Source organism: Amblyomma maculatum, chromosome 11 (genome assembly GCF_055883805.1).
Source record: "Amblyomma maculatum isolate TAMU_Amacu chromosome 11, ASM5588380v1, whole genome shotgun sequence".
NCBI lineage: Eukaryota > Metazoa > Arthropoda > Arachnida > Ixodida > Ixodidae > Amblyomma > Amblyomma maculatum.
Window position 1 is genome coordinate 4,611,408 of NC_139354.1, and position 72,089 is coordinate 4,683,496.

Consider the following 72,089-nt stretch of genomic DNA (forward strand, 5'->3'; position numbering starts at 1 on the left):
TAGCTCGAGCATACACTACTTTCCGAGCATCCGACGGGTCCGCGGAACTTTTGCCAGCACCCAAGGCATACTCGGCCATACTAGAAAACTATAGAGGAAGAAGAATGCGATATCCCCCACCGCACAGTTCTCTCACCAGAGAGGAAACTGTCATATGGAGACAATTACAGACGGGTTCATACCGAAACCTACACATACTAAACAAAATGCACCCTACCATATACGCTGACAGATGTCCGTGGTGCTATGAAAAACCAACACTATATCACATCACATGGGCATGTCAAAACATAGATGTGGTCCCCAAAATTCGAAATCCGAGTGCGGAGCAATGGGAGACTCTGCTGTCCAGCGACCGCTGCGAAGACCAGAAAGGTCTGGTACAGCGAGCCCAACGGGCGGCAGCAGCCAGCGGAGCCCTGGACTGAGGGCAACCGACCATTGTAAAAAGTGGACGAAGTCGACGGAGAAGACTCTTATGGATACAACAAGCAGACATCTCTGAAGACGTCCAAAAACCGCCAAATAATATAGGACTAAATAAAGTTTTTCCTCCTCCTCCTCCTGTTACAGACCAATTTGTACTGCCTCCGTTGAGGCAGTACAAAATCGCTCAGCCCGGTTCATCTTAAATAACTATCAAAGGACAGCCAGCGTTACTAATATGAAAGCATACTTACATCTCCCGCTGTTATCTACTCGAAGAAAACTATCCCGCCTCTCACTTTTTCACAAAATATACTACCATAACTCCACCTTGCGTTCCTCATGGATTCAGCCACCATCCTACATTTCGTTTCGCCGTAACCATAGTCAAAAGGTAAACATTCCGCACACAAACACAGTTGCCTATTTTAACTCCTTTCTTCCCCGCACCTGTAATGACTGGAATAACCTCTCTGCATCACTAACAAGTATAACTGAAGAACAAAAATTTAAATCCGCGCTGCAATCTTTCTTTTTTGCCTAGTTTTAAAACTTACTGTATGGTTATTTGCATAACATCATTGTATACTGTTGCTTATTATATTTTTATATTGTTGTTTTTAACACCTATGCCGTTTTCCTAAATTTCCTAAATTGCACATGTACCTTGTTCTTTTTTATTTGCTTTGTTTTTCAGATTTGTACGTTTTTGTTAACCTTCTGTTTTATATATATATCCTGTATGCGCCCCTCCCCTCTGTAACGTACAACTGTACCCTGAGGGTATTATAAATAAATAAATAAATAAATAAATAAATAAATAAATAAATAAATAAATAAATAAATAAATAAATAAATAAATAAATAAATAAATAAATTTGTTGTTGTTGTGGCTGTAGGAAGAAAGAAAAGAAAATGCACGGGCCTGCTACTGGCTCTGTAGCTGAGCCACCTCCGCTGCCTCGTGCGGACAGAAGAGAAAATGGTTGGTTGGTTTGCGGGGTTTAACGTCCCAAAGCAACTCAGGCTATGAGAGACGCCGTAGTGGAGGACTCCGGAAATTTCGACCACCTGGGGTTCTTTAACGTGCACTGACATCGCCCAGCACACGGGCGCCTTGCTTTTCTCCTCCAACGAAAAGCTGCCGCCGAGGCCGGGATTCGATCCCGCGTCCTTGGGAACAGTAAAAATAGACAAGAAAGAAAAGAAGAGGGAGAGAAAGACGCGCGCCGCAACAACAGCCATCGTCCACCACCACCGAAGCGGTGGCGGGTGCAATGACGGCCTACAACAGATAAAAATCATTGGCTGGCTAGCCCCCGCCGCAAGGGTGGTGGTGGTGGTGAAAACATTTATTATAATACATAGAGGTATATACACTAGGTGGGATGCCTAGACAGGCACTCCATTGGCGTTTGCCGCAGCCCGGGCGCGCTGCGTTAAGACCTTTTGGGCCTCTAGGGTGCAGCAGCCGGACAGGGTCGCCTCCCAGTTTTCTCAGTGGGGGTTGGGGATAGGGGACAAAGATGGGTTTTTCTGGCAGGCCCACACCATGTGGTAGGTGTCAGACACCTCCCCACAGTGCGAGCACAGCCCGTCGAATTGCGGATCAAAATGTTTTAGAGTAGCCGGGCACAACATTGCATTGGTGAGCAGGCGCAGGAGCACCCGCTCGTTAGCCTTCCCCAGCCCTTTGCACGGGGTGGGAAGAGTTTGGTGCGTAGATCTGTAATATTCACATATTTATTTAAATTTGTAAACTGGGCTGAAATCAAAATCCTGGTCCGCGTCGGGTCCCGTGGGAAATGCCCGGAGAGAAAGCGCGCGGGCGGCGGCGTCGGCTGCCTCATTCCCTTGGAGACCTTGGTGACCTGGAGCCCAAACGAAAGATGGTACGCGGGATCCGAATCTCGGCTGCAATTTTGGTAGATGCGGTAAGCTAGGGGAGCAGTCCACCCTTACTGGACGTTCCGACAAGCCCCTCGCGAGTCGGTTATTATGTATTTGGAGGAGGAGTCAGAGGCAGCGAGGGCGATGGCAACCTCTTCTGCGCGTGTTGGTGACTGGGCCTTGAACGTAAGGCCATCTACTGTTTTGCCCTTGTGGATGACCGCGGCTGTGTGCCAACCCCTAGGGTTTGGGCCGGAGACGTCCACATAGAAAACTCCTGGTTTGCTTCAAGCGGCGTTGACCTACCGTCCCGGCCCCGTAGGGCCAGGAACTGCCACCATTCACCACCTCACCGACCAATTCGCAAATCAAGTGTAGGTGGTGTTGTTGTGGCTGTATGAAGAAGGAAAAGAAAATGCACGGGCCTGCTACTGGCTCTGTAGCTGAGCCACCTCCGCTGCCTCGTGCAGACAGGAGAGAAAGTAGAAAAAAAAAAGAAAAAGAAGAAAGACGCGCGCCGCAACAGCCGTCGTCCACCACCTAAGCGGTGGCGGGTGAAATGACGGCCTACAACAGATAAAAATTGGTGGCTGGTTAGACCCCACCGCAAGCGGCGTTGACCTACCGTCCCGGCCCCATAGGGCCAGGAACAGCCACGTTTCCAACAGTGTAGGTGTCCATTGAAAAGTGAGAACGTTTACTGCGCTTTCCTTTGCCCACAAACGTGCTAAGATGAAACATTAATCCCGCCGCGGTAGCGCTGTGGTTAAGGTGTCCGACTACTGTTTCAGAGTACCCGGGTTCGAACCCGACCGCCGGCGGCTGCGTTTCGATGGAGGCGAAACGAAGAGGCGTCCGCGCGTGTGCTGTGCGATGTCAGTGCACGTTAAAGACACCCAGGTGGTCGGAATTACTCTGCAACCCTCCGCTACCGCACCTCTCTCTTTTTGCTTTCACTTGAACTTTCCTTCCTTCCCCTACGGCGCGGTTCAGGCGTCCACAGAACGTGATATACTGCGATTTTCCTTTCCTGTGAACCAATCATTATTACTATTACTAATAATTGGGTCACAGGAAGGGAAAGGCGCAGTATCTGTCACTTGTTTCTGTAGACATCTGAACCCAGCCATAAGGGAAAGGAGGTGGGAGTGAAAGTGGAAATAGAGAAAGAGGAGCCGTAGTGGAGGGCTTCGGAGTAATTTTGTCCACCTGGGGATCTTTGTACACTGACATCGCACAGCACAGGGATGCCTCTTCCTTTTGCCTCCACTGAAACACAGCCGAAACATTAAAAAAATTGAGGAATGAAAAGACAGAGTAAGGGCGCTATTACTTTTACTGTTAAGAGGAAGCCTGAGCGCCCCCCTTATTTTATTTTTTAGTTTAAACAAATTGTCTTGGCATCATCTTGCCCATGGAGACGAATTTGAATAGCTGTTAGCAGTAACCTTTACACTGTGCAAATAAAACGTTGGCAACACTTAGTTCATGGGCTTATAACTGCTAACTGGTGTACATTAGTGACAGACATGGCAGCTGAAAATTTTTTTCTGAAGAACTTCTGCTTAAGCATTTTTGAAAGCACTTTGTGAAACATCAGCTGTCTTTGAGACACAAGGATACATTTTGAACGTCGCTTCTATATCATGTGATTGATGTCAGATTTTTAAAGCCAGGTTTTGTGGTACTTTGCTAGGTTTGAGAATTAAATGCCGTAATACTCAGCAGCAGATCACTTTTCATACTGTGACTGTCATCATGACAATCCTTTGTTGCATGATTCGAGCACCCTTGGAGTCACAGATGCTAGAGCATTCCAAGTAATCTACACATTTCTATGAAATACATCCTTTGCAGACTGTGTATCACTCTTTACTCAACCACTAAAAGTAGAAATAAATAAGGGCAGGAAGGAAAGGGAAGCCTCATCTCACTAGCAAACATTTCAACAAAAGGACTTATGCACTAGAAATTAAGTGACTATGGCACCACACCTGAAAACAATATTACAATGGGATCATCAAATTAATAATCTTTCACTTGTTCAGTTCCCAGAATAGAAATTTAATGCAGATATTTAAACTAGTTTAGAAGCAACACCTTCAGAAACACAAGAAACGAGAAAAAACTATTGGCAAAGACATTTAATACTGCATGCATATGAGAATGCTACAGCACAACATTGTAATATGTTACTTCATAAAGTTTTGTCTCACTATGCTCCTTAATGACTACAAGTTACAACTATGCATAATGCTTGTACAAACACCACAAGTTTCATTATTTCATTATGTTACTTTGTAAAGTACTGAGTCATGATATGGCTGACCAATCAATGTCAAGCCATGTCACTTGCCAACTACTGCGAACCAGAAGCATGCTTGTGATTTATTTAACGAATAGACAGATGAATTTTAATTAAATAAGGCTAGTAAAGCTTTTAAATTAAGAACACAGATGGCATAAAGTTTTGCTGCCCAGACTTGCTGGCAGTATTAAAACAGGTGACTGAAGTTTGGTCATCTATTCTTTTGCTGAGGTACAAACTGGAAATTGCTGAATGTGGCACCAATCCTCTGTTCAAATGTGCGCTACGTTACTGCCTTCTGTTGAGCCCTGCTCCGTTTTCTTAGAATGCTATGTTGGAGAGTAAGAAAACAACTCATTTATAGCATTGAATCCCTTAAGGGTTGACACTGAGGGAAACTGCAGGCCAGAAGAATAACATTTGGAAAAATAGAGGAGGGTAAGAACACACCAATGTTCTGGACATCAGCCTAATTTATAATCGTGGGGAAAGTAGTTAACGAGCACATTGCTATATTTCACGAAGTATTCATCTTTTTCTGGCCTGGCCACACATTTTGTTAGATATGTTCACAGCATGATAAGAATGGTTACAGAGAGGGTACAAACACGGTAGCAAAATTACTACACTTCTAAAATTTTATTGGAAAAACCAATGTCGAAGTATAACCCAGTCGTTTCCTCGTGGAAATCTATTGTAGTTTTCCAGGACTGCCAGTTGATCACATGTGCATTAACAGTGAAAGTGCAATCACAGTGACTGCCAGCTTATATTTTTTATATATATAAAACACCTCAATAAGCCCACTTTTCACCTCATCTATCCATGTCCAAAAAACATGGTTTTCTGAAAAATGGGTTTGCATTTGCACTCTCGAAAATAAATTGCAAGATGCCTATTTTTTCTTTCTTTGACGAGAGTTAGTTGAGCATAGCCTTTTACAACAACCTGTTTACACAAGATGACCTTTTTTACAAGTGGAATACTCTAAACTGCCATGGTAGCACGCTGTCTGAAACAGAGGTCATGCTATATAGCATATATTAGTTTTGTCTTTTCCCCATCACCGGGCATATTTTCCACAACTTGTTCGGAGAAGAGAAGACCCCATTTATGCTGTACCTGCTTACATTTTTTTTAATTTGTGGAATACCTTCTGGTGATCCATGTTTATGAAATAAATTGACACCACCGGCCCAAACTCCTACGCTTCTGCATATACTTTGTCCTCCTTTGCATTTAACAAGCTATTTGAGCACAGCTTCACACAACTCTGCAAGAAATATGCGCAGGAGAGCCACACTACAAAATACAGCTGCACGACTCCTCTACACACCCCACTTTTGTTAATTAACTTTGTTCCTCCCAGTATAACCAACTGCACCAGCAGGATGTCATTAAGTGATGCAACTGTGGCACCCCAGTTGGAAAAAAAGAAGTGTGGCAGTTGGGCGGCCTTTTCTGGCACCTGTCTGCTGCATAAGAGGTCACTATACCAAGCTCTCAAGATGACAGCTCTGTAATTTTCCATAAGTTATCCTCAGGAGAGTGGCCATGCAAGATACTACGTGTACCAGGAAACAGTCTTTTGGTCATCAAAGAGAATAAATTTGTCCAGAAAAACTTGCATTTAAAGCATAAGACGTTCGACTTTTACGAATAGAACTATCATAGCAAAAATTTCAGATTAGGAAATCAACAGGTGTGATGCCAAATCTTTCTGACATAAAAGAAAAAGAAAAAAAGCCGATAACATCGATACTTACCACCATCAAAGCAGCATAATATAAGGCGAAGTCAAATGAATTTCTTTTTGACGTTTCATTTGGCTCATTAAATTCTGAGCTGCATTTTGGTCTCGAAGTTTCTGCGAGCCTCTACAATGATCATAAACATAATTAATTGAATGATCATAAACATAATTAATTGTACCCACTGTAGTGTCAATAATGATAAACTCTTGACAAACTATATAAACATGCAAATGAATAAAAAACTTGAGATGAAAAGGCTGCATACCAATGGTCATCACTACTGTGCGAGGGAACTATTGAGCATAAAATAGAAACTGGAATTTAAACCTATTCATGCATTGCCAAACTCATGTCCAACCTTTTCAGTTAATATGCCAAGCTACAGAAAGTAGAGCAGGAATTTTGATCTAATCAGGGTATTCTTTACTTGATTCAGTGATGGAACTACTTAAATGCGCTTGATTTATCTACCTTCGCAGCATACCTTAAAAAGATATGAGCCTGACTTAGCCTGACATGACAGTGCTACAGATCAAGGAATAACAGTTATTGTTCTAAATTTCATACACACTTTGCTGCACTGAATGAGTAGAATGCCTTGAACAATGGCTGTGCAGCAGTCAACTGTTTTGTAATAAAGACGAGAAAAATTGCCTAGCCTAAAAACTCTTCCTAAAGCCAACATGACAAGCTTGTATGGTTACACGTATGCCGAAGGCTAAATTACGTTCTGTAGATACAAGTTTCTTGACAAGAACAACAAGCTGGGCAAATTGGCAGGGATCCATTGGTGAATAAATACAGCCCACAAGAAAGGTCAGAACAGTGACATATGACACATACAGTACTGAGCTCAACACCGAACTTTAACCAAGGAAAAGACTAAGAATGGTGCGACCTGTATGAACCATGAAGTCGCACATGAAACTGCAATTAAAAAACAAATATAAACAATGTGGCTATCCAGCTGCTCAACGCATTTTTTGTCAAGCCACATTATTCGCTTACTATTTCTCAATATCACGGTGACATTTGCATCACAGTGATTGTATTTAATGAATGTTTGGAATATGCATGTCCTTCTTTTGCAGTGCGATGTAGTAGCAGCGATGCCTGCACAAATGGCCTCGACCCGTTTGGAGGATGCGTCCTCAAAATACAATGGTTCAATGTAATCAAAGGTCAGAGAAAACACTGATGCAAGAAATAAAAACATGTAGGAGTTTGAAGAGAGTAACGCAATCTCAAAAACTAAAAGGTCAGTGACACGCAAAGTAGTGTCCAAAACAGCATGACCTGGCCAATGCGTATACTTTTTGGTGGTGTGAAGTTTAAGGAAGGCTAAATTGAAATGATGTGATTAAGCTGTTTTCGAAATGGGGATTTCCAATTATCATTGCACCTACCGCTGCGCGTATGCCTGAGGTGTACGAGCACCATTGTTCTGTGCAATTTAGGTTCAGAGAGGTCTATTTGGACGACGGCTGGCATTGTGGGTTGTAGTTAAACGTGACTCCCTGTCTGCTTTGACAAGATTTTACTCTGTTGGTTAGTACTGGGAGCGAGGACATATCGTGGTGCCACCTCTCGGAAGTGCCCGCATGACGAACTATGTGGGATAACACACGTTGAACTGAAGTTGTAGGATGCTGTCCTAGGCAGTTTAGTTGCGAATTAGTATTGCGTTCATTTATTTATTTATTATACAGTCTGTTCTGGGCTTGTATAAGTTTAACTAGAAGTATTAAACCCACTCATTCGTTAAGAGAGCATTTCACTGAAACAGCAAGTTGTCGAAGTTGGCGACTTTCAACTACTGCAACGAAGACGTTCATTGGCAGCAGCATTGCTGTTATAGAAAAAAAAACGAAAGCTGCCACACAACTAGTCAGAGGTAAGCGGTAAATGAATCCAGGTAATAAGATTCCTCTGCAAGAGCACTGGCACTGTCAGAAGTGTCACCGCTTACCTTCTCCCTTTAATGTAGTAGAGCAGACAAGTTGGTCAGTGGGAAAGACGTGGATTAATTTTTATAGAAATTGTAAAGAAGTGAGTTCCACACAATGAATTACTGTACACTAGCTACCGTCATTGGCAGTTTGGTTCGGGCGCATATTTGATTTTCCCGCATAAGGTGGTTTTGTTCACTCATACCTCCACACATTACAACATGCATGTAATTCTCTCTTTTATTCACATACTCTGTCATTTGAAATTACTACAGTATTGGAGACACTGATTTAGACAATTTGATTATGCATACCGCCTGTGGCTGACGATTATGCCTGTGGCTGACGAACAGTTCATTTCAGTGAAACTTCCCTGTCAGTGCCTTCATTCGAATAATTTGAGTCCTGGTTTTCGCACGATCCTTCCTTTCTCTGGGAGGGTACTGCTCCATGAAGCCAGCACCTTTTCTATCCTGCCAGCAATAGGTCTTCATTAGCTTCACAGGTGATTAGCACAAATTAAAAATTCATGGGGCATTTTAATGATTTAAAGTGCACAGAGGCGAAAGCCCATTGCGCAATTGTGACGTCCTCGCGCGTGCATGCGTTTAAGATGTCTTAAAGCCTACTAATTAACTAATTATCACTGACTAATGCCTAATTATTACTAATTAAGTAGTTACCATTGGCTGATTAACTAATTATTGTTAACTAGTGTTCATACACCTACTACTACATCATTGATTGATTAATTATCAGAACTGAAACCATCCTAATCCTTCTGAAGATGATTGACACCTGTTATGGATGTACGCACGGGCACGTCGGTGAGTCATGAGCCATAAAAGGCGTTCACCTTAAAACACACACGCCATTCCTTCTGCCGCTCACCAAACTGTTTAGCAGCAACTGCATGAGCGAAATTTTGCTCGCTGAAATATTTGCCTGATTCTTTGCCTATTGAACTCTTGATTACGGAAGGTTCCGTGTAGGAATCATTTTGTTAGCGGTAAAAACACATGGACACAAAGAACACGATACATAAGGAACACCAGCTAGTGTCCCTTGTGTATCGTGTTCTTTGTGTCCATGTGTTTTTACCGCTAACAAAATGATTCCTACAAGAAATTACTAACTACCCACCTTGCAGTTTTAAGGAAGACTCCGTGATCGTTATTCATGTAGCCATGGGAGCTTGTACCGAGTTCCGTCGCTTACATCCAGGTACAGAGCAGTAACGGACCGTGGCAACATCTTAAATAAACTTCAGCAACCTCAGCAGCGATGCAAGATCAAAAAGTGCAAAGCTGGCACTTGTTATCAAGCAAAACTTTAGAAATTAATGTGACTATTAGTTTTTAAAACGCACAAATTCAAACGAGCATCTGCTCCAGCTGCAGTAAGAGAAGTCACGTGATCCCACTTGCTCCCCTAGGAGCGCCGTTTGCTCCAGTTGTGGCGCTTGTGCCCAATACTGTATGTATCTTGGGAAATTTCAAAAGGAGGACATTTCTATCAAAGCATCTTTAGTACCCATGCTAATGCATTCAGGTGTATGCTAACCTATTTCATTTAGGGAGGATTCCTTTAAATGTGATGGTCCATCTTTTTTTCCTGGTTAGCTGAGTTCTATGGCAACAAAGGAAGAGTGACTGCTCTGGACATGTGATGGTACTAGGCTAAGACACCAGACCATGACAAATTGGTCTTCAACTAAGGAGTTTCTGAGAAATTTGAATAGTTTTCCCTTCTGCTGGTACAGCTGTTGTAAGGAGGATGTTAACAGCAATTACTGTCTTGACAGATGTCTTGGCTATAGAAAGTCACTGTTAATGCCAAAAAAAAAACAAAAAACACAATCTATGTTCTGCTTTGCCAAACACACTGTACACTTAGAGTAGCCAAGTGTATTTTAAGGGGACATTAAGGAAAACACTACATATTTTCGCTGTCATTAAAAATTAATAACATTATCCTTCCTAGGCATGTTGATTTTTACCAGGCAGTAAAAGATGCATGTATAGTGCATAAAAAGATGCACTTCATATTTTTTTCACCATTGAATTTAAGCTTGAGATGTCTACAGCGAAAAGGAATCTGAAATCACCATTTTGAAATGAATGGTGGTATAGCCTTGACTGTGGGATCCCCAACTAATAAACTGAGCCAACATAATGTAGTTTACTGGTGAAATCAGCCAGATATGGTGACCCATTTTTGTAGAAGTGTTTTTTGCAGCTGTGACACAGTAACTTCAATAAAAGTTAATGAGAGATCTTACAAGAGATTACTTTACTTTTTTGCATAAACTAGTACATGTTATGATACAAAGCAGAGTACAATGCAGGCAATGTTACAGCAAAGACAACTGAACAAAGAAGACTCAGAAAGCCTCAACAACTATTATCACACTAAATGTATACAGTACAGTCACCATGGCTGTCCAAATCGAAACAAATAAGGCAAGAGTGGACATTCCCAGACAACTGAAGGCTGTTTAGTGGCACTGATAATGCAGTCAGATCAATGTCGGCACAAGCACAAAGTGAGATAAGCGCCAAGATATGGCGGGCAAACACTTTTCCAGGAAGACAGGGAGAGTTGAAGGACATCTCATGCTTTGGTCAAGAGCAAACCCATTGTTCGCACGTGTGCAAACACTGAAGCTTGAAAAAAGGCATGTCACCATTCATTATGCCATGTTCCAAGTGACTAAATGTCCAGAAAGCATGAAATTGCAAGAATAAAAAGACAAACAGAAACAAAAAGAGAAACATTTTATCGCTTTCCTTTCTGCCAAGTCACATGCTACCAGCTCAAGTGCATTGTTTATTATTATTTTTTTTTCTGTGGAGCTTCACATCCCACCACATTGAAAATTTCATGCTGTACGCATACACCCATTCTGTGTAGTAACATTGTGCAATTTCCTTTTCGAGTGTGTCCACTACTTGTGTAGTTCCCATTGTGTATGTATGACTTTGCTATACATACTGTAATGTCATTATAAAACTAAAGCTGTAGTTTTGCTTGTTTTGTTTTAGCAAGGTCATACATACATTGCCTGCATTTTTACTGCAAATGCCTTTTCCCCATTTCATACTAATAACTGCTTTATCACTTTGGTTAGTTGGCAAATTGATCTTGTGAAACTAATATCACTGTTGGTTTCATTATTGCCAGTTCACTTATCTCTGCACCTGAAAACTGGTTTTGCTGCCATGTGGACATTATCCACTTTCTGTCGTTAAACAGCCTGTTGTATTATTTATTTTTATCTTCAAGTGGCACTACCGAGATTAGCATAAGCTGTTGCCATAGGATGTAATGAAGCAGGAGTACAGCCATTATGTTATTATATTAGTAATAGTAATAGTGTTGTTCACACAGAAATTAGAATAATTTAAAAGGCTGCTGGAAATACACAAGCTATATGATGTCTGTGGCGCTACTATACAAAAGCTGCTGCTTATGATAGTGATGAAGCAAAGTATCCGACAGCTATCCACATTAAGTTTACAACTTGGTTTCCAAACCAACACACAACTGAAGCAGAACATAAATATTAGGTGCTGTAGGGGAAATACATGGTCCACAAATCCTTCCATTGAGAGGTTTTTGCACCACAGAAGTAAACATCAACTGCTCTATAATGAGTTTTTTAACTAAGACCTTTTTTTGTGGCCGGCATCCCAGTTGTTTTCATGTTATGAATGACACACACAGTACAATCCTAGGGCAAAGTGTCAATAATGGCAACATTTTTATTGAAGTGGTAGTACTTAAAGCAGCACTGCACAAATAGTTTTTTAGCTATGGCTGAGTTCTTCCACTTTTTCAGTCCTCAACTCTGGATGAATGCAATGACTTATTAGTGTTACTGTTGTTCACAAGACAGTGGAAATCATTAATAGATGACTAGAAACAAATGCACAGCCTGTGATTCATATGCAGGCCATCTCTGTTTGCATTCAGCTTTCAGTAGTTAAGCCAGGCTAAGTTAAATATCTGAGGGATTTCAGCATTACATTTAAAACACTGCGTTTGATAAGCAATAAATAACCAAAGCCCATTCTCGGATTATAGCTGGAATAGCAATGACTTTTATTCAAGCGGTGCTTAAACTAACACTGCAAATTGTTTAAGCTGGGCTCAGCTGATGGATGTAATGTAATTCAGTCCTCAATCTTCATTAATCACTAAGAGCACGTAACACTGCCACTCATCCTGTAACCATGACAAATGGCTCCAGCTGCTCGCCCGGTGGGAGCTGGCGGTTGAGCTGGTCCAACTGCTCCACAGTCTTCGCCAGCAGGCTCTCTGCGGTCTGGAGTAGGTTGGACAGTTCGTGCACCTTGAGTAGTTGCTCCACATACTTCCCAAACTTCTTCTGTCGTTCCGTCATCATTGTGTTCAGGGTAGACACAGCGTAGTCAACCTGCAATGAATAGTTTCATCACAAATTACGGTAACTAGCCAGTTGTTTTTTTTACGCACTGTTTCAGTGAATGTAACGCTTGACTAGAAATTTGAAAGGCTTAAGCTGGAGACTGCATTTGGAGTATCAGCACAAATGAACACACAATGAAACAGCCAGAAGGGTAGTCTAGACCTCCCATCACAAGTTTATGGAATGCAATTGTAGTGAATAAAGTTAATTTGTTTGCATACAGAGCAAATTCCTTTAGACTTAATGCTGCACTGGCCCATGTGAAAACTAAGGATTAGGCAGCAGAGTGCTATTTTTTCTCTCAAATACTGCATTCATAATTAAACGCTTAACTTCTTGCTGGGTGGCGTTTCAGTCAGAAATGACTGTCTCATATTGCCTCATAAGTCTTACAGTTAAAACAGCACTAGTCAGATGGCAGAGAGAAAGGCTAGACGCAAACATGGGCAGTGAATCTTTCGGTGTGTGCCCACTGCACGCAGCAACTTGAGAACCACAAGCTCTAAACAGTACTGTCGCTCTGCTGTGCTTACTGGGTGGCCGGTTTAGCCATTTTGCTCTCAGTTCATCCCATCTAATTGGCTACTTCGTGCAAGCTGCAGGCGTAATAAAACTGTAAGGTGCAATAATTACACTTTTTTTCGCTAGCAGTCCCTGATGCAGACACACGCATGCATGCACATCGTCAGCATGCAGAGAACGATGAAAGCGCGTGGTTTTCCTCACGTTTTTTGTGCACAGTGGTGAAAAGGTGAACATGGTTTCAGATATGCTTAACATTATTAAATAAGTACCACATGCTTGCAACATCACTTCTTGCTTGGCTTATTGTTTCAAAATGCCCATCATCAGGTGTGCAGCAAGCGAGGCGCTGGCACACAAACAGGATTTTCTATGAGAAACATATTCACACATCCGATGTGTACTTGTGAAGTTATGCGAGCACACTCTGCGCACAGTTTTTGCCGGAAGGTGGCAGAGTATACATAAGCAGAATGTGGCCTTATTAGTTTATACTTAGAAACCGCAGGAACCAATTTGTCAACACAGAAATTGTAATGACAACAGCATGGTCACTTGCAAAGGGGGTCTGCTATTACTGCGTAGTTAATGAAGAAACATGCGATAACCAACAGCCTACTGTGCCGTTTGATCTGTAATGTAAAACCAATTTTTCGCTCAGATGTGGTGTTGAGTCAAACATGTTGAGCGCGACTGATGCTCGCATAGTTTTAATACCCCAACCATACTTCATGACAGGACACAGCGCAACGAAGGCCGCACATAAGCGTCATTATCACTGAATGTTTACATGTGTAAACGTGGCCAGCAGCTTTTACTGCAGTCTGTGACTGAGCTCGATAAGGTCAGGTGGGTTCTTTCACTCCTAGCTCTATTCCTACTGCACACACATGTTACACAGAGATGCAGAGAACAAAAAGACTGGGATGTGAGGCTTAGCAGGGCAGCCAAGATCTGGTTGCGCGACCGCAGACTCCATCATTCACGTGACTGCAGCTCCTTTGATTGGTGAGATGTCAAAGATGGCATGGAAATGACACCACCACACTTCATTTTTCGTGCCCTCTCTGAATGAGGAAGAGTCTCAGGACATTAAATGGTGACTTCGTTACTGAAGAATAATCTCTCTATATTGCTAAGTTCAACATTTCAGTTCAGTGCCCCTTTAATCATTTTGAGTGCTGCATACACAACTACGTATATAGAAAAACCCACGGTATTGCTTTTTTTTTTCTGGAAGGTCCTGAATAATTTTTTAAAAATTTCAAGTCAATTTAGGATCCTTCACATCTCAAGCAGAGGGCTTGATTATGGCGACTAGTGAATGCAGTAGACAGCGAAATTCGCAACACACCTTCTGCTACTTTTTTGCACATAGATTTTGCCATCGGGAGTAATAATATCTTTCTTCCGAGTTTCTAACGCCACGTGCATCCTTGAAATGGAAAACAATCCTACGATTTTGAGTGGTTTGGCTTAACTTGGTCGATAGGGTTCAACACTGCAAAGCAACATTGGCTATGAGGGATACCGCAGTATAGGGCTCCCAATAATTACGACCACCTGGGGATCTTTAACGTGCACTGACATCGCACAGTACACAGCGTGCCTTGAATCCAATGAAATGTAGCTGCCAGTCAGAATCAAAATTCCTTGGGATCACCAGTAGAGGGCCCCAATCACTGAGATACCATTGTTGGGCAGTATGTACCTGACAAATCTTGATACAACGATATTAAAATTTCAACTCCGGAGGCATTTCAAAAGAAATTTTCAGCATGGCAGTCAAAAGCCAGCCATTAGTGTTTGGCAGTGGTAAGCTAACAAAATAGCTTTTGTGAGGTCTAGAAGGCAATAAAATATTTGTTTTCAAGTGAAATAACAGGCTGCATGTGTGGCACGTGGGAAGGTTGCAACCGCCTAAACTGACAGTGATTTGGTTAAGAGGCTTGTTACAACATACATATGAAGAAGGCCAACCGTTACTGAAACTGTTGAAAGCGTAGGGGAATATTTCCATGTTCTTTTAATTTGCAGAGTTGATCAGTAGCATACCTTCTCCTTACACTCAGTGTGCTCAGAAAATGACCAAAGATTATAGTGGATGGCTTATTAGTACTGTGATACAGTGGACAATCTGTAATAGTAGAACTGTGATGATTACCTACCCTACTCCTGGCGTAATACATCGCAGTTGAGGCACGATGTGGCTATTATGAAACAGTAGGAGTCTCACAGTGGATGTAACGCTATCAATATTGACAAAAAAAACCCCATGATGGCGACACATACTACAATGGCAAGGCTGTAGTGATGGTGGTGCGCGTTTCTGGTATGGCTTGCACACTGGGTGCAGATATATTAGGAGCGTCTGTTAGCAATGTGTACTAGCAGTGATTTTCATGGGAAATGGTAACGGCGAGGCAGCAGAAAGCCAGAACAGAGCATATTTCCCAAGCTGTCTTCACCTTGTAGAAAAATACAGTGTGTCAAATTAGAGTTTGTGATGGCCGAGAATGAACATAGGTGGTCCAAGCTACTGCAAAGCAGTACAGGTAGGAACATATGCAACCAAGTGCTAGAGCTCTTCTGCCTCAAATAATATGTACACTGCAAATTAACATTTCCTAAAATTACCCTGTACCGATTGCTTTTTCCTTGACAGCACGCAGCACGGTTTCCTTACTTGTTGGCGTGCCAAAAAGGTTTAGGTTCTGAATGCACTCAAGCTATAGTCAGTAATGAGCCTTCCGAGTTTTAGAAGCCTGTCCTGTGCAATAGTATTCCAAGGGGATTCCTAATTTGAATACACCCTACAACAGGATGTGAAAGTATCAAATGTCATTTCAGAGACCATGTTTTTTAAAACACTGCAATTCGTGCGCATAAGCCTCACCCTTGACTGGAGGAACGAGAAGGAAGTGTGAGCCACAGAAACAATTGTAAACTAATCTTCCCAAACAAATCTTTTATTATCACGGGGTATTCGTGGGGATGCAGCTGCTCATTAATAGTTGGTGAGTGCTCTTGAGAAGACTGTGGCAAATTACGCAACATAATTTTGAAATTATAATTTTAAAACGTCACGATAAATGCGTGCTGTGAAGCCTTGCATACTTGTTAAAGGCACTTTATCAACTGGTGTTTTTCCAGATTGCGTAACCTTCGTGTGCTGTCTGATATGCTGCCACATACATTACATTTAGTCACTAATACTGCCGTTGAAACTTGACAGTGCTGCAAGTTCTACATAAAAAGCAGTTCTCAAGCAGCACAACATGAAGCATAAAAGAAAATCGTGTACCGCTGCACACAACGAGGTGGAAATCGAACCCAAGACCTTTTTAATCCCGCCATGTCCATGAGGTGAGGGAATTTACGACTGAAGATGGGCGTGAAATAGTGGAGCCGTCAGCCACAGGCTGATGTTAACGATATGTGGAAAAGGAAACAACAAGGGTGCCTTTCTGGCTTACTATACTGTATCGCTCTACAAAGAATATGTGACAAGAAGGTAGCCTTGTACAGCTCTTCTAAGACAAGGCACACGTGTGTGATGAGAATAATTACGCGGATGTCTAAACAAGAGCTTACTGCTGATGACAGATGAGTTCAATCCAACGGTTCCGCTGCTCCTGCTCCAAGTTTTAAGACATCAGGGAGTGGTAAAAATGTTAAAACATCCCTTACTCCTAGCAGCTAGCGTTATTCCTTTTTAGGGTCCATAGTTGAATGGAAGAAGATGCTCAAATAACTGCCATGCACTTTGAAATCCCACTGCCTCCCCACTCCAGAAATGAGTGCACATTGCTAAAGGTTATATGCACATCACTGCTGCAAATGCGACCATAAAGCTGTCTATGCATTCCTCGAATTTGACACACCTCATAGGCGAGCCTCACTGTGCCTATCGTGCCAGTGCAACAAAGTTAAGAAAAAGAAAAGTGGCTGTACAATTAGGCACCACAACCCTTTCGGGGCTTGATCAGAATGTAATTGTTTATTCCATTCCTTTAGCTTGCGGTAGCTTTTATATGCGGTAAGGCATATAAAAGCCTAACAGTAAGATGTTCAAACGAAAGGTTAATGGAAAACAGGAACAACATATCTGGGGTGTCATTGAGAATTTGCCCCCACACTGCCGGGGATATGACAGCACAAAGAAATGCATTCCCAGATTTAACAAAACAAGCATCCTGAAGAAACATAAAAACCAAATGACGCGCAAAATTGTTGAAGCCACCTACATCTCAGGGCTTAAGAAAGGTTGCATAAGCACTATTTCCATTTCACTTCTTCTCTGGTTTTAGCAATGATGTTCATCTCGTTATCTTTTGACGTCCTGGACAATGTGTGATTCCCCGCTTGTTTGCGCGCTCTGACTGCCACGTTACCTTGATTATTTCCCCTGGTGGGCATTTAAAACCTCGAGTGTATATCAGTACGGGTTTCAGTTTCTTTAAAATAAAGTTGAAAGTTCAACGCCCTGACCTACCTGCATTTGTTCCCGATTGTGTTTGCGCTGCTGATACATATGGGTTACAACCAAATGGCCCGGCAGATAGCGTTGCTTTAAACAAATCTGAACTCATCAAAGGCACATCCTTCAGTCCTCCGCATGTTTGAGCTCTCCAGTTTGCCCCTGTCTGTTTTCAAACCAAATAATGAGGAAATGCCTGTCTTTGCAGGTCACATAAACAGGCACCCGTCACCTGCCACCATTATAGCAAGCCCCCTTACAGACACAGTGTGACAAGGGCCCCTCCTATTGATCTCCAATTTACCCTGTCAGTGCTAGCCACAGCTACATCACCATTTGCTAATCTTATCTGCCGGTACGACTCTCTGCCAGCCCTTGGCAGCTTGCCTTCTCTCGAAAGCTGGTACCTTCCTTTTGCATTACATGCCTCACCTATGTCCAATTCCTTTCCTTGACCTCAACTAAAATGTTACCTGCTATCTGTTTCTGACACCAGTCTGACCACTGCTGTCTGCACTCTAATCTTATTCCTTTTTATTAGCCTCATCGTTTTGCCACGTACCTAAGTGATGAAAAGATGTGATACATTTCCCTCCTGAGGGATATTGCAAAACTGCTATTATTGATCCTAGAGTGCCTACCAAATGCAATACTACCTTATCAAGAACCTGCATGCCGGTCAAATATACCTTGCTTACACGTGAAGCCCTCAGAGAGTCACACAATGAGGATGCATACAACTGTGAAGTTAAGGCTATGGCTGCTTCCCCCTTGAGTGCGCTCTGCATTTATGCTGCTCACAGTGTCTCTCCAAAACATAAAAAAATAAAGCCTGTCAATAAAAAAAAATCAGTTATGCCGACAAGATATTTTGCTAATATAAGGTAGGCAGAGTACAGACTGGAAGAAGACAGAAGGACAGATACGATGATAGAGAGAATGAGGCCTCCGGGTAGCCAACTTGTGGATGTCGGTCCAGAATAATGCGGACACCTTTCCCGCGTTTCTTTCAACTTTTGTCTGCCACACTTGCGGCATCAGTGCGCCATATGTAGAACCATAATACTTACTTAATACTACCAGGTGAAAAGGTTGCTGCATACCTGCCAAGTGAACAGCTGAACTGACACCCCTACTGCTGAAGCGCCACTAGATGTGACAATACTCCAAGTATGCTCTTGCACCTTTCAGCATGCCAGCGAGCCCAGAAAAATAGAAGACCTTCCCACTGACATATACATCCAATTACGGGCACACGATCATCAGGAACTTTGCTCCCTTGCTATCAAAGTCAGGTAAATGAAAGCTGTGGTAAATGAAAGCTGTGTCACCTATGAAGCTTCATCTTTTCTTTCCAAGTCTACTTTTAGTTCTAAGATTGCTCAATGCTTTATGTCCTGAATGTCAGGCATAAGTGAAAAACAGTGAGTGCTTGTGTAGCTGCTGGATAGTTCACTGCGATACTCTAATGCAGTGCACGGCAAAAACACAGGCTACACTCCATAAGCTGGTGAACATGGCAGTAAGCATGATAGAACAGTGAAAGATGGTTTTTCTTGCCTCTAGCAACTATACTATGTAATAGGTAGATTAATGTTGTTCCCTTAGGCTGCACCATTTTGGGACAATTTTAAATGTGGTGAACTGTTTTCAGTGGCCGACACCTGAATAGTGAGAAATTTTGAGTCTTAAAAATATTAAATATATTGCAATAAGATTTAACTCGCTGTAAAGATTAAGAGTGCGAAATTTAGCCCTGGTGTGGTTAAAATAAGTACACAAACTGTTGCACACAAAAGTCATGTTTGGTCCAAAATAAGAAGTGGAGAAAGACACGAATGAAAGTTTACAAAGGTCCCATAAAAGACTCGCTCGCTTCTGGCAAAAATTTTTTTTCTTATCGTTACTTCCCGGGAATGTAAAGCAGAGAAGCTGATCTTTAGGAGAAAAAGTATAGGCATACAGGCTTGCACAAGCTCGACTGCAGGCAATGCCATGTACTTTACGCATCACATGCTTAAAAATGAGTCGGATCTGCCCCTGTCATAGCCGCCATGAATGTTATAGCCAACTTTTTAAGAATCATGGCATGACCATTCGTGGCTAAGATGTTTCCATATGTGAAAGAAGAATGAGTGGGGCTTGCTAAAAAAGTTAAAGTAACTAAATTCAGTTTTGAAAGAAAAAAAAAACATTTTTTTGACATGCGTATCCCCTTAAACACACGAGTCAGCTTAGAAAAGAGAAAATTAAAAGCCTTCAGGCAAATCTGAAACAAACTGCATTTTTGTTTTGAATTTTTGTTCGCTTCCACATGAAGTAAGGACAATCCTAACTGTAAAACTCAGATCAATGGATCTTTTTATCATTGGCACTGCATGCAAGTGCTACATAGACTAAACCATCTTGACAGTGTGAGCTAAGTGTGTCTCACATATATGAATGAATATGTGACCATTTAACCACTTAAAAAAATAGAGACACTTAGGAGCACCTATGTGCACGAAGGCGAAAGCTTGCTCATGCAATGCGCTGCATGTGGCGACCGATTCTCACGCTTCCTCTTGTAGCTTGCGCCACAACACAGCTCTATCAACCACTTCCATTCTTTTTACAGTGTCCTCTCCGCTCATTCTCCTTTTTTAACGCCTTGCCACAGGGGTACCTATAGCGCGTGCTGTCATCCCATTCGCAGCTTTTGCAGCTCGTTGCTATGGCAACCAGCAAAGCGTGATGAGGTGATGAGATTTTTTCTGCCACTCGCTGCGGACGCTTCCTGTTCACGCCATGCATGAGCCAAATAGAACAAAAAGAACATAACACCTACTTCTATTCTTACACCAATATCCCTCCACTCTCATTCGCCTTAATTCTAATGTTGCCAACACTCTACCAACACTCAAATTATCTCATATGTGGCAATCAAATGCCCTTTATTAATTTATATAAATATCTCAGCATCATTATTTCTAAGAAATTCAACTAATCCACACGTGTAATGAACATTACTAGTGAAGCCAATCTCACTCTTAGTAATGTCTATTGAAACCTGTGACTCACCTCCTCTTAGTGGAAGCACCGACTTATCTAACATTTTTCAGACCTAAACTGAAATTTGGATGCCCAATTTGGAACCCTCATCAATTTAACCTGTCCATCACACTTGAACTGGTTCAAGAAATCGTGCAGCCAGATTTAAATTTTCATCCTACTCCTATTATACTTCGGTGTTGCCTTGCCACATTCAAATCTAGGTTAACCTTACTAATAATCATGAATCGAGATGTTGCATCTATAAGCTGCCCTTCATTGTAAGTTTTATCATGCATCACACGATATTTCAGTCATTTTATGAGCTCATCCTCTAACAAGCCTCGCCAGCCATCCCAAAGCTGCTTACCCTACCTCGGTACCGACTACCACGCATCTGTCTTCATTTTTGTGAAAACTGTTGAGACAGGAATAACTTGACCGTCGATGCCATGCATCACTTGAATCCACTTTAGTTCAAGGCTGCATCAAATCACATTCATACCACCACCTAATCCTCGTGTTATACCCCTTTACTGGAGAATTTCAGGCATTAATGAAACTAAATAGCTACTCAGAAATTAAAAAGCTGAGTTAAGGCTGCCTGCTGCAGTGTTGATCCTATTTTTGGTTTCAGTACTAGCATAAGAACTAAACATAGAGGGGCATTGCAGCATTTCACCGATTTTGCTGTAGTCTAGATGAGTCAAGGCTCTGCGTCCTTATGCTCTTTTCATGACAAAAACTACAAACCACACTGGACCTTTTAATGAGTAATGCAAGACCTGCAGCTGTGCCAGAAGACATCATGGTCCAGGAAATACTGAATGACTAAGGCAAACTTCTAGCACAGCACCTCTGCTTAAATTCATTGTGTAAACTTATAGCATGGATCTCTGAATACTATAGCTTTATTTTTCTTTACAGAGTTTAATGTCCCAAAGCAAATCTGGTTATGAAGAATGCCGTAGTGTAGTGGAGGGCTAAAGAAATTTTGACCACCTGAGGTTTTTCAAAGTGCACTGACGTCATGCAGTGCATGAGCGCCCTGAATTTCAACCTCGATCGAAAGAGGTCACTGTGGCCAGGACCGGATTAGAGATCTTGGGTACAGCAGTTGAGCCCCCTAGCCACCGAGCCACCACGGCGAGGCACTCAGTATTTATGGCACCCATACTTCCCACATGCCCCATACAATATGCACCTTAGAGATGCATCAAGTCACTTTGGACTTATTATCTAATCACTGCTATCCTGTAAAAATAAGTACTCCACTAAAGTTTTTCTGGCTTATGGTTCATCGCACGTGATTGCCCACTGATCATTGAGCATATGATGAGTGAAAATAGAATGAATTAAAAAAACAAACACTACTTCCAAAGTGATAACCAGAGCACTGAAACTGTGCATCCCACTTGTGCCAACTCCTTTCGTTCTTGGTTGGTTTGTGAATATATTATGAACATACCTCACGGATTCGTGCGGCCAAAGCATTCTGCTCGGTGCTGACGACTTCGGCACACTGCCTCAGGTGTTCCTGGTAACGGGAGGCCAGCCGATTCACAGCACGGTGATCCAACCTCTCTCCGACGTCAGTGTCACATATGATTGGGCTGTGCAGGCTCCCCTTCAGTATAGGCCAGAACTGGGGTATGGCCTGAGAAAATAAGAACCAAATGCAATCGTGAAATAAACAAAGGCACCTTTTCCAAGCTGGTTGATCCTACAAGTTTATGCAATGTTGAGAAATAATCATTTGCCGCCTTTTTCCCATGCTAGTGATATACAAGGCCAACCGGCATGCGTACAAAATGTTCGCTTGCAGGACCATGTTAGAAAAGTGATTACAGCTACTCTACAATGTTGTCCCATGGGGAGATAAAAGTCTGCTGTTTTTTTTTTTCAAGCTTCTTACGAAAGGATTTGATGGCTACTTAAAAAGCTTCCTGCCCTGCAGAGACAAGCAGAATTTTAATAGTTGGACTCCAAATAAATATTCTGCAATGCATAACTAGCTAGTGATGTTTTGAATTGTACAAAGATCAAAAGAAAATTAAAATTTCTTCGATCTAGCACATGTACCCAATCGGCATGCTGTTCGGCCAAGGAAACCTTGGCGTCTCAAGCAAAGCTTGTGAGACAAACATGGACAGTTTGCCAGCATGAAATACACTAAAATTTAGAGTAGTCACGTACTGCATTATTCTATATAACTTAACAATTAATAGCAGAAGCCTGCCAGTAAGACATTAGAGAAGGAAACCTATGGCTGGGACAGGAAAGCCCGTGAATCAGGAAATCAGAAGTGCCCAGGCAAATTCCACACAGCAGAAGACTGCACACAATAGTAAGTTTTGGCAAGAAAAGGTGCGCTTGTGTATGGCTGGAATGAAGTGTAAAATCAGCAGCCCACAGTGTCACTGCACAGTAATGGAGCTCAAAGCTGAATTATTGGGAGCGTTAGGGATATGAGACACACCTGAAAGGAAAGTGGATGATGATGATGATGATAATAATAATAATAATAATAATAACAACAACAACAACAACGACAATGATGATGACGACGACGACGACGATGATTGTAAACAAGAACGACAAGATATGTTTTAGGCTTACTTTCCTTGTCACATCATATGGGATATGACCTAAGAGATATAGCTATGCCTAGCATGACCTAGTATGATTGGCATGCGGGATTTAAAGCCCCCAAACTGCATATGAGATACCTGTTGTGCAGTTTAAAACCGATAAAAAAAACAAAACACATGCATGCTCAGTTCAATTTTTAACTGGAATTTAACTAAAAAAAAAAGGGTCAATATCCTTGAAGTGTGCGCCAACGTTTGCGGGCTCATGTAGTGTGAGATAATGCAGTTAGTAGGACTTATATTCAATCAAAGAAGAAAATTAACCAAGTCTCTCTGGAACTCAGGGGCTTGGTAAGATGGTACCAAAGGATTAATGCAACTGTGTGTTTTGATGCACTGTCCACAAGTTTACATGCCTTTCGTCATCGGGAGGCTCCACGTGCTCGCTCTCTACTTGCAAAGCGCTGTTTGCTTGTCGCTATCATCCACATTGAATTGTTACTTACTAGAGTAATAGGTTTGCCCACTGTAAGTGCTGACGTGACGCCATGCGCAAGAATCATGAAAAAGAAAGATGGCTTAGCTCTGCTATGCCTGGATATACGTAGCGAAAGCAGTGACTACCTCGGGATCAGAAGAAGTTAATTTCTCAATTCTTCTGCGCCATTCACCAGCAGCTAAACTCTCCTTGGCTTCCATGTCGAGCGCGTCTAAGTTCACCGGAGTTCTATAATTGGTTTACAGGAAAGGAAAGGTGCAGCATCTGCCACTCGCGAAAGGCAAGAAGTGCCGCCCAGTGGCATTGGAGCGCACTTGTTCCCACTTGGTCTTCATAGCTGACAACAGATGGATGACGTCACATCCTTGATGTCACCCTAATAGAGTGACTTCACTATTTTAGCCTTTGGTACTTTCAAATTGAGCGCCAATTTCAGTATCTGTCACTCGCAGAATCCCGCTATCTCCCTCACGGTAGACAAGCGGAATTATGAAGAGCGTTTCATGACCCGGGGCGTGGAAAAGCGGTAAAGCGCTTCGGCTAGGGATCCAAAGGATGGAGGTTTGATTCCCGAATGGAGACTCATTTTTTTTTTCTTTTTTTTTTTTTTTAACGAGGAGGAGTTGCACACCTCTTAAGTGTAGCTAGGCAACGCCAGCAGAGCTTGGCGAGGGTGCTGCGCAGCTGGCCTTGGCTGTGACGTCACAGCATATGGCATACGCGAAGCTCGGCTCCGACCTTAGTGAAGTTTTTCGCTTCAAAAGTATCATGCTCTGGCTACGACAGTTCTGGAACATTTCTAATGGTGTCACAACTCACATGGCACTCCCACTGTTTCACACAACCCAGAACAACAGTTAAGACTAAATAAACAATGCAGTTTTTACACGTGAACATACAAGCGCTATTATGCCTGACAGTTCCTCATTTCATTTTACAAACACAGCTTTAAACACTTAACATTTTCTCAAGAATTAGAGCCAAAATAGTCTTTTAGTACTTATACTACCTGAAAAACAAAAACAACTGGCTGAATAAAATATCATCAGAACAAACAATTTTATAGATCTATGTTTAGTGCCTTAGCGCATCAATCAGTGCAAGCTGATAGAGAGCTGCAAACGCTGTTCTGCTGCAATAGCAATGGCAAAGCGATCACTTAATGTCGACACTTGCTGGCCATATGTACTGAGCACTGGTGCACTTTTGTGATGGGCTTTTGGCTACACTGAGATCTAACGGAGAGATGATGCTGCTTGCTTGTTTCTCATTGCGGCAACGCTGGAACTGCAACTTGTAATCTTGACATCATAGCTTCTGAATTAAATGGCAGGAAAGAGATTTTATAAACCTCATGAGCAAACAAATGAAGAGAAAATGAGGGGCTTTGTTATCACATAAATGTGGGAGCCAACAATCCAAAGACACTGACAGTCTTGACGTCACAGGCAGCATAAGAAGGTTATCACACAGCTCTCACCCACCCTACTAGATCACATTCTAGGCGACACTCGTGGTAAATTCAACATCCACTGCTGTGGAGGCCAATGGCGAACACTCTCAAGGATAGGTTACACACAGCATAGCTAAGAAAGTGGAAGATGAAACAGCCATTGCCGTAGAGAGCACTAGATGCAAAATTCGGAGGTCATGGGTTAAGGACCTTACTGCCAGAAAGTGGTTGTTTTTTTCTTATACTTTCTAATCAATATCTCCGTGTTTAATTAATACTTCGGATTCATAAAAAAAAAAGTCATCTTCTAAGCTTTCCTTTGTGTTAGTGGCTGTTGGCCACCTTTGTGAATCTGATATTCTCAGCAATAAATGCACATTTTTCGAATTGACAAACATCAATACAACCAGAACGAGACACACAAACATTTTTACTATTAGTTGTTGCACTGAGTTATGATCAGTGCCTGTTTAAGCTTCAATCAGGAAAAATAGTGGGCTTCTAGGTGAGGGTATTGCTCTGTTAAGGCATGAGATGTCTTGCTATTCACTGACTGAGTATACCACACCTTATAAACAGTCATCTAATATATGAGATGTCCTGCTCCCTCAAAGCTTTTCTTCTCGTGGAATATGGTTACTGCAAATGTGGAGAATGGCTTATCAGGGAATTCCAACGCTGCTCAACACAAAACCATGACAATGATTTTCACGCAAGAATTGTTCCGGTGCAATATTTTTCACATTAAGTATATAACAATTTCTAGGACTGTTACGTTGTCTACTAAAACATGTGACATAATGCTGAACTTCTCCAGAGAGAATGTAAAAACTGCACATTCTCTTACCTGCAGCTTAATAAGGTCCTCGTCATTCTCCGGTGTCTGCAAGTCCACACTTCCCTCCTTGACGACCACAATGCTGTGACCTGAAGTGCCAGCATATGAGTGAGGGCGTGGCTTTGGTGAAGGACGTGGAGAGTTTCGCAAAAGGTGCGCAGGACTCTTGCTGCCCAGCTTTGGGGACTCTTTCAGCGGGCACGAAGCAAGTGGTTACCAGTGCCGCCAGGAAAAGAAATGAGTGAAGTGTGGAGAGAAGAAAGAGCAAGCAGAGGTTAGTACAGCGAAAGAAAGCGTTATAAGAGTAGACAAGAGATAGAAGCACAGGAAAATTTGAAATGGAGGAAATGCAGAGTTCGTGAAGTCATAGCCCCAGCACTGTGAAGCAACTTTAAATTACTCAAAAAGTTTTTATTTAGTGCTGGTGTGAAATCTCAACAGCATTTCCAATTGCGAAGGCTGGCCAAAAGGCACTCCAAGAGGAAGCCAGAAGGTGCAAATTATGATAAAGGTAATGAAATGAGTAGTAGGAGCTAGCATCCAGTCGCTGGTACTGTGAACACTTTGTCCATGAGAGTTCAGCAATGCTTCCATACTGCTGGAAATTTTTGAGCCATGAGACGTGAACTCAGTCAATACCCGGGAAGACCATCCGACATCACCACAAACGTTAAGCGCTGTAAGCGGATGTTAGAGCAAAACAGCACATTAATGTATTAAAAGCATGCAGGCATGTCATAATGAGGATGATGAGCAGGTAAAAGAGCTCTGCCCAGAAAATGTGCAATGCCAGAATTAAAAGAGGAGGAGAAGGAGCAGGTTATGAGGATAGAAGAGGTGTGAAGAGACATTCACCAGTCCTTTCCTTTTGTTGGTGACCTCCTTCAGTTCTATCATGTAAATTCCCAATCTCAACAGAAGGAGCAGGTTAATAAGATAGGAGAGGCTTGATATTAGGAGACATTCATGGGTCCTTTTCTTTTGTTCATAACCTCCTCCTTAAGTAAATCCATCATGCAAATTTACAATCTCGAAACTATGTGCTCTTATCAGGCAAGGAAGTGCCAAGCCATGAAGTGAATTCTAAGCCAACAAGAGTCAATGCTAATCTATGTCTAAACATGCAACTTTTAATATGGATAGCAGTGGGGAATATGGACAAGGAAAAGAAGCAGTAACTGTTTCACTCATAGAGGAAATTTCAACTGCACTGTGAGGGAAGACAGGAACGAAAATTGGGGATCGAAAAAAGGTGGCAGTAGTGATATCAGCGATAAAATAAACATGAACAACAGAATCGAAAAATTAACAGCTAAATGAACAGGAAGCTCAATACTAGTGCAAGTTAACTTCCGCATAAAGGAAGAAGGACTGGCCTTTGGAAGCGCCAACCAAACTCGCTTGTGCTTCTTCCACAAGAGCTAATACGTTTCTGTTTTTGCATTGTCACTTTATTTTTCATGCTCGTGTTTCATTTGTCGCTGATAGTACATGCCATGCCCTGTCTAGTAGTATAGGCTCAAGTGTGTCGGGCTCACTACACGTTTCGCAAGTCCCAGTCCCCATTCACCTTAATGTACGCCTCTGTGTGCAGCAGCGGTCTAGTCTCTGTTAAAATAAAGTATAAAAGCTGGATGCAAGTTGAAACAGTCCCATGAGGCTTAAGCTGGGTCTAGCAGCAGTAAACCTGGTTAAGACGGCTCAGCTAATGATTTGACGTACGTAAAAGATAACTCAAATGTTCGAGCACTAAAAAAAGGCAAAACAGTGCCAAACTGAACTTGCCGAATGCAGGGAAGTAGGAAGTGAGCACTGATTATTAAAGTGTACGGGATCAAAATTTGTTCAGAAAACATGCTGCATTCACACACATGATAAAAATTAAGCTACCAAACCACTGAAATAAAAGGCAGCATTAGGCACTTAGTCGTTTGAACAATGGTTTCCATCAAGCTACCTAGTATGATAAAAAAGTGATCCAAAGACATCTCTAGCTTATGCCCCATAAGCCAAGTAAAGCTTTCGCAAATAAGAGCACATCAGATTGGATCACCAACTTCAGTACTATGGACGTTATGCAAAAGTGCTGCCATCTAGCAGCTGGCGCCCACGTTTCCGCCATGTTTGAAGGTAGCTGAACCAAGCAACGGCCAGCGGAATAGAACAAGGTTTGTGTGGCCACTAGGTTAGTGCTCGTTATCACCAATAATGCCAACACACCGTTGTGTTCCTTGCCGCACGCAAACCTAAAATAAGGTTATCGAAGAAAAGAAGCAGCAAGTTATACCCATTGAGTTTTTTTTGTTTCTTGTAGCCTTGTCCCACGGCTCTCGCACTGTAGGCGCATTTTCGTTCAACAGTGCACCTCAACTGCAAAATGGTATCTTATTTAGCCTGCTATGAAAGATTTCAAATTTGTACTCAGGGCTAAGGCAGAAAAATATATCTCCCACAGTGTGTTACGTTTTTCTGTAGAAGGATTTTGCATAGCCTTTTCGCATTATATATCTGCAAGAGCGCTGCTTTTGACTTGTTTATTGTGCCAACTCAACCCAAAATATACTGCTTCATGCATGTAAGCTCTCCAGAGATTTTCCACATTGTATACGCCCTGGTATCTAATAGAAAGCGTTGCCACACTTCAAATGCGCCAGACTGCTCTCTTTAATTCGAACGGAAAATTTTATTTCCAGATCTCTAAATGGCAGATCTCTGCGATGTGACTACGCAGGCTAAGGTGTGAATTTTGTATCAATAATGTATCTACTAATGTATCCATTTTCAAGAAATGGAACCACGATGTGACGGCAACAGGAGCTATCTGAGGAGAATCAGCGTGCGTGGAATCATGTCGTTAACCTCTTGTGTTTTGCAGGCAAATTCATGTTGTTGGGAGTTGTTGTTTGGTTGTTTACACAGATACATCTGCCGCTAAAGGTCCATAGAGGGTATGGGAACAGTAGTGCGCACGCTGTATTGTGAATGCTTTCAGGTCCATCGCAGCGCAGTGTTTGTTTGGCACTGATCCTATTTTCGAAAAAAATAAATAAAAAAAGCACTACAAAGCTCTTTCCTTTATGCGTATTCGTACAACGTACTATGGAATGCCAACGATCGAGGCCAAGCACCAGGTGCAGTAACATATGTTGAAACTGGCTTGCACAGGACTCGAAAGCCTTCTGTGGTGGCTAATGCAGCATAATCACATCGCAAGTGGAATTTGCACCTGAAAGCAATATTAAACTCATTCACGGACGTCTATTTTAGCAGTGTATTAAGGAATCAGCCGAAGCAGAGAGGGAAATTAGAAGCGGCAACGCGGGTTTTGCCCTCTATAGCTATGCTGATGTTGTTTGCAAGTTTTGGCAGCGCAGTATCGCTTTACGAAGTAAAATGGCAATGTGGGGATGTAAGCAGCGTGTACTAGTCTATTATTCCGGCATTTTTTTGCTCTGAATACGAGCAAATAGCACAAAAACTACAGCACTAAATAGGCACAGCTAGTGCGACGGCAGCAGCCACAGCAGCGTGGCCGACTCACTCAACCCTTCAACATGGCATCGCGGGGCGGGTTCGCTGAAGGTCTGATAGATGGCAGCAATTTTGCATGATGTCTATAACAGGGCCAAGGATTGTTATGAGCACTAATAAATGGACAACCAATTATCAGTCAACAGTCCTGTAAAAACAGAATGAACTGCAATGTGCACTTTCTGGTGTAACAGGTTACAGTGGTGGAAGCAGGCTCAAGCATTTTGAAGCAGCACAGGGAACAGTAATAAAGGCATTTTGGAGCAGCTTTGGAGCAATACGAGAGCTTTGGCGCAATCAAATTTGTTTCAGAGCATGCTTCAAAGGTAAAACACTTTTAATAACTGCAATTTTTCTATTCCCAACATACAAAAATATTCCATTTGATTCAATGTTGAATGCCTTGCTAACTATGCACGCATCTCTGAGAAGACAGACAGACAAAACATGTACAGATACTTAAAATAACACAACTGAATACAGCAACAGTTTGGAACAGTCTAGCAGCAAACATAATGCTTGCTTCTACAGCTAATACCAGAACATTAAGTTTGACAAAAAGCTTCCGACTATTTTGACTTGACAGATTCAAACATGTGGTGCATTCGAACACCCTTACAACTTTGATCACCTCAACTAGCAGCACGTTTCCGCTGCATATCTTGTGCAGATCCTTTATTGTCCCATGACTGCCCTGATTAATTCCTTGGTACTAGACCGTAGTACCTTCAAGGAGGATAGACAGCGCTAAAGAGTGGCCTTTTCCTCATTCAGATTCACTTCACAGCCTCCTTCTGGCAGTGGTTTCTCATGTTTTAACTTGAGTGAAGCTGGGGCTTCCTTAATTTCAACACGCTAGCGAGAGGACCTGTACGGGTTTCAACACTCTTGAGAACTTTTATAGTTACTGCCACCTTTATTGCGTCACCCCCATAATGCTTCAAATATGCTTTTGTTTGATGTAAGCTTGACACACTTGTCAACAAAGATGCTCGATGGCACCAACAAAACAACTCAAGCAGTTCTTTGATGCCAGAAAAGTTTGTTAACAGCTCGTGGTAGTTTGCAATTTCTGCTTCGCTCGCTGCTCTCACTTTTGTCATCACTGGTAAAACAAATTTTGGTAGGAAAAGGTGCTATGTCAAGTGAACAGAAACATTTTTTTTTTTGCAATAAATTGCCTCCAATCCTCTGTGGCTTGCTTTCAATTTACTTCTAAATAAACACTGATCATGCTCTATGCTAAAACTTTATATGTATTAGGCTAAGCATAAGCAGCATAATAATTCTGCCACCGGTGCGCTGCAATCGTTTAAAGCCCCTGGAAAATTTTACAATAGTTTCAACTACGGCGACCCCTAGAGCATGTACACGCAACTCATCGCACGCCATCATCCTGCTGTGCTTTTCATTGTTGCTTAATCGAATTGCATCCGATCAATTTTCTTTTCTTTTTTCTTTTTTGCAGGCGATACCATGTGCGGCAAAAATCCTGCTAAATTTGATGCAAAACATTGAAGCAAGCGGTGCTTGGAGCAGTTCTGGAGCAGGGAGCAGCAGAATGGAAGAAATGGAGCCGCACTACCCCCCTCTCCCCCCCCTTATGTCATGATCGTTATGACGACATGGCTTTATGCTCCCATAATCAGCTTATCACAGCATTACAATTACCAGCAACAGCAATTTCTGACAAGTGAACGCTGTTTCGACGATTTGCACAGATTGTTTTTAATACACTTTTTATTTTTATTTTTTTTAACGTCCCCGCAACCAGTGGTGCGAAATGCGGGCATTCTCGCACTAGGAGTAACATGAGCACATACCTCCGATCGGGTTGTTGACTGTTGACGACACATACGGGACGTCAGAATCCGAACTAATCGAAGGGCGCGGCGAAGATGCCTTAGTGTGGCGGCCTTTGCCAACTTTCAGAGAACCTCCACTCGAGTGACTGCTCTGTTCCAGGCCCATCGTCTGCAGCGACAAAGGTACGTAAACAACAAAAAAAACAGGCTACTGTCAGGTGCTGATGTGGACCCACCTTCCGTCTTCGAAGCGATGAACTTTGCAGCGATAAACCAATTCTTCTCACTTGATTTTCGCAAACAACAGTAAGCTATTACGCTTAACTGCACTGAATTTGGAATTGGCTCCCATAAAACACCGAAGAAAACGCAAAACGCATTACCGAGGATACTGACGAACAGTTAAAACCGTCAAAACAGCGTAAATAGTGGGCGCAGCCATGTTTACCATCATTGTTACTGGACGAGCCTCGTGGTCGAGCTGACTATGACTATGGCCTCTGAACGACAGTTTTGAGCAACGCCTTCCCATGGTCCTTCCTTCGCTTCTTTCTATTATACTTCTATCGTGCGCGCGACAGGCATTAGCTGTTTTGCATCAAATGCCTGTAAATGAAATCACAACACGATAGACAAGCTAAGTAATATATCCAGCGAGGTCAACCTTTTGTGCAGGAACATTTTTAAAACATCCTCTTGCTCTACAGCACTGAAAAATAAAAAATAAAAAAGGAGTTACAAGGTCATGTTTTATAATTTGTAATGATTCGTAAGGCATTACTACACCCTTATCAACAGGTGATATACGCAATGCACGCCTATAACAGTTGAATAAATTATGATCACATTTTTTGTAGTTTGTTTCGGTTTCGGTTTCAACAGCCGAGCGATGGTTGTAGCATCCCTGTAAAGTCGAGGTCTAGGTTACGTGAGGGATGAGAAAAAGCAGGAATATAATCGTTCCTCTGTCGTCTCATTCACTACAACTCTAAACCCAACCTGTTTCAAGAACACGAATCCCAACGAGTGAAGAGTCAGCGATTATATCGCTATATCTTTTTGTACGAAACCGAAACTGGCGAGGAAAGAGAATTCACTTATAAATTATTTGGAGGTCTTAAGCAAAGCCCACATGGCGATCAATATACAGAAATGTCTTAAGAATCATTAACAAAAAAACTGGAACCAAAGTTTGGTGTGTATACTCCTTTGAGCATAATCGTGCGCCACATTTTACCGACACACAGAGTGGCAAGTGGTTCAGTGGGGAAAAAATAAAAAAATATAAGCTTAGTGATACCAGCGAAAGGTGTGTTGAAGCAGAATGGTTATGCATGGTTTGACGGTTTGAATTGGGTGGACGATCAAGCTTTGCCTTGAGAGTAGCTGTGATAACCTGTAACACTGCCTTTTCAATCCGCGATTTTTTCCCAATTTTTTACTTAAGTTAGGTTTTGCGTAAATAAAGGTGCAGTATAATTTTGAGTGGGCACCCAGTCAGGTCAAAGTCCCACCACCTTTTTAAAGGTCAAGCGGTCGGTCAGGTTGACCTTGGCTAATATGGCGTAGTAGCTTTCGTTTCAAAACGCTAAATCAAGTCGGCGTTGTTTAAACCCGCTGACTTGCTACTCTGCACTGTGAAGGTAAACAAATACAGCGGAAACAATGGCGGAAGCAAGGAGCGGCTAGCGTTCAGAGCGGCATGTAGCCAGAGACGACTAGTGACCACTTCCTACGTTTGCATGTTCCAGCGAAAACTAGGAATATTCCTGCGATTATTCTAGAACGCGGAAGCGAGAGTTGCTAGGTAGCTTTGCGACAGCTATAGGGCATTTTGGCCAGGAAACGTGCGATTGTTTGTCTCTGCGATGCCTGAGGGCAGCTTCACGATGAAAACAATAGCGCAAAAGGAACACGTAGGACGGGAAGGACGGCGCATACAGGCATTGAAAGGTATATCGAAAAGTATATCGGCCCGAAGTAGGGCCGTGGTTTGGTGCCCACGAGGTTGGTCAGATATTTGGAGCCAGCCACATATTGGTAAATGGTAGGGAATTAGTCGGCACCCAACGCTCGGCTGCCAAACGTGGCCCAATGTAGGCTGGCCCCCGAGGTTGACCAAGTAGCATGTATGTTTTTTGTGATGCATTTGCATAATTTTCGCACAAATGCGACAGGGCGAGGCTTTAAATAAAAAGTGTCAGCAACATGACAATACCCTCTTTCATTTTCTATTTTGCCATCGCAAGCTTAAATAGAGTATAGACGTAAAATCTTGGTGGTATATTTCTTGCTAAGGATGCGTAAGACATTACTATATATGGATCACACATATTTTTCTCCTACGACCACTCAATAATTTATAATTAAATTTTGTTTTCTCACCAGTTTCGGTTTCGATTGCAGCCGCCGCGCGATGGCTTGGACGCCACAGCCATGTCTAGGTCTAGGCCGCGCGCAGCATGAAAAAAAAAAAAAAACAGCGATATCATCGCTGACTATTAACGTGTTGTGATTCCTGTTATTCAGCTAGGCTGGCTTGAGCCTTATAGTGAATTCAAGCGACAGAAGTACGATTATATTGCTGTTTCTTTCATACATCACGTGAGACTTGACTATGACGACACATTCACCGCTCGGCTGTTCAGACCTAAACAGGCGAAAAAAAAAAATCAATAATAATTTATTCATAGTCGTAGGCGAATATCATATGGTGGTCCGTGTACAGTAATACCCAATGTAAAGCATAAACATGTACCAAAACATTAGGTGCTTATACTCCTTAAACATTATTCAAATATCTTCGGGGGTTACTGGCTCTGAATTGAGCGCATGACGTTGGGGATATATAAGCTCGCTGAAAGTTACTGTTTGTTTTGTGTGTGTGTTATTAGAATGCGAGATTTGCAAAAAAAAAAACTTCAAAAAAAAAAAAAAACGTTACTGCTCTTTATTCTGAACGGCTGCATTGGGACTGGGGAAATACCTGCCGGCCTGAAGATCTCAGTGCCGAAGTGAAGGCCAGTGCCGAAGAAGGGCGCCAGGACGGATAAAAATAATTACAGACCTATAGCTATATTGCCTACTTTAGGCATTATTTTGGAGAAGATTGTTTATAATAATATGGAAGCACTTTGTAGAAAATATGCAGTAATCCATCCTACTCAGTATGGCTTTCAGCGCGGGTTAAGTGCTATACACCTGCTCGAAGACTGTTCGGACCACATAAATGAAACTATAGATCATAATGAAATTTCTGTCGGGCTTTTCTTAAACCTGGCTAAAGCTTTCGATACCGTTGACCACTCTATTCTGATATATAAATTAGATAAATTTGGATTCAGAGGACCATATCAAGTTTTCTTTAAGAACTATTTTTCGAATCGCGCTTTCAAACCGTCATGGTAAAAAAATCAATACAGTGATTTTGTCCAAGTCCAGTTTGGGGTCCCACAGGGATCCATACGTTGCCCTTTATTATTTAAAATTTATATTAATGACTTAAGCAATCTTGCGCTAAATTCCAACTTTCTCAGCACGCAGACGACACAGTACTACTTATGTCCCATCGATCCTTTGAACAGGCCAGATACTTGCTACAAGCAGATGTTTATAGTATAGTACAGTGGTTTGCTTCGAACCAAATATATTTGAATAAAAACGAATGTATCCTGTTGTGCTTTAGAAACCCACATAAAAATGCAAACGTGAGTGAAACGATTATTCTGCATGAGGCTGGGTGCAGTGAATGCCAATATGAGCCTTTGCCATTCTCATCTACAGTAAAATACCTTGGCCTTTACTTCGATTAACATTTGTCATGGGCGACGCATATCCAACATGTTGTCAATCGTCTTCGAACTGTTTCAGCCCAACTGTACAAGCTAAGGTTCACCTGCCCAAACAGGCATCATAAAATGGTTTTTAGAGGTTTGGGGGAATCTGTGTTACGGTATGGTGTCACAGTGTATGGCTCTTTTTCGAATTTCAGAATTTTTTAGGCCAATAAACTGCTGTACCAAATTGCAAATAATATTATGTATGGGGCTGTCCCATAAAACTTAGATGAGATTGCTAAACTAATCAATGCGGAAATCTGTCCTCTATCAGATCTTTTTGCTTTAGTACTGTGGTTTCTACGTGGACATAGGCCACCAACCACCGCGAGTTCGAGTGTCGCGCGAGCCGAAGCCCCGATCAACCGTCACCACGCGCACACTAAAACGCCGCAGCGCGCACTCAACCTCCACCGGGAGGGGAGCACTTTGCTGGAAGGACACAAGCCTCCAAGTTCACAAAGGAGACGTTTATTGACACACACACACACACACGCACACGCACGCGCACGCGCACACACACACACACACACACACACACACACACACACACACACACACACACACACACACACACACACACACACACACACACACACACACACACACACACACACACACACACACACACACACACACACACACACACACACACACACACACACACACACACACACACACACACACACACACACACACACACACACACACACACACACACACACACACACACACACACACACACACACACACACACACACACACACAGTCACCGTGTCCCGGGAGCGCGCGAGGAGCAAGGCTCCCCTGCGCGCACGAAGTGACACGGAGAGCGCGCCGCAAGCACGCAAGGGCGTGCTGTGATCTCTCTCTCGCGGTGACCAAAGGGTTCTTTTGAGAGAGAGTGGGCAACCACCGCAAGGAACGCCTGTCGCGGATCGTTGAATCACGATCGACAGGCTCGAGCTGCGCTTTCAGGTACGACCTGGAGCGGACTAACTCGAGTACACACTGGTCTGCGCGGACAAAGGCCGGTAGGAACAGTAGCGTACGCACCTTGCGATGTTTCGGAGAGGTCTCTCCATGGGCCCCGCTCGGAGGGTCGCGCGAGCGCGGCCGTCGAAGCGGTTCCGTGTTCCCGCCGAAAGGCGCCAATGAGAACAGCCACTGGGACGCCAGGGCGGAGCTGTGGCCGAGCGACAGTGACAAGTCGTCCGGACATCTCTCCGCCGCCTCAGGCGGGAGGAAGGGAAAGAGGAGAACAACAGGGAAGCGGGCGGCGGCTGCGCAAAGGGCAGCCGCAGCAAGCCCGAATCCCACAGTACTTATCACAAGTGTAATAGGGCGTTTATTGACGCTCAGATGGAGAGCTGTGAGGAGAGGACCTTGCAACGGCGAGCCCAGCGTACTTCTTCTTTGTCTTCGTCGCACAACGCACTGGTGCATGTCGATGGCTGAAGTGCTGACTATCACAGTACATTTTCCCCCCGGGTAAAAAAAGGAGCCATCCTGGCGACTTATGGCGCGGAAAGCACAGCGGGGTCATAGAATGGCTTCAATCGGTTCACGTGAACTGTTTCACGAACACGGCGACGCAAGTCCGCAGAGGGCGTGACGGGCTCAACTACGTAGTTGACTGCAGATGTTTGCTGGAGGACCCTATATGGCCCGTGCTAGCGAGCAAGAAACTTCTTTGAAAGGCCAGGGGTTGTGGAGGGCACCCAGAGCCACACCAGAGAGTTCGGGAGATATGACGAAGCTTCGCCGGTATCACGGAGGTATTTTTGTTGCCACTGATTTTCTGTTGTGAGAGAGCGGGCGAGCTGACGGCATTCTTCTGCTACGTGACGGCATCGGATAGCGGGGAAGATTCCGAAACGTCAGGGCGGTAGGGAAAAAGTGTGTGCATAGTACAGGGTGGCTTGCGCCCGTAAAGGAGAAAGAATGGAGAGAATCCAGTAGTGGTCTGTGTCGCGGTGTTATATGCGTAAAACAAACGGTAGAACTTGGTCCCGATTGGAATGGTCAGTGTTCACGTACATAGCCAGCATGTCACCGAGAGTGCGGTTGAAACGTTCTGTCAGTCCATTCGTCTGAGGGTGGTACGAGGTAGCGGTGCGGTGTATGATGCGGCATTCTTTCAGGAGAGCCTCAAGAGCGTCTGATAAGAAAACGCGTCCGCGGTCACTGAGCAGTTCGCGAGGGGCACCATGACGAAGAACCAGGTTTTTCAGAATAAAGGCAGCCACGTTGCATGCGGAAGCAGAGGGCAATGATGATGTCTCAGTGTAGCGGGTCAGATGATCCACTGCCACGATAATCCAGCGGTTGCCAGCTGAAGTTGTAGGAAGGGGACCGTATAGATCTATGCCGACACGATCAAACGGACGGGCAGGACAGGGCAACGGCTGCAACGAAGCAGGAGACTTGAGAGGAATTTTTCGGCGTTGGCAAGACTGGCAAGAGCGGACAAAATGGCGGACAAAGCGGTACATTCCACGCCAGAAGAAGCGTAGACGCAAGCGCGTGTAGGTTTTCAACACTCCGCCGTGGGCGCACTGGGGATCAGTATGAAAAGCAGCACAAATTTCGGCGCGGAGATGACGGGGGATGACTAAAAGCCACTTCCTTCCGTCGTGAAGATAATTGCGGCGATAGAGCAGCCCGTCACGAATTGAAAAATGGTGAGCTTGGCGGACAAGCGCCCTAGACAAACGAGCTGGAGAGTGACTTGAAAAAAAGTCCAGAAGTGTAGATATCCACGGGTCGCGCCGCTGTTCCGTGGCCTTGTCGATAGTGGCAAGCGAAGACAAATCGTAGGCGCAGATCTCATCAGACAACGAAAAATCGAAAAGGGAGGCAGCGGTGAGCGCGAAAGAGCGTCCGCGTCAGTATGCTTGAAGCCTGAGCGATATATGACACGAATGTCATACTCTTGGAGGCGAAGAGCCCAGCGAGCAAGGCGGCCAGACGGGTCCTTGAGGGACGCCAGCCAGCACAGAGCGTGATGATCAGTGACACATAAAATGGTCGGCCATAGACATACGGACGGAATTTGCCGATGGCCCAAATAATGGCCAAGCATTCTCTTTCCGTAACAGAATAATTGGACTCTGCCTTGGTCAAGGTGCGGCTTGCGTACGCCACCACATAGTCTCGGATACCAGGTTTGCGTTGGGTGAGAACGGCACCTATCCCAATACCGCTAGCGTCAGTGTGAATCTCAGTTGGCGCATTCGGGTCGAAGTGGCGGAGGATGGGAGGCGAAACCAAAAGACGGCGTAAAGTGTTGAAGGCGTCATCACAAGCAGGTTGGAGAGGTCGGAGCTGCCGGAGAGGAGCTGGATGAGAGGAGCAATAATAGAGGCGAAATTTAAGATTAAGCGGCGAAAGTATGAGCACAGGCCGATGAAACTTCGTAGCTGCTTCAGTGGTTTTGGGCGTGGGAATTCGGCAACTGCACGAAGTTTGGTGGGATCGGGAAGAATGCCATCCTTAGAAACGACATGACCTAGAATAGTTAGTCGGCGAGCAGCAAAGCGGCACTTCTTCAGATTCAGTTGGAGGCCGGCGGTAGCGAGACAAGTGAGAACGTCCTTCAGTCGGAGCAGGTGGGATTGAAAATCGATAGAAAAGACTACGATATCATCGAGATAGCAAAGGCAGGTTCGCCACTTGAATCCACGAAGCACAGTGTCCATGAGGCGTTCAAATGTGGCCGGGGCGTTGCAAAGCCCAAAGGGCATGACGTTGAATTCATATAATCCATCTGGTGTGATGAAGGCAGTTTTAGAGCGGTCAGCGTCATCCATTGGCACCTGCCAGTAGCCAGATCGTAAATCCAAGGAGGAGAAAAATTCGGCGCCCTGTAAGCAGTCCAGTGCGTCATCGATGCGTGGCAGAGGATAGACGTCCTTGCGCGTGATCTTGTTGGCGGTAGTCGACACAAAACCAGAAGGAGCCATCTTTCTTAGGTACCAACACAACTGGAGACGCCCAGGGACTGTGGGATGGCCGAATGACACCACGACGGAGCATGTCGTCCACATGATCAGCAATTACTTGGCGCTCCGAAGCCGACACGCGATAGAGGCGCTGGCGCAAAGGTGCAGTTTTACCGGTGTCGATGGTGTGCTCTACGACAGACGTGCGGACCAAGTCAGTTTGAGGAAGGTCGAATGAAGAAACGAAGTTCTGCAAGAGGGCGACAAGTTGATCACGTTGCGCAAGTGGAAGATCAGCATCAATAGCATGTTGGAAAACGTCGGAGGGCGTCGAAGCGGTCGCAACATCGCAAGAGCACGTCGAAGGAGGGGGTTGAGTCAGCAAGAGTGGTGATATGACCGGGATCAAGCTCTTCAAGACTTCCAATGCATTCGCCACGGAGCAGGACTGCTGGGTAAGAAAATGGGTTCGAGGCGTAAAGTGCACTCTCGCCGTCTTGAGTTTCGAGAACTGCGAACGGAAAAAGGAGGCAGGGATGACAGGAGGCGGCTTCGGAAGGTGTAAAAATCGCAGTCAAAGGAGTTACACACTCACAAGACAGTGGTACGAGGGCAGCAGAAAACGGAGGAATGTCGGTGTCATGGGCGACGAGAAGTTTTGCAGTGCGGGGAGGGTATCACAGAAGGGGGCATCACAGAGGGGGGCGAAGGCAATTTGCGCACTAGCACAGTCAATAACGGCCTGATGAGTCGATAGAAAATCGTATCCGAGGAAGATATCATGCGAGCAGTTCGTCAGAACAATGAACTCGATGGGGTACAAGACGTCTTGAATGAGCACACGGGCTGTGCAAGATGCGGAGGGGTGAATGTGCTTTGATGAGGCGGTGCGGAGCGAAAATTCGGAAATCGCGGTGGTCATTTTGCGAATTCGACGGCAGAGCGCTTCACTGATGACGGAGACGGCTGCACCGGTATCGACGAGAGCGAGAACTGTGGCGCCTTCTACAGAAACTTTGATCACATTAGCGGGACGACACGGATGACTTGAGGAATTCGAAACGAACGCAGTTCTTGCCCCCGGAACTGCGACTGTTAGTTTCCCTCAACGGTGCTGGTAGGACGTCGCAGCATTGGAGAAAGCGATCGGCGCCGAGGAGAATGTGATCGACGAGTGGCATAGGTTTGGCGATCCTGTGAGACAAATTGAGAACCGGGCGGAATCATTTGCGAGCGTGAGTCGGTGTCGTACGGGTAAAGTCGAATGTCAGGCTGTGAAGGTTGGAGGCGCTGGCGACAAAGGCGTGCAACATGGCCCGGCCGACCGCAGGCATAGCAAATCGGAAGGTTGTCCGTAGTACGCCAAGGTTTCATAGGATGTGGGCGGAACCTTGAGGGTGGGGCTTGGAACGAAGGCTCAGCATGCGGCGGTGAACGGTAGGCAGGGACCTGCACATAGGAGCCAGACGTGGACGAAGGTGGTGGCCTAGCCGTTACTTGGGCATACGTGAGAGGTGCCGTCACAGGCGGCAGCGCGGGGTTGGACGGCAAGACATCAGCGACGTGTTCTTGCACGACACGGCGTATAGTAGGGGCCAAAGATGGAGCCAGTTCAGGAACGAGGCGGCCGGAGTCTTGAACATGGGGAAGGAGTGAGAGTTGACGTGCGACCTCTTCACGAATAAAATCTTTGAGTCTTGAACATGGGGAAGGAGTGAGAGTTGACGTGCGACCTCTTCACGAATAAAATCTTTGATCTGTTGATTCAGCGGGCTCCCTTCAGAAGTTGGCGAACCACCCAGGGCTAATGCGGATACGCCTTCGTCGCACACACTGTAGCGGCGCCTAGAAGCGCGCCGCTTGCGGAGCTCGTCGTAGCTCTGGCAAAGCTTCACGATTTCACTAACGCTGGTGGGATCTTTCGCTACCAGCATCTGGAAGGCGTCCTCAGTAATGCCCTCGAGGATGTAGCGGATTTTGTTCGCTTCCGGCATGGCCGGGTCGACTCGTTTGCAGAGATCAACGATGTTTTCTATGTAGCTGGTAAAGGTCTCATCAGCGCGCTGAACACGATCGTGTAAACGTTGTTCGGCACGAAGCTTACGCACTGCCGGGCGGCCGAACACTTCCGCGAAATTCTTTTTGAATTCCGACCAAGATGACAGGTCAGCCTCATGGTTGCGAAACCAGAGGTTCGCCACGTCGGTCAGATACAATATGACGTTACTGAGCTTTTATGAGTCATCCCACTTGTTGTAGCTGCTTACTCTTTCATACGATGACAGCCAGTCGTCGACATCTTGATCGGCCGTGCCACTGAAGAGGCAAGCGTCACGCTGGCGCACGACGCCAGAACACATGATCGTGGGTGGAACGGCCGGCAGCGTCGAAGTGGACTCGTCTTGCATGGCGGTCGTAGAGGGCAGTGTACGGCTTCGCAGTTCCAGTTTGGATGGGATCGTTTCCGGCACCTCCGCCAATTGTAATAGGGCGTTTATTGACGCTCAGATAGAGAGCTGTGAGGAGAGGACCTTGCAATGGCGAGCCCAGCGTACTTCTTCTTTGTCTTCGTCGCACAACGCACTGGTGCATATCGATGGCTGAAGTGCTGACTATCACAGTACACAAGAAACTTTTTTTTCGAATAAATTCAAACTCCCTCAGGATAGACCTAGAGTGTTGATTGCTGCCCCAACGTATTCACTCACGGGGCAATTAAAAAATTCATGCGTAACTTTTTTAGGTAGGGGTGAATCCTTGAGTGATTACAAGGTACCTGATCGACGAAGAACCTCTCTGACCTTTGGAGCAACTTCAGGAACCTATTCGGTAAGCCCCCTTGCTGAGGGTCACGAAACCTTGGTCGCGAAGGTACTGTGCATGTCTTCGTTTAGGGCACATCTTGAAGTTTGTCGTAAGTGTAGTAACGAACGTGGGCATCCGCAGCTATTCTACCCAGTTCATTTACTGTGAGCAGATGGAAATCCGAAGAAGAGGCAGTAAGTAGCGTAGCGAGTGTATCACGAACATTACTAGAGAAATGTATGTACGCCTGCTGGATGACTGACGATTTAAAATGATGCTACTCTTCCAAACAATTCCTGAGGAGGTAAGCTAGCACGAAACTAAGGATTACAGCAAATAAGCTTGAAGTGGGTACTGTTACAGTTATCCTGTTGTTGCCGCTTGTTTTCCACGTGCTGGATTCGAAGCGATAATTGCAATGAGTCTCATGCTTGAGCTGAATGTATAAATATGCCACTTTTCCGGTTAATAAATAGTTGGCAGTATGCGCATGTGGTGTATCTTTCTTGTTTGTGTCCTTGTTGCGCTGCCATTCATTTCATCATGCACAACTCGCCCCTCTGAGTACTAAATGGCGGGGAATGGTGCCACAGGGGTGAAAGACGAGGACCGTTTCGCCTGCTTTGAAGCGTGGCCGCCGTGGCATTGAAACAGGGCCCCTTGGTTGAAAATACAATCGCCAAGTGTAAAGGCGTTATTAGGAGAGTTAAGGCTCAGTAGCACCCAGACATTAAAAAAATTATGACGAAGTAAATTACCTTGAAGAGTCTCAGATGGCAAATATTTTTTCCCAGAGTAAATCATCGGACTTTTATATTAATCTAGATCCCTCCACTACAGCGCCTGCTTTCCTATATGTATCTTTTTCACTCCCTCTTTCATAATTTCCTTGTCGTCATATTTGAGGTTACCGCCGAGAAATAGCAGTTACAGCGCTTAAGTTTACTTTGCGCTGTATTCAGTATTTTCATAAACCTTCTTGGTGCCTGTAATGCACCCGCAGACGGCTAGCAGCAGGAGTAGTTCTCGTGTTCCATCTCTACACGCCCGATCACTTGGGAATGGCGGTAAATTGATAGTAAGGGTTTTCTTGTTATTTTATTGACCCTCCTCTCAGTGTTGGAAAATGTTAAATTAAGCGACAGTCTCATTAGAGGTCCGTTCTGTGCCGGCAATCGTTACGGAGCCAAGCAGCGACGTCCCATTCCCTGTAAGAAAAAAAGAACAGAAAGCGAATTCAAAATTACGAGTGACACTTAAGCTCCACCTTTAAGGGTATGACGCGATAGCTTTAATGGCATCCCGTCTACTGCGGATCTTCGTGCATATACATGCATTTCGCTACTCGCTTAACCAAGACTACCTTAATTTTGCCTTTGCTCTCTCACACGTACTCATTAGAATATAGTCATAAGTAGTTACCACATTGTATGCAAGAGCATCCGACGTATATATAAGGCCCTGCTTTATCAAGTCCGATGTATATGTATACAAAAGCGCTTGCGTGAACTATATACGTAGTATATCTGATTAAGGACCCACAGGTCACGGTGGATTCGATTCCCATCGTACCTTTATCTTTAAGGTGCTACCCGAGGTGGCAGCTCCTGTCAAATTTGGTGTCATATGGTCATGTGACTTCACATTCTCGAATAATCTTTGTTCGGCTATGTCGCGTGTCAACTACCATCTTCCAGAGGAGTGCTCGTAACTCTGAGCTCACGATGACAACAAAGCCGGATTCTATAAAATACGGGGTTCTTAATGCTATTCGCGTTGAAATTCAATGATACAAGTAAAACATGACACGTCTACACAACGTCTACAGAAAAAGGAAACAAACTCTCAGCCGCAGCGGACATAATGCACTGCAAAACCCATCTCATTCTGAGATAATTACAATCTCATTAATTAGCGTTTTATGTAATGGATTTTGACGTTAATGTCAAGGTGTCGACGGCCGGACGCCCCAATCCGGCAGCTCATGCAGTGTGTCGCGCGCGCGATCAGCCTGCGACAGGACGTTATGTGCGCGCGGCTATTCATATACAGGCTATTGTTACTGGATTGTGTAAATAATCGCAGTGGCCGCTCGCGCGCAGTCGTTTGTAGACAGTGCTTGGATACTTGCATGCGAGCGACGCGAACTCGATTACTTTTTGTGTTTTGTAAGTAATATGCACCCCCCCCCCCCCACACACACACACACACCCTTTCTTGCTTTTCTCCTCTGTGCTTATCGTGGCTACCCCCATGCTCCCCCTATCTATTCCTTTTCTTTACCGCTGGCCGCAGCTCGGGTTCATAAAATATTACTGAGCGATTTCCGCGGCCGGCAACATTCTTTTCCTTCCTTTGTGGTTATTATCTAAATAAATACTACTACTACGCTGCAAATGAGGAAAAAGACGTGGTTGCGAGAATGAAAGGACGCGCATGCGCACTGCTATGGCTAGACATCAAAGAGAGTGAGAACTGGTCATAGTTGGTTGACATTCTGCTGTTTGGCGCACTAAGCTCGTTACGAAACAGAACGAAAAAAAAAAAACGCGCTCAGTTTGTTCCACTTCGTAAATGGTCAAGCGCATCGAACAGCATTGTATACCAGGGTCCGTATTCGTAGTTCGCACCGTTATCGAAAGTGTCGCTATCTCCCAGACATCGATCCATCTGATTGGTGGACACCGGAAATGGATGTCAGTTTGGTTACCACCACTTCCGGTTGCGGCGTTTCCACCAATCAGATGACTCGATGTCACGGAGATAGTGACACGTTCGATAACGACGCAAACTAAGAATACGAACCCAAAACTGCAACGTCAGACGGTGTGGTGATGCAGTTTTATCTCTCTCTAGTTTTATCGGACCTTTGTCACCGGCCGCGTGCCCAAACTTATTTTGCCGTCGGTTGTACATGAGTACTGCAGTGGCGTACAATAAACGAAAAAAGGAGTTAAAGAAGGCGCTATCACGTTTCAACGTTAAGCCGAAGCCTGAGCGATATCGAAAATTCCTTTTTCGCGGAATACCGAAACTGCAGGAACCTTGCTGGAAATGCGATGCCCAAATCGAACTATGCACGCGATTATGCACGTTGTAAGCGTTGTTTTGCTAACATAGTTGAAGGAAAAATAAAGTCATTGCTGACTGCAGATGATCAGTTTTGGGAGTGACGAGGCAAAATCAAATGCACGATACTTATCTGTAGAGCAGGCAGTTCGAATTTGGTGCTGTATACGGCATCAGTGGACGTCACATTTCCATCAAGATTACTGAGCATCGCGTCCAATCAATATCACCTATAGATAAGAAGGCCTGGTCTGTACTTCGGTTGCGAAAGAAGAGTGGTCAGGATAATTCGAGCCGCCTCGAGGGAGCAACGTCACGACGTCAGCACCTTTCTGCAGTGGACCCTGTCGTTTCGTGCTCGCACGCTGTAATTCAGTTTTTTTTTTTTTTTTTTTTTTTCGTCGAAATGGTTCGTCTGCCTTGTCACGGATGGGTGAATGTTCAGCGCGTCTCTCGGGACCACGTGCTTCGATATTTTGGCCCGCATTTACTTACAGGAAGTGACGAAGCAACAGAGTTGTCAGGCTTTAGGCCTAATGCACACCGGTGCAGCGTTGAGCTGTAGGCGAGTGAGTGGCTACAAATGCGAAGAAACGAACGTGAATATCTGTTATGGTGCATTACCGCGTAATTCCGTCTCCTCAACGGCAGGGCCCCGCAACTTTTTTCTCGTCACTGGTTGCCTCTCAGCGGGTTAAACAGCGATTGTTACCGAGAGGTGTGTCTGAACGCAACCTAAGTTAACATGCACTTACTAAAGGCAGGAAATGACTACGCGGTGAAAAAAATTGGCAGTGGCTTAGCTTGTAATTGCGAAAGCAATAGCTATGGCTACGCCTAGGTTCAGCTGGTGTGGTAGCTGGTTGTGGTGCTTGTGTTGTGGTGCTTATGGTTATTCAGTGATTCCCTCTGGCCACGGCATATGGTTCAACTATTGTTTATTGTGGGGTGCTACCTGGGTATTCTATGTATAGCTAGTAGCGAGACAAGGAGTGCCGTGGCTGCAACGATATACTTGGTTGTGGGTGAGGTTAAGGCAGAATGTACAACTGCCGCTCCGGCACCAGCTGCAACGGCATTCTTTACACCAGCAGAAATGAAAGCATCCCTGGAGACTTCGTTGGTTCCACCTACCGCTAGGCCACCTCCTATAGTATCCAACGTTGCACCGCCGCGGTAGCTGCGGTAGGAGCGGGAGTTAGGCCGCGGTTGGTAGCTACCACCTCGCGAGTTGACGGCGCGAGTTGGGGCCCCTGTTATTGCGCTTGGCGGCGGGCCAAAGGTCACGCTAAAGGTCAATGGTAGCTACCGCTTCGCTACGCGAAGGGCTGAAAAGGGAAAGTAGTATTGCTTTCGCAATAATAATTAGTGTTAGCGCTGTCATGCTGTTGTCTCGTGGCTGTGTTCACGGCTGGTTTTGTGGCTATTAAGAAATAAAAACACATGATACAACCTAAAGGGGAACAGTCCCCAGAAAAGATATTGGTAGGTTATTTTAATGTTGCAATTAGAAAAACAAATTCAGAAAAAAGTTAAAAACTCAGGATTCCAACATATAATTTATTCGCTAAATGCTCAGGTACCTAATGTTAATCAATTGCGCCACTGAGGCAACGAGTATAGCAGGTTTTAAATGTGCTATTATTCATTTTTACAATATTTTCGCTATCTGTCGCCAGGTGACGCTGCTCAGAGGACCCTACCGTTGAGAGAACGGAATCACGCTGCATTACCCTCTTCCCTGGTGAAGAGGAAAGTGCGCCACTTTACAAGCAAGTTATATCCATGCAATATACGTACACGTAGTGAAGAAAAACAACCTGCCTGCACCAGCATTGCACCTGCCTTTGTAATATTTGAAATCAAATGCATCCGCAAATTACTGAGGCCTGAATTGTGCCAGATATATCCTTTTTTAGCGTTCATTTTGTGTAGTGCTTGAGGCTTCGAATACACCCCGGGATACAGCTAAACCATGTGTAGATATACAACAGCGTATACACTCTGTCGTTGACACGCTTGCGGTGCTAGGCATCCTTTCAGGGCGTTGCGTTGGGATATGCGAAAAGTGTGCGTACATTTTCCCTCACCTGTGTGTAAAACTTGTGAAGAAAAAAAATTGTCTCTGCAATAATCAAACATGCGTATTTTTTGCGTGTTTTTCTTTATTTGTTTTTCTCTTCTTTCATTACGTTTATTTCTTGTATTTTTTTAGACGTTTGTCGTTTGAGTAACGATAATGCTGAGCCCTCATCAGATTTGTTTACAATGTAGTTTGCGGGTGGCGGTCTTTAACCATTTCATCATGCACTCGCTACATGTTGCGCAGTAGGCATATACCTGTGTAGGCGACATGCGCGACGGTAATAACGAAAACATTCGATCGCTAATATGGATTAGTGTAATCGGTTTAAAATAGCGCTCTTATATTGCACCTGCGAACAGCTTTTACCCGCATCCTTTTGATGCAAACGTTTCATGCATGCATTTAGTTGTAAAGTTTTGGGCATAACCGTGCTTTTTGAATTAATAAATATGCGACAGAGGGGGGCTAATTTTATGAATTATGCGCCATGCCGCTATGTTGTGTTTGAAATAGGAGTGATGCAAGAGCTGAATCCTAACTTTAGATTTTGAATTAAAGGTCCTTGACATGTACAGTTCATGATTATATATGACTGGAAAATTGATTCTACACAAAGTTCGTAACAGCGCATGCATATGAAAAAAAAGTGAAAACATTTCACATGCATGCTGCGGTGAAAAGTGGCTGCATGCATACACGTTCCGCAGCCGTTTAGTGAGATAAGTAACTTGATATATTTGTAAGTAAGCACCGGTATACAAGCTTCCGAGCCATCCGATCACGTCCTGTTTGTGTGCCTAACCTGATTATTGCATTTTATGATAGACCGATTGCCCATGCATGCATTTTGCGTCAGGGCGTTGTGCATCTTTATTTGAAATGAAGAAAATATGCTTTTCACTTTAACTTATGCTTGTCTTGTTGGTGACTTAACTGGTGTGTAACCGTGAAGGCGAGAGCAGTTAGCATGAAAAGGTGAAATAAGTTTTTGTTGTTGTGGTTATTTTATTATATATAAAAAAGGAAGGAAGATATGTTTGCTAGCTCCGGTATCTGCTATCTGATATCTGAAGCACCTGAACTGGGGCGAGGGAAAAGAAGGGATAGCGAGGAAGGGGTAGAGGAAATCAAAGAGGTGAGTAATAGGTAGAAAGGACAAGGTAGGTAAAAATAAAAAGAAATATATACACTATATGGCACAATATACAGTAGTTTACTTGAGGCCCACCCGCAAATGTCTCTGGTCACTGAGCACTCGGCCCATCGGGCGGGCCTCCGCAATAGCTCTGCGTCCATGTAAGTGCTTACGACTGAAACAAGTTGCTAATGTTAATTTTAGTTCCAATGCATGCTAACCAATCGCAACACGATCATTTGGAATTTCCACTCACTTTCGAGCTGCAACCACCACAGCGAAGACGCCTATGTTACGTCAGTCGTGTGGAGAGGAGGAGATGGAGCAAGCTTTGTTTGTCTAGGCTTTGGTCGAATGCGCTCAGTTTCGGCTTCGTGCGGAAAAATAGTACTGGATTTTTTCGCACTGCAGGACATCATATACTGAGTTTTTCTTCGTTTCAAGAACCGATAGGGCATTGTCTTAATCACAGCTTCGAGCTCTCCATTGACATATACCACAGAGAATGCGTAATTAAGATGTCAATTACTGGGTTCTGGTTGATTACCTATATAACTTAAAAATTTTTACAGCAAATTACGCCCGCCGCGACTGAAAGCTTGTTTCCGAACCAATTTATTTTCTTTCTATTTCGACCTCTCTATTTATATTCGCTGGAACACCCGGCATAGGCTCATGCATTGTAAATGGTAAACACTATTGACTAGAATAGTCACCAGCCGATGCCGCTCCATTGGTTGTGGGCTGAATGGTGCTCGAGGCCGCCGTTCTGTTCGTTTCGCTTGGGGCGCCTTCGGAAGCTGCAAGACGAAACAAGGGTGCAGTTCATAGCCAGTTACAAAGGGTAGTGGGAGCCCTTCGTTTCTCTGTAGCAAACGCAGCCTGCCTGCGGTTGAACATGCGGCACAGACGTAATAATCTGTTTTAGTGCACGAGCTCTACTGTCAAGGGCGGTATTTGACATTGAACTCTCGCTACAGGTGTTGCTGTAGGCGCGTATACGCCTCGCCGCGCGCCAGCTGCTTGGAGGATGAGGAGAGGAGAGGGTAGTGTAGGAAGCCTCCGTAAAGGGTGTAAAAAAAAAAAGGCGCTGTAATTGTCATGCTTCTGGGTAGACACCTGACCTGCGCAATAATGCAAGGGAGTAATGAAAGAAGAAAGAGCTACTCTAGGGGAGGGCTCCGGAATGGTTTCGACCATTAGGGTATTTTTGATCTGCTCTACATTGCATCCTAAGGACTAGTAAGCCTCCATATGAACGCCGTTCATAGGGTGGTGCCAATTCAAATAGCGGTGGCGCAAGCATGAACCAGATTTGGGGGGCCAACGACACTGCGCGGACATCGACCGTTAACTTTAGCGGGTCTTCTCTATTTTCCGGAGCCGTCTATGCTAATAAACATCGAAATAGCGGTGGTTTATTACAGTGATCGCAAGGTTCTGATCGTAATTGTTACAACGTGAAACAGATCAGTAAAATAAATTTGCAACTAGTCTCATATCAAAATAGCTATCTCTCGGCATTCGGTTCGGCAGCATTGAACTCCCAAGCTTTATTTATATGATGCCGCTTGAAAGTCGGCATACCCCGTGGATATCAGGAAAACCTCACCAAGTCATGTTGATGGAAAATTGAGCAGGCTGAGGATGGGCTACCACGACGGAATACTACGAACGTACGCCACCTGTTCACAGCTTATCGAGTCGTAGTATGCGTATCTTGTGACAAACTCATTATTTAGTTCACCGCTGTCACTTCTGCATGCTGTTATTGAAGAGACTGTAAATGATCTTCAACATAACTTTTATAATCCGCGGCGTTACTAGAACCACGAGAGTGACCAAATATGACATGTACTGCTGGATTACGTTATTTTAGACTGGTAAAATAGTTTTCGTAGATCATTTATTGTAACCTTAAGCCCGCTTTGAAGACTGACAGAAAACAAAATATACATATATAACTAACTGCTAAACAGATTCACAGGTTGAGGAGCTGCTTAGGTTGTGGTTTCCTCTTCATTCGCCATGAAATTGTCTTTTGGAGTAAGTGGCAAAAAAAGCATCATTCTGTTTTTTTTTTTCGTGACCAAATTTTTTACCAGCTTGAAAAACGAGATAATCTATTTTCTCTGGTAGAGGGCAAACACTGGAAAGCAATAGTTAATGCGATGTAATCAATCACTTGGTGAAAAAAAAAAAATGCTGATCACATTCGCAAGCTGAAGTGTGGCTGATAAAGAAGGCGTTTTACTGTCTGTAACCCTAGTCGAAGCATTGAGCTTACAGGGCTAGGTAGCAGTAATGCTTTCCTATCTTTGGTTTAGAGGCTCACTAAGCGACTCGCCGTAGTGCTGCGTGCTTTGCAGCAACTAAAAATAATGATGTCAGTTATATGGTTACTTGTTAAAGTGGTCTTTTCCTCTTCTGTCTTTGCTGCCTGGGTGGTCGAGGTCGTATTAATACTTGTGTTTTCGGGGTAGTTACCAAATGCTGAAAAATTAGAACCATGTTTAGTGCATTGTGCAATCTTAAGTAAACGTCATTGGCCAACTATATATTCTAGCATCGGTTGAGACCTACTATACGAAGCAATAACGTAAGACATCACATATCAATGGAATGTAATCGTGCATTCATGTCCCTGCTTAGGGCAGTCCGGGGCAGCTTCACCTTATGCATGTGTGACGCTTAAGTTAGCTGAAAAACTGGCAAAGTTACGCGATATATCAAGCTTCTTATCTTCGCGAATGCTTTGCCACATAGGCAGATTATAAAGCGAGCTCTCTGTAGAATTCACAACAACTCATTGATTGGAATAGTCTCGGCACGATGAAGCTGTTTTTGTCCCACCGATGTGTTGGAGACGTACAGATTCACAGCGATTGACTGCAAGTGATGAGAAGAGGCATGCGTCAGTAAAGTTTTCTTCCTTGCACCGGCTCAGTCCTCGTATTTGGTTAAAGTGTTAGGGCTACTACAAAGGAAAATAGTTGGCATATTCATCTGATGGCGAAGTTTTATCAGCCACAGTCGTTGTCATGTTGAAGGCTGAGGTACCAGCTTCACTTTCATTATTTGTGGCGTTATGAGAAGCTGAAAAATAATACAGATGTTCAGGAATAGCAAATTTATCTCTGTAAATATATGCTATGGTATGAAGCCGAGTATAAATGTTCTAAACAAAGAAATAAAGTGCGCCATCAAAGCAATGCCACTCGGAATTCTCCGCTATTACCTGGTTGTACAGCTGTAATGGGCACAGTCGTCGGCTCAGTGGTAGTGGAAGACATAATTTTGGTCTCGTTGCCTGTAATATATCACCGAAATAATGACGATAAATACTAAATACACTTAGAATGCTTTTGTTTTCACTGAGTAGACATAGTATGCGTGTGTAGTGCAAAGTAGTAAGAAGGTTAATGGGCCATTTACGCATTTGTCGTGGTAGCCTTTTCTTCCATAGTAGTTGCTTGGGATGTAGATAACATTCCAGCGTCTTTATTACCTTCGTCACCATGCCGCAAGATACCAGAGCAGTGTCATATTAGAGGATTCCAGTGCATGCAAGCACTCAGTTCCCCACTTAGCGATGAACACGCGAAAACCACAAGTGTGAAAAATGCCGTCTACTCACTGGTAGGTGTCGTTTGTTCTGACTTAGTAGACTGTTCAATCATGAGTGCGGTCGTGGAATGAGTTTCACCTTGCGTAATATTCTGGGATGCTAAAAACAAAACAAATCAACAAATTATATACCGTTTTCTTTCTGAGTAGTTTTGAGCGCCCGCTATTTTATTCATAAAACGTCGAACGCTTAGTATAAGCAATGGTAGTGACAACTTAGTATACGCACCAGTTTGTGAGGCGGTAGCAGGCGTCACAGTCGGAGCTTTCGCAGTCGTCCCAGCTTCACTGGTTGCGCCAACGTCTGAAAAAAAAAAAAACGCGAACAAAAAAGGCTATTTAGGTAAGGGATGTGCATAACGGTGAGACTAGCAATCTGTTTGAGAAGTTAGCACTCGAAAATCAGAACGCGATAAATTTTAGTCGTACTGAGGCAGCACTTACCAGATGCCCGAATTGTTGAGGAAGGCGTATTATTTCCTACATTTTCCGTGGTGACCGGCGCAGACTGGCTCGTGCTCTTTGCTGTCACTACCGTCGGGGACTTCGTAGTGGTGGTGGTGATGTTGTTACAGTGCTGTTCGGCGGGAGATGATGAACGGGGCCTCCATCTCAAGCAGAAACCGCGGTAGCAGTAACCTCGCCAGTCGAAGAGGTTTCCTAGAGGAGACAGGTGCTGCAGGCGGATGAAAGAAAATTGTATTTTAATTTCGTTAATTACATTAAACATAAACGGCGAAGTCATTTCTTTTTTTTTTTTTTTACGTACACCAAGCGACGGCTGCCGCAGCCAAACGCTGAAAGTGACATAAGCAGCAACACTTCCAGTCAGTTCTGTAGCAGCAGCGTCCTCTAAAGTGCCAGTGTCTTTCTGAAGTGATTTAACTTCAAACATTTTAGCAATTATCTGAATTGTGCAGTATTACGGACTTGAACTTGGAGCAGCAGCCCTACTGACTTGCTTGTGCATCAAATTTCACAGCGCAGGTTTACCAACGGCAACTTTAGAAATAAATCCCTTATAGCAACATATTACGGCAAATTCAGCCCCTTTTAGAAGCGGTCTGCAATCGTCGCATCGATGCTTTGTTTCTGAAGGCAATAAATAAGTAGTTAGCTAAATAATTTTTACTATAATTATTAACTGGCGCGCGAAAAAAATTGCTAACGACTAGGCCAGGTGAATTAACAGCCCTCGGCTGGTTTCACTACGCTAGGCCAAGTTGTCTTTCTTAAAACAAGTTATATTTAGATAGGTCAGTGATATATAGTCTAGTGGAAAGGTATTATATTTATTATATTCATCTCCGACTTCTGAACATGTTCCTATATTTTGGCGCATCAATGGACAAGAAGTGGAAGCTGTGACAGATTTTCTGTTCTTGGGCTCCAAGATTACCTCAGAAGGAGACTGCAGCCATGAAATTAGGAGACGCCTGCTTCTGGAAAAGAGAGCAATGGTTAGCCTTGACCGCCTAGTAAAGAGCAGAGACATTAGTCTGCCAACCAAGATCCGTATAACTCGTGCTATGGTCTTTCCAGTTGTGATGCATGGATGCGAGAGTTGGACTGTGAAAAAGGCTGACCGCCGAAGAATTGACGCGTTTTAATTGTGGTGCTGGCGAAGACTCTTGAGAGTTCCTTGGACTGCCAGAAGATCAAATCAGTCGATATTGTCGACCATAAACCCTGACTGCTCATTGGAGGGTCGAATGCTAAAGTTAAAGCTCAGCTACTTTGGTCATCCGATGAGAAGAGAGGAGTCGCTGGAGAAAGATTTGATGTTGGGAAAGCTTGAGGGTCGCCGGAGAAGGGGTAGGCAGCGAACGCGATGGTTAGATGGCATCCTCGAGGCACTGCAGATGAAGTTATGTGATGTTAGGAAGATAGTGAGAGACCGGAAAGCGTGGCGTGACATGGTCCATAGGGTCACGAAGAGTCAGACATGACTAAACGACTGAACTGAACTGAAGGACTGATGACATATGTTCAAAAGAAGCTTTGCTAGGGGTAGCGGCCACTTAGTTCTGCATCTTTGTTTTGCTGCTCTACGTCAGCAATACTAAAACAAAATTGTACGAAGCGACAGGAATAGGCAGTATTTGTCCTGTCTGTTTCTTTGAATGTTTTTGCATTATTAGTGTTGTTGTAGCGCGACAAGGTAACCGAAGCATTATGTGCAAACCACAGTTCTTTTTTTTCCCCAATTTCAGACTGATTCGTGTGATACTGTTTTAGGTTTATCGATACTGCTTATATGAGTGTACTTCAAGACTAATTTAATTTTTGATTTCAGAGCTGCACAATTTAGTTTTCGATAGTCGCATATGTGAACAATGTTCAAATATCATATCTGTTTTCCCCCCCCCCTGCATTCTGTCACCTTCCAATATCTTTTTGAACCACCGAATATTTTACTCAACTTTGTTCTCAAGGAGCTCGAAAGAATACGCATATGCTCGAAGTTATCCGAATGTAGTTGGAACAGAAACCATGGTATACAAACGGAGACGTAGGAAAAATGGTCTTTGCCATCTGGGGTGCGCTACATGGCGCTTACGACAGCGCTTATATGACTAGAGGATAATTAGATACAGAACGAAGGGAGATGCCAAAAAGAAAGCAGCAAAATACTTACATAGCACTCTGTCCCATCGTAGTATGTCCCATAAGGTATGAAACTGCGGCAAAAGTAGATACATCGGTTCACAGGCGTACCCTGGAATGCAAAAGAGGAAATATATTGATTTCACATTACGCGGCAAGATGCGTCAGGTCTATGACTCTGGGACACCATTTAATTGTGAGGCATATGGGGGATATTATGAGATACAGCTATGCATATGTTGATGGGAATGATCGAAGCTTTCGATACATGGCACAAATTTCCTTTTATGCTTATCTCATGCTCGCTGCGAATGTTAAAACTTTCATAAGAAACCAATGGATGGCGTTTTTGGAAAGAATTATGAGGGAACTGTCGAACACTGCGAGATACTTCATGTGATTGGTTGGTTTGGTTGGTTTGTGGGGTTTAACGTCCCAAAGCAACTCAGGCTATGAGAGACTTCATGTGAGCATATGAGTATTTATGCTCTAAGCTTCCCGTACGAAGCGAAATTTTGCTTCGGAAGTTTGTCCTGAGTTTACAACGACTAAACATTTGTTACCAAGGAAACTAGTTACTTGCTTTATTAAATAACTGTGAGGCAAGTATCGAATATTCTAAGTAACCTTTATGAAGAGAATGATGTAAATGATGCAAGCTCTCTAATCATGCCAAACTTTTTTTTTTTTTGAAATTTGCTCTGAGCTCATAAAGAATACATCGGACTGCCCCAGGAAACCTAGCTTTGAAAGTGCGTAGCAAAACTAGAAGCCTACCGAGTGAAGCTTATTGTGTCATTGTGATGTTAAACAATACGTGAAAACATCGTTTCGGAAACGTTTTTCCCGGAAATTGTCCAACATTTCTGCGATTGGGAGGGGGGGGGGGGGGGGTCTGTTTTGAAGGTTTAGGACGCCGCCATGACGCCTCCACTATTATGAAACTTTTCGACTGACTTTTTTAGTGCACGAGAACTTTCGCGCGCTAAAAAAAGACGCTGGAAAGAGTTTTAGATTCAACACAGAGACCTGTCGGTAACTTAACTTTTCTGGTTAGCGCGCCATCCTTTGAAGCATTTTTAAGTGGTCGTTGTGCAGCTTTTGCATTCATGAATCCATCGAGCAGGTGCAGTTTCACATGTTTACATCTGCATGCGCATAAAGTGACCTGAGTGAAGGTGGCGCGGTTATCACAGCTCGGGGTTGTGAAATCAAACCATGCCCTTTCAATGATTAACATAGCTGGGAAAGTGACATAGTTTGGCTTTTCTGAGTCAGCTGAGCAGAGTAGCTAGCCCTTCCGTAATTGGTGAATGTTCAGCGATTCAAGATACTGCGACGGTTTGTGACCACTAATTCAGCAGTACTTTGTGGAAGCTTATCGCAGCAGGAAGACAGAAAAATAAGACGGGTTTTTAACAAAAGTAGTCCAGAGCTGACAAGCATTGCAGTAGCTGATGCAGCGAAGGGACCTGCGCGGTCAAAAACGTCTTTCTACATAGTGGTGGTGTTTCGAAAGTTTTGCCGCGAATACCGGTGTATCCACCCGTTCAGATACCGATGTCCAAAGTAATGCTCGGAATACGAAAGTCAAAGAAATGCATGCTTTTTTGACAGTGTAAGCCCGCAAGAACGAAATGAAGGGCATGATTTCACTTCAACAGAGTATACTGTGTTGGTCAGCCATTGTGCTCAATGGCGGAAACGTAAGTTCAGCGGGACAGAGAACGACGAGGACAGGACGGTTGCTCCTTGTCCCGTCCTCTTCTCCCGTTCTGTCCTTGTCTTTGTCCCGTCTAATTGCTACGTTTCCGTTGGAAAAAAATATGCCTTCACTTCCGTGCGCGACCAGAACAACGCATCCTCCATACAGGGGATATTTACCGTGTTCGAGGTTTCCGTCTTTCGAAAACCACTGCAGACATGTATACATCAGGTACCGTAGCACATGACTGATACATATACCTTAGGTTCCACTTCGAATTTCGTACCGTGCGACTAGACGAAGAAGTGGAAGGGAACCTCAGTGCTATGGCCAGCGTTTCGGCACGAGAATTTGTGTCCATCTGGGCAGACGAATTAAAATCAGAGCTGTTTAGTATTCCCAGTTGATGAACTTCTCATAAGACCCATGTATTAAAAAAAAAAACGGCAGTTTTGATTGGTCGAAATTCGGATTACTTCGAATAATGACGGCACCCGTGGTTACTAAGGAAAACTGTGTGTAAATTACAAACTTTCAGATTGTTGATAAATGCACACGCATCGGGAAAACAAAACATGTTCAAGAGTTGCAGTAACAAAAATTCTTAGACATAACAGCCGTAGATGTAATTAAGGTGAAAAAGAAGAAATAAAAAGTGTTATTTCCCGAAGGCAACGACAGAAATAGCGGAAAGCTTCTATTGACCGCTTCTAGCCGGCTCGAAAATTTCTAAGCACCCAAAAAATGCGCACTAAAACCACTTTTTGAATCGGAGTTTCCCAACTGGTATGATCCAAAAACTCTAGAATACAATAACTCCTGTTCTTTAAACGCTGACTGTGCCAAGGCAGCAGGTTGTCCTGTCGAAACGATGGCAAGGACACTGAAGTTGCCCTCCCGCCATCTTGCTCAATTCAAGAGGTCTAATTTTATTATTACCTGCCCTATTTCTACATCAGTACCGTACGACTAAAGTGACTGCACGACAGTGCCTCTAAGCCCAAAGGTTCACGGGAGACGGCCCTCACGCCTGCTGGTGGGAGATTGCAAGTGCAGTCCTTGCTACGCGGTATTGCGATGCTTACACTATAATTACACATGCTTTATTTTTTCTTACTCAACAACGTGCACTCATGTCCAGTTATACCACATGGCGTAGGAACAAACAGGGCTAAGGCCTAAGCTGAAGCAGGCGTAGCGCTCCATCTGTCTCTCTAGTGCTCCAGCTTATTCTTACTTGTTTCTTGCCAATGCGAAATGAAGAGTACATGATATATATTCCTAAGAGATATAATGAAAAAGTAACTCATAATTATGAAATAAAGTTAGATTAAGCGGTACACGGCTAAAAGAAAACTCTGCAAAGTATAACTAGTATCTGTCTCGACCTTCCTTCAAATGTCCACTACGTTTATAAAACAATACGGCAAACAGAATTTTCAGCCACATGTTGGGGGTTCAGGCAAACTGCTAAATTTGATGTTACAAATATTCGCGTGGCACCGTCTCTACCCTAACTTTGGGAACCTACAGCTCATGTACGATTATCATATCAGAATGACATAGTTGAGGTGCACAAACGCATCTGTCACTATGGGCAGGAGGCTGAACCTGACCTACACAGTTTTAAGAAGCCTTCTGAGCTGTAGCCAGCTGTGCAAAGTGGAAACAATCAAATTACTTCACTAAACGTACTCACGAAAAACAACAACAACAACAACAAAGAACTTCTAATAGCCATTGATACGTTGTGAACGTGGTCTCTGAACGCGGCTGGTACTCTGCACAGCAATTGCTATCAGGAAATGATAGTGAAAACACTTTATTGAACTCGAAATGAAGGATTCGGGACTCCTTATTTTAAAGAATTCCATAGGATTGAACTAAACTGCTGCCATCATCTGGTTGGGGAGCATTATCTGCGCCTCTAGGTTTGGGCAAGAAGGCGTCCGTTTTCATCGCTTAGTTGTTGAATTATCTTATTCGGCAGCAATGGGGTTTATCGGCAAGCCCCACCATATGTGGTACAGGTCTGCCGTCATTGCTCAGTGAGAACATGAATGTTTGTATTTTGGGCTGTCACTACGTGCAGCGATCTGAAATTCAAGCACAGTTCCTGCAGAGCCCAAGCCAAACACGATTTACACATAAAATTGTCTCTAAAAAGCACTGCCATCGTCGTAAGCATCTTCTTCCAATTTGTGCCTACATCAAACAATGAACACCGCTTTTGCATCAGTTTTGCCATATATGGGGGCATCGCTTTCTATTCTGCTTCATTAGTCTTCGAATCGCCAGCTCATGATGCTGCTCTCTAAGGTAAATACGTAGTGTTGAATGCTGCACGGCCTCACCGGATGTGGGTTGCACTTATCAGGGCAACGAAGTCTTCGTAAGAATGCGTCACCGCATGGCACTGCACGAAAGAAAACACAAGTGGGATAGAGAGAGGCAGTCATTTTGGAGCTTTACGTGGCATCGCCAGCACTAACTAGGCGTGTAAGAAGAAACAAAAGAGAAAAATATACAATGGAAGGCAAACAAATAAATTGTGTAGAATTAAAACCTCAATTTTTTTTATGGTGCAAAGGAAGTCTCCCGAAGATCGATTTTTGCACACCAATGCAAGCAGCGTGCGCCATTTTTTTTTTTTTTTTTTGTCACAGCACCGTGGGCTCCGGCTAGCTCAGAGTTGCGGGAGATTTGGAAAACATCGCCACGCTAGACTTCCTTCATGCAGGAATAAATGAAAATAATAAATAAAAGGACAAGAAGCACTGCCAAGGTTAAAGCTCGTGATCTTTAAGCATGCGTGAGTAAACAAGCGTGAAGCACGTGAATTCGAGAAGCTTTATAGTAAATAAAAAGTAGAATAAGTGTCGGCGGCTTAGCTCGGCTAATCCCGGTTATGCAAGTGAAAGCTTAGTTAGGCTTGGTTATGCTGTGTTGCTGAGCTAGGTTAGAACCATATAGATAACTTAGTTACTGAGCGGAAGCTTTATTAAGCATGGTCAGAGACGGTTTGCTGTGATTTAACTCCTCCATGGCTGTCTGCGAACGTTAAGGAAACGTAGATAAAGCACATGGTTCCCTGCGCATGACTCCTCCATTGGCACCATTGCTGTCTGTGAACCTTAAGGGCACCTCAGCTAGGTATAGACGACACAATGGTGTCGGAGGCGTTTTGAAGAGGGAGATGCCAGAAGGCGAGCCAGATGTGCAGCGGTGGCGGTGAATAGAAAGGGGATGCAGGGGACTGCAAGGCTGTGTTGCATTGTGTGAGAGAATGTTGTATATTTGTGTGCATAATACCGGTATGAATAAAGTTTCCCAAAGGTATGAAGAAGAAGGGGAGGAGGCATCAGGTGTGCGAAGTAGTTGAAGAAGCGAGTGCCGCTGGCTCCGCGCGCCACATGTGCGAAGAAGCGCCGGCGCCTCGCGCCGCACCCGAGTTCAAATTGACGGCGCCGATGACCTTGGCTCGACAGGGCCAGTAAAGCTTTCGCTTTAAAATACAAAATAGAAAGACTGAAGTTCGTCGTTCTCTTTCGCCTAGGGGCAGAATAATCGCGGACACCGATGCCTTCATTTCAGTGTTTGGAGGTACCGTTGCAAATTGATGCTAGGGACGTTCTTTGTAACGGTTTAGTCGAGGCTAGCTAGACAAGTTAAATTTCCAGAACTTTGTTTTAAAGCAAAACCAGAGACGCACAAACCTTTTGACAACATAGAGAGTGTAATGTCGCGGTATTCTATAGATGCTCCTAGACTTTCCTTGGAAGAATAGAATGGCGAAACCACAGAAGGTGAGTCTATATTTCTGACAGTTTTAAGGTAAGAAGGTCGCTGTACGGCTTCTGAGAAAATATTTTTTGTTTTGTTTCTCTGCGCCCACCTGACGACCCCTGAAAACGTCTAAGTTAGCTGACTGACATGGGCATTGACAATCGTGTTGATATTCTTTATAGAGAAAGCGTCGTAAAAATGGCGCCTTTAAATATGAACCAGTGCTGTAAGAGCTTGGAAAAAAAGGGCTTTTGCCTTGTTTTGTGCTCGAAAAGAAAGGCCATAGCTCAATATTTGACTTCTACACAATAAATTAGCAGCGAAAAAAACGTGAAGCAAAACACCTCAGACGCAAAGACTATCGAAGGGAGCAAAAAAACCACACATGCGCCTTTTATGATGTGATATCTTTTGTTACGTGAACTCGTGCTTTTGACAGTGTGTCGGAGATTCGGTACAACACACTTCAAGCATTTTAGAGCGCAGCTGTTATGCGCTCGTTCGACGGTTGAGGCGCGTCGCCATTGTTGTTGGTGTAACTGAGCGAAAGAGAGTCACGAGCCACGAGACAGTCACGAGACAAAAATAATTTCTCGGAATATTAAAAAAAGAAGAACCACGAGCTCTGCATGCGCCGATAACTTGTGGCTCTTCTCTTGTGATGATGATGAAAACATTTATTTGGAGCCATAGCAGTTTAGACAAAGGGAAATGCTGATCGGGCCTCTATACTCCGTTTCATACATCAGATGCAAAGCAGCGAAAGCTACGCAAGTAGTCCGCAAGAAAAAAAAGAGGCGTATCACTACGCGCTCGTTTTGTGGCCGAAGTCGCTGCGTTGCGCAGCGCGGAGGGCACAGCTGGCAGGGTTGCGGGGCAGCGAAAACGCGGCACGAACGAAAACGGCAGACAAAGCATACAAATTCACCGAATCCGATCCTTTCTCCCTAAACAAGGTGCTTTTTATGAAGTTGATGACAAATGTAAGATGTATTAAGCTTGCAGACAAAGCAACTATTATTTGCTCTCGTCAGGGGCAGGCACTATTTTTCATCGCGGATGCGGAGAGCGCTAGCAAGAGCTCTAGCTTTAACAGTGTTGCATTTGATGTATGAAATGGAGTATAGTTCGCGACAGCGTTGTTGAAAGCTGCTTTCCGTGCTCTTTTGACGAAGCCTCGTCATTCCTCGAGGTCCGAGCTGGACAGGGCCGCCTCCCAGCCCTCTAACGTTGGCTGATTTATTACGTCATTACTGCTGTTGCTCCGACAAGCCCATACCATATGGTATAACTGTTTTCTCGCCGCAGAATTTGCATTGCGCCGAAAAGGACTCTGACTCAATGGAGTGACTTGTAGCCAAATTTATAAATTTACATAGTTTGTAGCCTTCGAAGGTGACACTCTTGCGATTTATTAAGGCCCTTACTTAGCAGGCCTAAAAAATTCTGCCTTTCAGACACAAATGCTGTAATATCTCGGAATATGTTGTCAAAAAAGAGGGGGAGCCTAAATCAGTAAGGCAGGACATAGAAGGATACCGGGGAAGAAAAGCTCAGGCCGAAGCGTGTGGAGAGAGAGAGAGAGACTCTTTATTGAAAAAAACAGAGAATTTTGCGGTGTTTAGATTTCGCTGGCATGCTACTCTGTGTAGGAAGGCGGATTCGGGAGGGAAAGATTGAAAAAGAATGGTGAGGGAAATAATATAATTGAAGGGGGAGATAAAACACGACCATTAAATACGTGTTAAGGTGCTTCGGGGAGTAACGATATAAAATCAAATAATGAAATGCATGATCCGACAAATGTGCTTATAGAGTTCACAGGTTGCAAAATGCCTGAGGGAAACATGCGAGTTGAATTTAGAGTTCGTCAAGAAGTCCAATGTCTATAAAACATGCAAATAAAAAGTTCATCGCGAGTCTCTGTTGCCTAGGGCAAGCTAAGGGATCTAAAATACTGTTCATTGTTTCCTTTCCTTCAGCTCCCTGGTGAACTGGCGCCCATATTGGCTTCTTCCTCAAGTCCTGCATTGTCTTAAAACCTTGAAAGCTATATAGTGGCGTGATTCTGCCAGCATATATGGTTTCTATAAGTCGCCTGGGAATCTGTCATAATGTATTTACATGCGGAGGGGGTTGCGGCTCGGGCTATCGCCATGTTTTTCCGGTGTTCCGCCATTACGAACTGAAATTCTGTTTGGCTCTCGAGAAAAATGAACAGTGCTTTGCAACTGTACACACATGCATGCAAGCAGCTCTCAAATTCTCAATATATCGCAAAAACGCTCGAATAGCTTTGCTCAAATTTCGTATTAGGGAGTATCGTAATCATCCTTAGAATGTTTGGCTTTTTATTTGTTTCTAGCGTGTACTCTTTCGAAGTGTGCGCTGCAATTAAAGGTAATGGTGTACCGCACGAGCACCTATACGCATTAGATAGTTATGCTTCGATGCTCAATTGCGTCTGGGTCCTCTAAGCATCAAAATTCGTCGTTCGCGGTTTGAGAGAAGAAAGCTTTGGCTCACTAAACATGGCATTCAATCTTCAGATGTGCCGTCGTGGCGAAATGCGAACCACGAAAACGTAACAGCACTCATTGCGTTTTCTGCCGAACGCGTCAGAAAACAACTGTAAGCCAATGATGTTCGAATGCTTCGGGGCTTTTCTGCATCCACAGCGCTGACGCTTTGCCACATGTCTGCTTGGAATCAGAATTTGCCCCTAGACTCCGATTTTCAGTCACACCGTTGGTTACAACTTGCTTCGGGTAAAAAAAAAAAAATATATATTACTGGCTAAGCGTTTGAATTACCGCTCACGTTGCTGCTTAGTACAGTAATTAATGTTCTAAATAAAATAATTTATTATTTTGGAACACGCTAAAAACAACTTTGCAGCAGAACACAAAAATAGTTTACTTCGTGAAATACGCTCGTAAAAGGATGACACATTGACTGCTGCCTCGTTGGCTGTCACGACGTTTCAGCCTGCATGCACACATTACTATTAGGATAATAAGGCAGATTAAACCCACCGCAGGTCAAATGCATCTTCCATCTCTTTCCAACTAACCCGGTCCAGTGTCAGTTGCGCCCAGCTGTCCCCTGCAAACATCCTAATCTCATCCGCCCACTTAACTTTCTCCGCCTCCTCCTGGTACACTTGCCTTCACTTGGGGTTCAGTTTGTTACCTAAGTGTTTCCAGTGTTTCACTAAGATTATACATTGAAAAATAAAACAAAACAAAACAAAAAAATAAACCACGACAATGCTGTAAAAAGATTTCTATATCTCTAGAGAAAGGGGCTTGAGATAACTGGTTGGTATACTAGTGGCAGTCACACATTTACTAAGAAGCAGAAAGAAATCCTTGGTCACTTATACTCTGCCTGTGACCGAAATTTCAATAACTGTGCAAAAGACTGCAAAGTTTCATCACAAAAAATATGTTTTATTTTAAGCGTGTAAATGAAATTTTATGATCTAGTTCTCATCCGTAGTTCTGTTCCACGAAGTTTCGGCGTACACTGGATGTTGTGTGAGCAGATCGCGTCAAACTTTGGCGCTTGCCGTAATACGTACAAATGCGTAGGATGCCCGTAGTATCCAGAAATCAGCGAGGCATAGAAGTCACGCCACTTGACAAGAGCAGGGACGAAGTAGCATTGCAGCACTCTGTATTCTCTGAGTTTAATGAAAGACACTGCCGCGACTTTGCTATCCGACGAGTCAAGTATGTGCTGCCCTTCATTAGTTGCTTTGCTCGCGCATATATCGGCAGCTATTCTGCGTAACTAAGAATACTGGAACATGCGCACTTACCAGCTCCGCACAATAAAACGAACGCTAAAGAAGCGCGGATCAACCACATCTTCCTGAGAAGTCAGCGTGGCGCCGTGGATGTTCCTGAAGGAAGACTGGCCACTTGCGGGCAGATGGCCTAGCTCTCGATTTTCTGGACCTTTAAATGCCGTCTGCGCCTTGTCAGCCTGACTTTTTCACAGTGGCCGTTACCATTTGTCTATGAGTGGACGTCGTGAATACTGCTATTTTTTTTTTCGTCGCATGTGCACACTTTAGAAGAAGTGTTATCATTATTCTTCAAATTTGTCACGGTGTTGGCGTTTCAGATGAACTGCGGTAAAATTTGAAGCCTGCAATTACAAAGTTGCCCCGGGGTGAATTTCTGGGTACTTTCTTGTCAGCCGCTGGTTAGGTGGTTTAAATACACGAATAGGAAATAGCGAGAGTTCCCTTTTGTTTCTCTGAGCGGAATCTATTTTCTGGAATCTGGAGCGGAATCTGAGCAGAATCTATTGTCTATTTTGAAGGTCCTGTATACAAAATAATAAATAGATGCTTTAGCAAACACCATGTGCACTACTGCTTCACAGTTTGCGTTCCTATTGTATATGTGTCTGTTTTAGAATGAAGCTTTTAAGCGTCCGTTCTGCGGTTGCGCCGCATTGCCGTTGGTGCCGCTATTGGTGTAACCGAGTAAAAGAGAGTCACGAAAACGAAGCAGATCACTATAGCTGGGGGCATTAGGTTAACTTGACTGACTGACTGAATGGTTAATTCAAGAATTGTTATAGGCCGACGATTGCTTCAAGAAAATTAGAGCGGCATAGAGATTCTTGCAACGTTTCAAAATTGTCGTTGTGTGACATTTAGAAAGCAAAATAGACGAAAGTTGGTTTGGTTTGGTTTGCTTGGTTTGGTTTGGTCCGCCGTAGCGGACGACTTCGGAAATGTTTACCACCTGGGGCATCGCACAGCACGCTGGCGCCTTGCTTTTCGCCTCCATCGAAAAGCGGCCGGATTCGATCTCGCATCCTTGGGCACAGTAGCCGAGTGCTTAACCACTGCACCACAACGGCGGAGTAAAGTTTGGTTTGGTTTGGTTTGGTTTGTGGGGTTTAACGTCCCAAAGCAACTCAGGCTATGAGAGACGCCGTAGTGGAGGACTCCGGAAATTTCGACTACCTGGGATACTTTAACGTGCACTGACATCGCACAGCACACGGGCGCCTTGCTTTTCGCCTCCATCGAAAAGCTGCCGCCGAGGCCGGGATTCGATCCCGCGTCCTTGAGAACAGTAGTCGAGCGCCGTAACCACTGTGCCACCCCGGCGGGGCAACTGATGAGTTATTTTGCTTGGATATTTCCAATTCGAATAAAACCCACCTAATTTTCTTCGCAAATATACCACTCATCACAAGTAAAACCTGTCATCAAACAGTTTGCAGCTAAGCTAGCGGAAGACTTTGATGAGCTTCTTGCCGACGAAGCGTACAATTCATATTATGCATGCTTCAAGGTATGCGTTTCTAAAATTTCTTCTGTGTATTGTCACGTTCCCGGCAATTAACTATTAAATGGACATTTTTGTAAACATAGCTACAACACTGCAGTTTATTTTTCTATTGTATTTGAGTCCGTTTTTATTCTGACATTTATTCGTATTTATATACTGGAAAAAAAATTTAGGGTATTTTTGCGAACACTAATACCATTTTATAGCTTATATTTCTATTGTGTATGGGTCAGCATTTTTTCTGACCTTTATATATTTTTATTTATTTAACGTGCACGTCACCTTGACAGTGTTAGAACAGAGAAGGGACGCTATTTTATGTGCAGCATAATTTTACCTGTGTGATGCAACTTGACACTGCGGCCAGGAATACATCTCCGTTCAGAGCAACATCAGGAATGAGCAACCTTTCCAGAGCAATAGGATCCGCTTGAACCTAAATTTGACTAGCACGATCAAGAGCGACAGGCAGAAATAATTTTGGACAAAAATCGTGCTTCCTTCGCTGCTCGCTGTGAATTTTTTCGAAGGTAGCATTAATCGAGATACATCAGTTGGAAAACGATTTTAGTTTGTTCAAACTTTGTTGCTTTCTAAAATTACACTGATGTCAAACGATGTAGGGAACAGTTACTGGCCTCCATCTCAAGGTTGTTGCACGGACCAACAGGTTCAATTATACGAGTCTCTTTCACACGATGCACATAGCAAGCTCGCACCTCCTTGACTGACCCTGAACTAAAAAGAAAAAGAACCAATAACAACAGAAAACATTGCCAAAGCTGGGCTTCCGCATTATTCTCTGCAACTACATAATAAAGCTTGAATACTAACAACAGGCAGAGGCCTATAAAGGTCGGGTGAAGATTGGTAATCGGCTAAGACAGGAAGACAAGAAGCCTCCCTTTGTTATTAATCTTCAGAACAACGTGTAAAACGAAGCAGCTGGTCTTATGATGGGTCTGTCTGAGGTATCTGGCAGCGTTTTCGCAGGAAATATATTGCGTCTAGACCGTTAGGTCTAGACGCAATATATAAGACTTCTAGACAAAGCTACATGTGGTAGCAATTTAGTGTTGCAATGACATATTTTGCCTCCTGTTGCTTAATCACGTTCTCTTCGTAGAGTGCCTAAACCGCCAAATTGTGGGTGGCGCTGTGCTATATCATAGCCTCCTTTATACCAGAGCATAAAGGAGGCTACGGCTATATTGATACTTATATATGTAATTGGAAACAGCCACAAAAATTCGATTAGCGCTACATCTAGTAGAGAGCAGGAGGCGGCAACTAGAATTTTATTCGTCGTGATATGTCTTCTGAACCGTTTTAGAATGTAATGTAAAAATCGCTGTTCTTTTCAGAAAGAAGAATACTGCGTCAGAAGGAAGGCTAAATAAAAAATAATGGTGGTTTGAAATGCTGGCGCAAGCTCCTGTCCACACATAATTTACTAAGGCATTAGAACACATCTGAGTTCCACGTGTATCCGTGCTTTCAACCGGTCCCAGTAATTGAGTACCATGAGTCGCCTAAATAGAAAAGGTTGTATTCGTTGCCACGCTCACACACGCTTCTCTTTACAGAAGGCATATATATATATATATATATATATATTGTGTGGTAATATTCGTCCTCCTCCTGAGCGGCTATATCCATCACACCCCTACAATATATATATATATATATATATATATATATATATATATATATATATATATATATATATATATATATATATATATATATATATATATATATATATATATATATATATATATATATACATATATATATATATATATACATATATATATATATATATGTATATATATCGTCCTCCTCCTGAGCGGCTATATCCATCACACCCCTACAATATATATATATATATATATATATATATATATATATATATATATATATATATATATATATATATATATATATATATATATATATATATATATATATATATATATATATATACATATATATATATATATATATAGCATAAGTAAATAGACGTACTTTGTTGCTAGAGGTTACATACAAGTGAAAAATTGCTTCATACTGTTTCCAAGTTTATTTGTAGTCGACGTTTCCGCAGGAGCCCTGCCTTTCTCAAGCCTGTCTCGAGAAAGGCAGGGGTCCTGCCGAAACGTCGACTACAAATAAACTTGGAAACAGTATGAAGCAATTTTTCACTTGTATACATACATATATATATATATATATATATATATATATATATATATATATATATATATATATATATATATATATATATATATATGCATATATATATATGCTAAATGAGAGGAACAAGACGTTGTTTTCTCTTGCCTGCTTGTGCACTCAATGCTTCGCACGGATGGTGGCGCGCGCAACAAAGTATTGCGTTGGTGAGTACATTTTGGCAGCGTGATAAGTACGTTCTCCAAAAAAATGGAATTATTTGTTGTAATCACCTCATCATCCTTAGCTCTCTTTTGTTTTGCAGACGCATGACTGAAACTGAAGACCACACGTTTTAAAGAACAATGGAGCAGGAGGGGGAACCTCAATAATGCGTTGTTCAAGCTGCTTTTTTTTTTTTTTTCTGCGGGCAATAAAATGAGTGGGAACGGAACTTTGCTGACCTTATAAATTCGTTCCAAAAGGTATCCAGAAAAAACGGTCCCACAGAGGTGTCTGGAATAACTGCTTTTTAGGGACCCTTCTCTGTCCAGTCCCGAGACTAGAGCTTTCAAGGTTAAGAAGGTCTGTGAGATGTTTAAGAGTTAAAGAAATGTCTTCGCCTGGCATGCGCCCATAAAACAGTCACGCAGAAGTACTGTCTTTAGGTTTCGATCTTTAAAATGAATGAATTTCGTCTCTTTGCCTGCTTTAGCAACGGCAATAACTTCTTGCATGTTCAAAACGCTGATACTGTTTCAAGGCTCATTATCTTCTTACTGCAGCTTTTCTCAGTGGCCATCGGCTAACTTATTTTTCTTTTTCTATTCCTAGCATGGGTAGAGTGACTTTGCGTATCCTCACTATACCGGACTGGACCTGAATACACTATTTCCGCGAGAAGACGACCTCGCGGGGGTGGTTCTGTAATGTTCTGTTCACATGCAATATTTTAGCTAGGAAGTTTGATGTTCAAACACTATGCAAATACTCCTAAAAGTGCTGCTGTTGACGTCGATAGTTGGTTTACTTTAGGATGAGGTCGCTGCTTACTAGTCGAGTACTGTTTCCTATCTACTTGTCGTGATCGCCAAGTGAAAATATTACTATTGATCACACTATGAAGTCTGAGCCCATGTCATATAACTCCACTGAATAACAGTGAAGAAGCTCTGATCAATTTAGAGACCTTTCCGACGTCTTATATTACTGTCCTCAAGAGGGTAGCTGAGGGCCTCTTTCGGGACACAAGCAACAGTGTTCACAGACCTCAGTATAAGCAATGACCTAAAGACGAATAAAAAAAAAAAAAGCGAAATTCTGAGTGTGATTCCGTGAAGAGATTTTAACTAGCCACATAGCATTTGGGTTGGCCCCATTAACTATTTTAGGTTTGGATAGCTGTATTTCAATTCCTTGAGGATTCGGGCCTAGAAAACTCAATTAGGCAAAACAGGCTGCTCTGCCATGCAAAAGATGGCCCAATGAAGCCTGCACATCGCACGCCGGTCCATTAAATTGCGAAATTGCTAGGACGGACCAGCGCTGCAAGAGAAGCGTGCTGACAATGTTGTTCGGCACCAGTGATAACTGTGCTGACTGCTCCTTAGGTGCTGACGTCAGAATAGAAGATCTGGAAAAGAAGGACGTGGGCACGTGACCACCTGAGACGTATAGAACAAAGAAAAGGAGGGAGCCAATAATTCGGTATCTGACACCAACCACTTCACTTAAAGGTCAAGCAATACCTCACGGAACAATCAATGCGCACTCAGCAAGGAACTCTCTTTTGTTGTGAAAGCTACACTGCGCTAGGTTTTCAAGCCGTCGGCGTGGCACCGTGCCACGTGACCGTTGCCTAGCAACTGTCACGCCACATAGACCGAGAGCTGTGCCAGGAGTTTGAAGATGACAGAAGTGGAAGAAAGAAAAGAAGAAGGAAAAAAAGAAGAAAAGGAAGACGAAGAAGAAGAAGACGACACAACTCGGTAGTTTGTAGAGGCGAACGAACACAGCGAGTTGCTAGGACAGAAGGTTCGTTCGAACGTTGTGACGGCGGTACATTAAATCCAGGTGTCCGCAGAAAAATTCGCTGCAACCGTCACAGCTTTCGCTCTATCACTAGATTCAAGCCATGCTTAAACACAACCAATTCTTTTATTTCTGTGCTAGATTCGAAACCGTATACAACGAGGATAAGTGGTCCGATGTAAGCAAAACATCACCGACAACTAAAGGGCTTCTTGAGGATAGTTCGTGTGTGGCCTGCTAAAAGCGAGCTCAATTTAATTTTGATTGCAGCTGCTTATGGGAATCGAGAACTATGCGGGCTCACTTTGCGCGGAAGAGCATCCGGAATAATAAAAAAAAATGAACGGAAATGGTGTGTTTGGCTTTAGCGGTAGTTAGACAGCCGTTGAAGACGATGACAACAGTGAAATAAACAGAATCACCTGCGCATGGACCAGATTGGAAGTTTCAGCAAGAGTCATTCAGTTTAATTCTGCACTGAATGAAGTGAGGCCTTCGATGGTCTGCTGTGTTTGTTATACAACGCGGGGAGAGTTTTCACGCATTGTAAGTGCAGGGGCACTCAAAAGTTCCGAGACCACAGGTTCTGGTCGACATATTCTGGCAATTGAGATCCCATTAAAGCTATCAATTATCTCAGAGGTCAGAGCAATGTTTCTTCTACCCTCCACAGATATTTTGAGATTTGGGGCGTCGTAGGTGCCTGATTATACTGCTCAGAAGCAGACCCCCAGCCCTGGAAACTTTTCACTACCCCTGTACATAAGAAACCCATGCTGATTTCGGTTTCGATATTTCATAGACTGCGGTATTTTTTTGCCCAATACGTATTCTTTTAACATCACTAAAAACCTCCGTGAAATATTCGATTCAGAACGTTTTCAATGATTACTTTAAACATGGGTCTGGCGCATGTTGGCTTTAGTTATGTATGTGCCAAAAAAGGCAATAAAAAAAAAAAACACATCAGCACAAAAAGTTGCATGCTCCTTACGCACATTACGAGTGTTTTTGCTGCAGCCTGTATGCATTGTTCTCCGACTCCGTTGTATAAAAACTCCATTGTATATACATAACAGCGCGACACAATGTAGCAAAAGCCAAGGAAACATGAGCCAATCGCGTAATAACTTGCAAGGAGACTGTTTTAGCAGCATAACAATGACTATTATTTTTATTTAGCCGACCGTTCTAACTTTGAATGTGAGCACTTGAAATGCTTTCTTGTGATTTGCATCACTGATGAGATTTGTTAGCTCATTTATGAACAATTTCTGGCTCAACTCTGGTATTCATGACATGGAAGCGGTATTACTAATGGACTCGGAAATACTTACGTGCACATTACAAGATTTGTTTTCGCTTCCCTACGGAAACAATAAATTTTTACTACCACAGGCTTGCGACCACTTGGCATTTTTTCCTTACTGTTTTTTCTCCCTGTGTCATATGTGTTTCAGTGCTTCCGATGGTTAAGCACCAGTCATGCATGAGTGTAAAAATGCTAAAAATGGAAGTAAACGATGCAGCCAGGTACTTTGACAAAGGCGCGTCCTGTCCTCTGCCACGTAGGTTAGTCTCCTTTGTGACATTATTGACTCAGCGGCACGGAAGGCTGTGTATGTTCTTGTAAATTACCTATTTGCATGTCTTAATAACGTCATTGTATTGCATTGTTAAATGAAACTGTGTTGTGACACGCTTTTTCTCCGAAATGGGCTGCAAAGCGATTTGAGACAGCTCACATCGAAATCACATAACGGTTGTTTTATCTCATTACGTGGGGCAGAACATGGCTTCAGGTTAGCCTTTCTTCTTGCTGCTGAGCAAAACTTGTAAAGCGGTGACTTACAGATTATTCCCTCTTTTCGGTGCATGCGTCTCTGACGTGCCATGAGCAAAATGTTTTTGTGCGTGACTTTGAACAGAGAGGGTGACGCCTAACTTACAATATTTTATATTCTGACGAGACTTTTGGCCCTTTTTCTGCCGTAAGCAGCCGATTACGCGATCATTAATTTAAGTTAGCTGAAGTTGTTCACATATATAGCCTAAGTATACTTTATCCTAAGTAGAATAGACCACAGACAGCTCTCGGCCCCAGCAGGCTGTCATTTCAGTTGGCGAAGTGGCCAGTACTTCCAGTTCCGAGCGGATTGTCCACGATATCAATTAGAATTTCAGAGAACTATACAATGATCGCTTTTATCATTTTATTTTAGGTACGAATATTCCTAAAGTGCTCTCAATCCTAATTCGATCCGTCTTGATACCTCGATCTTTACTCACTAAACAATAATGTTACGTGGTTTATTACACGGCGGGTGTTAGATACGCTGGTCGTTAGCACACCCAGAGCGAACCAAACCAGCTGTCTCTTCAGCTTCTCCTGCAATACCTCATCTTCCTCCAATACAGGACCGCGGGACGTGCGTGACA

At 43.6% G+C, this 72,089-nt stretch overlaps 2 protein-coding genes across 3 annotated transcripts; both read right to left on the reverse strand.

Moving 5' to 3' along the window:
- Positions 1-10,604: 10,604 nt before the first annotated feature.
- Positions 10,605-32,023, reverse strand: BORCS5 (BLOC-1 related complex subunit 5). Of its 2 annotated transcripts, none has more exons than XM_084584842.1 (5): positions 31,763-32,023; positions 31,545-31,695; positions 26,200-26,378; positions 22,278-22,466; positions 10,605-12,765 (listed from the first exon to the last, which is right to left on the reverse strand). In XM_084584842.1, the coding sequence occupies exons 2-5, from the start codon at positions 31,690-31,692 to the stop codon at positions 12,550-12,552; spliced, it is 732 nt and encodes a 243-aa protein (XP_084440968.1). In that variant the 5' UTR covers positions 31,693-31,695; positions 31,763-32,023; the 3' UTR covers positions 10,605-12,549. The 2 variants fall into 2 exon arrangements, with proteins under 2 accessions (XP_084440968.1, XP_084440969.1); XM_084584843.1 differs by having other exon boundaries at positions 26,200-26,279; positions 31,763-32,018.
- Positions 32,024-43,181: 11,158 nt separating this feature from the next.
- Positions 43,182-64,062, reverse strand: LOC146172693 (uncharacterized). Its single transcript, XM_084585678.1, has 11 exons — positions 63,950-64,062; positions 58,695-58,756; positions 54,667-54,747; positions 52,473-52,704; positions 52,258-52,332; positions 52,039-52,128; positions 51,640-51,711; positions 51,408-51,497; positions 50,805-50,894; positions 49,118-49,201; positions 43,182-43,319 (listed from the first exon to the last, which is right to left on the reverse strand). The coding sequence occupies exons 1-11, from the start codon at positions 63,996-63,998 to the stop codon at positions 43,246-43,248; spliced, it is 999 nt and encodes a 332-aa protein (XP_084441804.1). The 5' UTR covers positions 63,999-64,062; the 3' UTR covers positions 43,182-43,245.
- Positions 64,063-72,089: the final 8,027 nt, after the last annotated feature.

What these genes read in the sequence shown, in the direction of transcription:
- BORCS5 (XM_084584842.1), bottom strand. Translation starts at nt 31,692, where the DNA reads ATGGGCCTGGAACAGAGCAGTCACTCGAGTGGAGGTTCTCTGAAAGTT. An exon ending in AGTCAACAACCCGATCGGAG is followed by an intron (nt 26,379 to 31,544) that starts GTATGTGCTCAT and finishes GCCCGCTGAAAG; the next exon opens with AGTCCCCAAAGCTGGGCAGC. An exon ending in AGGACCTTATTAAGCTGCAG is followed by an intron (nt 22,467 to 26,199) that starts GTAAGAGAATGT and finishes TTATTTTCTCAG; the next exon opens with GCCATACCCCAGTTCTGGCC.
- LOC146172693 (XM_084585678.1), bottom strand. Translation starts at nt 63,998, where the DNA reads ATGTGGTTGATCCGCGCTTCTTTAGCGTTCGTTTTATTGTGCGGAGCT. An exon ending in TGCTACCGCCTCACAAACTG is followed by an intron (nt 52,129 to 52,257) that starts GTGCGTATACTA and finishes TTTTGTTTTTAG; the next exon opens with CATCCCAGAATATTACGCAA. An exon ending in AGAACAAACGACACCTACCA is followed by an intron (nt 51,712 to 52,038) that starts GTGAGTAGACGG and finishes GATATATTACAG; the next exon opens with GCAACGAGACCAAAATTATG.